Source organism: Wyeomyia smithii, chromosome 1 (genome assembly GCF_029784165.1).
Source record: "Wyeomyia smithii strain HCP4-BCI-WySm-NY-G18 chromosome 1, ASM2978416v1, whole genome shotgun sequence".
Lineage (NCBI taxonomy): Eukaryota > Metazoa > Arthropoda > Insecta > Diptera > Culicidae > Wyeomyia > Wyeomyia smithii.
In genome coordinates, this window is record NC_073694.1 from 169,738,171 (window position 1) to 169,799,118 (window position 60,948).

A 60,948-nucleotide genomic window follows, 5' to 3' on the forward strand; every position below is an offset into this window, starting at 1 on the left:
TTGGCTGCACACAAATGAATATCGAGTTCTACTGCACTGCTAGACGATGAGTGAGCGCTCTATTCATACATTGCTCGGTGCAGTACTGTTGCCTGTGCCAGCATGTTCTCCTTCAAGACATCAGTTTTAATAACATTCTAACAGCAGAACGTAAAACTGTCTGATAGTAAAGGTGGTTACCGAAAAAGCTTCACCTTCAAGACATCAAAATAGTCTAGGCTCATGGAAGCGAACATTAGTTAACCTATTGGGACGGGGAGATTCTGTCATTTTTTTTTTTGCCACTGCTATATAGGTTATCACTGCAGGCGGTTGGTGTCTACTCATGAGGTCTGTGCCAGGCGTGCTCGTATGTGATTGGTACATTGTTCGTGAAAATCCGAACATGAAAGTTTTATGAAATTTTCACTGTTTAACAATGAAATGATAATGATAACTGAGGAATCACAAAATTGTCCATCATTTTATCAATCCAACGACATATTGATTATTGTAATCCATCATGTGGTTACATCAGTATTACCGTTTGAAATCCTTCATTCCAACGTTACACCTTGGTTTTAGTTTCCGCAGAATGTATCTCGATATAGTGCGGTTAGACGTAGTCCTACGTAGTGTTTAAACGGATTTTTGATCGGTCTAGTTGTAGATAATATGTTTATCCTTCCAAAAAAAAACGTACCTACTAATTTTGTTTAATTTTTCCAAAAAATCTAAAAGAAGACCAGTCGATCAGCATTAATCTTCAAAGTAGCGTGGACTGCCTCAGGAGCAAGATTCATAGCGAAACCTGTCTCTGCTCAATCTTTCAGGTTCCGAATTCCTAAATCTGGATTTACTTGATCGAATTGCGAAGTAGCATTGAATGACTCGTGAAAATTAAATTGGCCAAATGTGATATGGATTGTTTTGTTATATTCAGCTGTGCGTCACGTAACTTCTGACTATCAACATGGATTCGTAAAAAAACGATCGACAGTCTCAAACCTCATGTGCTCTGTAGCTGATGTTTTGAAACATATTGAGAAACGTCAGCAGGTGGTTGCAATACATATCGATTTTTCCAAAGCATTTAAACATGTGCGGAACATGTTAACTGTAAAGAAAATGAAACGACTTGGCCTGCCCGACTGAATAACCAATTGGCTATTATCGTATCTGATGGGTCGAACAGCCATTCTTACTGTTTTCCCATACCTTCTGGAGTACCCCAAGGTAACATATTGGGACCGCTTATTTTCGTACTCCTTGTGAACGACATCTGCGACTCTATCGCCTCCGAAAAGTTATTACATGCCGATAATTTCGAAATCTTTCGTACTATTGCATCTGTTTCTGACCGCAATGCCCTGCAGCGTGATTTAGACAGCGTATTACATTGACGCCTTGTGAACGGCATGGAAGTGAACGCGGACAAATGTAACATCATCTCGTTTAGGCGGCTCCGTAGCCCACAACATTTCACGTGCAGAATAAGCGAAAAAGATCTGAATCGATGTGACTCTATAAAGGATCTTGGAGTTTCGATTGACAGTGAGCTGTGATTCGACGAACATATTACCACCATCTAGTCTAAAGCATACGCCACACTTGGCTTCAGTCGACGAAACACCGCGAACTTCGAAGACATCTACACCTTGAAAACACTTTACTGTTTTCTGATTCGCAGCATCATGGAAGATGCAGCCCCTAAGGAAGAAATTTGTTACGTGGATTTTAACAAGCGGAGCAGAAGAGTATTACAGAGACCAGTACAGCTCTACCGATCTGACTTGAAGCCTCTCTTTGATTTAAAACCTCCGACTCTCAAAAGTTGTTCTAAATCTTTTTATTTGAATTTACCACATGATGATAAAGCCAACGACAAAGATATCATCTGTGGAAAGAATGAAGATTTTTAGAACAAATACCAAATATACAGTATAGTTTTCTATTGTTAACACGCGATTCTTTATACCAACACAAGAGCAATAGATAAAAAAAACGAATAAAAATTCTTTAATTTCGAGTTACTATAATTTTTCCTACTAATGCTAAGGCTAGATAGCTCGAAATTTCTAGTATAAAAACATGTGGTTTTGCATGCTCTAACTAAATAACTCGTTTTACCTTTGTTATACTATTACCTTTGTTATACTAAACAAAGGTTATAAAATCGGTCGAAAAACGCAAAATAGATCCATGATCCGGAGGGCCGAATCGTATATACCATCTGACTCAGCTCGACGAACTGAGCAATGTCTGTTCGTGTGTATGTGTGTGTGTGTGTGTGTATGTATGTTGTCTGTATGTATGTGCCGCAAAATACTAACGCACCTTTCTTACAGAACGCAATATCCGATTTTAATGATCTTATACGCAAACGAAAGCTACTGTGCTCCCCCAGAATGCTACCGAGTGGATTTTTGATTAGTGGCTTAGATTTTAAAATATTGATCAAAGAGTATTTTTTATATGAGAAATTAAATTTAAAGGCAAAAATAATGGCACGGAGAGCCATGTGTTGTATACCAATTTACTCAGATCGACGAATTGAACAATTTATGTATGTTTGTGTATGTGTGCCTGTACGTATATATGTGTAAATATGTTGTTTATATGTGTAGTATATTAAAATCGACCCAAAAAAGAAAAAGAATAAAAAAACACTCTTTTCACAGAACGCTTATTCCGATTTTGAAGTTCGCATGCTCAAATGAAAGCCCCAGAGCTCTTTGAAAATCATACTGAGTGCGATCTTTTATTGGTTGCTTGAACTGTAGTGTTTTGACCAAAGTATATTTTAGACATGGGATATTTTACTTTCTTGCATTTCCATATGGGGCTTTTATGGGCAGTTCAATTCGCAAAAAAAACTTGATGCTGATTCATAAATCTAGGTCCTGCGATTTCTGAAAACAAAGCGAATAAGTAGAACCGCATTAAACTAATATACATGCTTGCTGTTCTAGTGTAAAATCAGCATCTATTACTGTTTCCCCACGTTCGATTATCTAATTTTGGATTGGTTTGTGATCGAAAAAATAAGCTTCATGTACTCCAGTGATAACATTCATATTATTTGCAAAACCACGTCAAGCTTTAATTCAATGATCGTCTTTGGTTAACGTTCTGAAAACTATCTTTTAAATTCATTTCATTCATTATTGAAATTGGACTTACGTTGGTATACGATTTGTAATTGACTGGTCTAATATATGAAGTAATAGTTAGTATAACAAAGGTTTTTGCACCACTAGGTGGATTCATTCGGGTTTTTTTTTTTATTTTTCGAATTTTCTCTGACCACCCACTGAAATTGAATAAATATCTGGTCAGAAATAAGAATGATTCAGGACGTTCATAAAATTTTAAAATATAACTTATGCGGTATTTTAGTAGCTAAATCGTCATAACCAAAATTAGTCAAATTTTCAAACTCGTTTTTCTCAAAACGTCAATTTTTGAGTTATCTATAGTTCTAGCATTAAGGGGACGAAATATTCAAAAGAGTGCCGAATACTAGAAAAAAATTACAAATATGCATATGAAAAAGAAAGAGGATTCATAACCTAATCCAGGGGCCAACAGTAAAAATGAGGTAAAAAACAAAATATCAGAGTTTTCAGAGAATATGAAGAAGGTTGACATTAATTCAATAAATCAACATGCATAGTATAAAGGGATCTCTCAAATGATACACTTGAAACTTAATTAGAGTTTAATAAGACCATGACAGTCAAAAACTACGAACGCAATATCGCTAGAAACCCTTATTTAGCAATCATCATATATTATATGACACAACCTTCCACGAATATCGGTATCATAAAAAATAGTGATTACCGTAGGGATTATTCGATTTACTGCTTAATGCACATCCTTTCGTCACTTCAATATAAGATAATCGCCTTGTCATGGAACCTACTGCAGTGGATTGCGAAATTTCATTTAATGGCTATTTGTCGCGCCCCGTGCGTCATGCGGTAAGAGCATGTCGAAGAGTTGCGCAAAATTTTGCACCAAAGTACCGACCTCACACTGTCACTAGTGTTGTGCCGGTGGTGTCGTGGAAAAAAATGAGGCTTTATTCTACTACAAACTGCGTAGTAAACACGCTTATGCAATCGTTGGTGGATCTTCGGGTCATCTGCCGATACTGACATACTGTTAGACCTGGCCAGGTACCGCCCCTTGAGAAGGCAAAGAAAAAAAAACAATTAACCTCGTTGAAAAATGCAGTAAGGATGCCACTAGAAACAGAGATGCAGAAGCGCCTACACTACTGTGTTTATTGTAATTCTACTCTTTGCACAGGATTGCTTCACCCAGTAGTAGGCCGAATATTTTCTATCGACGATTATTGTTATCGCATACATGCAGTTCACAAACTGCTCCACAACATCAATGCCGTACGAAAAGCTTCGCATTTGAACAGAAAAGCTTACTCTCATGAAGGAATTCACTCTTCAATCTGATTTAATTGCACACACGATTGACATTTTTAAACCTAAGCCGTTCGAGTATAATGAAGCGCGGATGCAAATTGAGGTAAATCAACAAAATCGAACTTAGAAAGTCACAGAAACTAATTAAAAACACACAAAAATCATTTATGAATAGTATCAATTGCAATCATTTCGAAAGCTTTCTTCATCATTCAATTTAATTAAATTTTTTTTATCCGATTTCAATTAATTTCATAAGGTATCGAGTCTTTCGAAATTATACCACACAAACGCGCGCAGATCTATGGTTCGAGGGTCCCAAGTTTTAGGCAAGGTGATATCGTTTTTGTTTCGAAAGGCGTTCCGGATTTTACTGTCCAATTTTGGGTTGGCCCCCCTTGCGAACACTTCGTTCGAGATTTAGCGCGCTTTGTTTTTTTTTTTTTGACATTTACTTTGATGCTTGAATATATAGGTAGAACAGGGTCGATCAATTTTATTGGGTTTAGAACAACCGAAATTCCTGAGAGACGTAGTTCTACGTAAAAAAATACGGTGTACATAATTGTTTTCGAAAAAACAAAATAATTATCTACCGCTCTGCCAAAGACGTAAAACACTTCAAACAAATTGTTCTAGCTCTAAAAAAAATGTGATTTTTTTCAAAGATCAGATTTATAGTTAGAACGCAATTGATAAATATGTTTCAAATGTCTTCACGCTTTCAACTTTCCAACTTTACATACTGTCGCCGGTCGGAACAATATTTCTCGTTCACTGGCATAACCGCTAATCGGCGTTGGAAAGGAAAAAAGTCTGATTTGTGTTTCGGTTGATGTTTTCAAGAAGAGGGTTTTAATCGTTTCTTGAACCGGGCGAAATAAAGAAAGTAAAATGAATTCTTTTCAGCGCGTTTTGACCAAGATGAACAGCTTTTCGAGCAAAGAAATGAACCCAATAATGTAAGTTACGTAGTAATCCAAATTTCATTAATCAATTGCTTTCACAGCGCTTGCCGTTACGTAACTTTTTTGGGGAAGCATCTGGTGGAATTTCAGTTTGTTATTCAGGGTGGAGACGGGGTTTAAAAGACAGATTTTTTGCGTTACGTAATCAATGGCTGTCGCCTAATGAAATACCGCATATAGTCTACATTTGTTTAACGATATAAATCAATAAATTAAAGCAAACTTATCGAACGACAAATAAATACGAATTAGGTGGAAGGAAAATCAATTAAGACAGTAAAATTCCCCGTGGTTTTTTCATCTTGAAACGATGAAATTCCGCCTGCAGGCTGCACCATTTGTTGCATTTAGAAACCCCCGTTGTCGAGCACATTTGTCCTCCAAAACAGACACAAAAACGTGATCGGATAGATTTTGGGCATCAATCATCGCAGCCAAACCGCTGCCGCTTGTCTCGGACACACCCGATTTGTCACGCAATTTCGATGGCCTAACCTTTTGTGGATCAAAAAATCGATTTATTTATTTCTCCTTTTGCCAACCGCTCACTCACTCTGCTTTCATTTCATCATCCGTTGCATATTCGGGGCGAATTTTACCCAGTCGAAACGACAGCGAAACGTACTTCGAACTGTTTGTGGAATAAACACAGAACAGCGAGTAATGAAGCTGCCACTTGTTCTTGATTTTATTTTTTAAATATTTAACATTGTCAAGGTACTGTTTACTATTTAAGATGGGTATTCAATTCACTCATCTCCGATGTTGCACCGTCCTTCACTCGAACCAACATCAATCAGAATCGAGTTCCACCTTCGAAAGTTTCAAAAGACATCGATGCGCCACGTTGAGCGAACTTGCATCGACGAAACCACTGGAGAGTAGATTTTCAAATTGGGTGAAACGACACGACAAACTGCTGTGAAACTGTTGCTTTACTTAAACATGACAAACATCCCAATGCCAATCCTCTTTTCTGTTGGGTTTCAATGAAAAACGAAGGCTGCAAACCAGTCGTAGAAGACGCGTGGTTCAAGGTAAATATTTGCGTCTGCCAAACTCTTAAAAAAAACCTAATTATTCTATGAAAAGTCCAATACGGATAATTTTCTGTTTCGCCTATTCTGAGGGACTGAAAATATTTATTTAATACGTCCCGCTTGAACTGTAGAAACGAGGCTAGTGCAGCTTAGTGCTTTCTGTTTTCAATTGAACTCAATTGAAGCGTTTTCATATCAACGCATTTTTTTTTCTTTAAGGATGAAATATAAAATGCATATAAACAGAAGGTCTCGTGTCATAAAATTACAACATTCCTTTTATCTTCGAATGGAATTACGAAAAATTAAATCAGACATAATGATACGTATTCACACGGTAGTAGCAGGTCCATTGGTTTTGTATCAAAAAATTCACGAAATACAAGGTCTATTTTTACGACTACGGAGGGATTGTACAGGTTGAGGGAACTCCGGTTGCTCCAATGCTGACAACTGTCGAAATAATAAAACTTCAACTTGACTCTTTTGGCTGCATCCGAGTTCACATTCAAAGAATCCAAATCGATCACCGCTGGTACTTTCGAGTATCAATCAAATTTAAGTGAGACTTTGTTAGATCTCACTATCGAAGCGAACAAGTCAAAGATATTTTCGTATCCGGGATTCTCCCCAAAAATGCTAGCGTTTCGCTAGAAAACAAAGAACAACCCGAAACTACTAAGACGTTACAGAATTTGCTCGAAGCTCCCTAAGCTTAATTAATGCCAGTTCGCCGACCCGATCGTTGCGACCGGCAAATACCGGTTCCCGAAAGCATTTCACAAACGTATTTCGATATCACTAATCTGGGACTACGTGACTTTTTGCATGATATCATCGGAACTGTGTTGGTAGCACACGAGATCACTGCTAAATTTTGGTATTTTTATTATTCTATCATTGATAACGATGAGAACCAGCAACAGCTGATACACAAAGTCAAAAATTTCTCCAAACATATCCACCAGCACCGGTTTGACCAGCCGCAAATTATCAATGACTGTGAGGAATCCAGACTCCCAATTTTGACCCTGCTTCTTCAAGCGATAGGGAACGAGCAGACCACAACTTACTGTATGGATTTACAGGTGGCCTCCGGCAAAATGCCTGAGAGTAGGCCGTAGGCAAACAGGTCCCTCGAAATCAGCACGTACCTATCCTATTTTATTGAATCGACCTAGACCAGTATTGTTCTCTGTGATTTGCATAAATCTAGCTATATATGAAGACACATAATTTTGCTTGGTTTCGGAATTTATCGGCATCTTCATGTGTGTGTTTGATAATCTGATTAAAAAAATGTCATAAACAATTCTCTTAATTGATAAATGCCACTTGAGATATTAGGGCAATTTTGTTGATCTGCCTACTCACTGTGTAATATTTGACCACAAATTTAAATTTTTTTTCCAAGTAATACTTTGATGTTGCTCATCTCAAATTGTCAAACGGAAGATACGCTGCTAACCTTCGTTTTGATTTAAACATCTTTTGTTCCCTTTTCGAGCGCTTTGTGAGACACATGAAAATTATAGTATTGTCTAGCTTACTATACAAACAGTATCATGAAAAATGTAAAAATAACTCAGTTGTGTATTTTTCTCAATGTTACTTCGGCCCTTTTGAAAAGTTACGCGAGAAAGGTATTTTTTTCAAATAATTTATTGGAATAGTTATCTTGACATCAATATACAAGATATATCTGCTGAAAGCACCATATCGGAATGTTTTGTTTTGATTTTCGTTGTCAAAACATCGGAAAGAAAACCATCGTAGGAACTCCGTCTGTTTTGCATTGAAAATAATGGAAAATAATAATGGGGTAATGGTAAGTCAAAATTTCTAAACTATCATAAATTGTACCAACAAAAGTTTCTATTTTGGGACAAAACAGTAATAACTAAGGTTTCTCATGAAAGTTGTGTTTGTTTTTGGTAAACAACATTAATTCCTTTTAAAATTAATATGTCATGCTATATTGACGAACATAGCTGCGAGCAGTCGAATTCAAATGTTGCATACGACCATGAACACCATGAATTGGTACACCAACTTACACTCTCTCTTGAGAGCTCTATGTAGGACTGGATTACCTTCCGCAGAACATGACAGACCGAGCCCACTCCGGAATAGCAAAGGATCTTCAACAAAGGAAATACAAAGATCCTGCTCAGCCAGTACCAACTACAGATGTTTGACAGAATCAAGTTTTTAATTGGTCAGATAAGCAACATCGTTGCAAGTATTCTAGTTGTAAAAAGTTTTGCTTATAATTTCTATCGAAAATGTTGAGTTGCTTTGTTCAACATAAGAAATAAATATAAATATTCATTCATCAATATTTGATAGTCGAACCGTTAAATGATCTAAGGCCGAACGAATTAGAGATGTTCAGCTTCTTCTGTCTTTGGGCGCCGATCTCAAGTTCCCCCGTACACCAGCAGATCGTACATCTTCTTACACCGCGTACTTCGACCTCTTCCTGATTCTCTGCTGAAGATAGTTTTGGCATCTTTTTTGTCAGGCATTCTGGCTACATGTCCAGCCCACTGAAGCCTACCACCCTGTGTTACTTTCACTATATCAGCATGTTTGTATACCTGGTACAACTCATGATTCATATACCTGCGCCACACTCCATCTTCTAATTCACCGTCAAATAGGGGTTCCAGGGGTAAAACGCATCAATTAACCGAAGCAGAGTATATTCTTGTTAAAGCTGAGAGATGAAACCAATGTTATAAACTGATCAACATATAGAAACCCTTATTTATTCGTTCAAACTCGCATCTGATGCTAAAACATTATAGAAAATGCATAACACACATTTTTTTGAGTGAGTGTAATAATTCATAAAAGCAACAAAGAGGCAAGAAGCACCATGCGAATGAGGTAAAATGAACCCCGTCCACGGGGCGGAATGCACGACAATATTGGGGTATTGGTTTTCTTTAAAATTTTATACACTTGAACGGCATGGTTTTTGGAAACACCGTTTTCGATTGCCTCTAGCACCGGTCGTAGCTGTTCAACAGTCCATGACCGACGATTGGACTTCCGGATAATGCTAGAAACGAGATGAAATGTAAGCAGAAAAAAATATACAAAGAGTCCTTTTGTCCTGAGCTACGGGAAGCATTATGCCCCGAACGTAACAAAATGATGTTTTTTGTTACATAACGGTAATTCTCATCGAAATTTACTGATATTTCAGAAATATGTTGCTCGACATTTATTCGATGCAATAACACTTTTCGCTGGTGAAAAACAACAATTGAAGAGCTAAAAACACTTAATCCAGCTGAGAGAAAAATTAGACCGTATGCAACGAAAACTTTTTTTTTTTGTATTTATTTACATTTTCTGAAATTGTGCTGCCAAAGGATGACTATATAAAATATAGATTCAAATAACAAAATTTTTATTTTGTTTTTAAAATGTTTCTCCATCGTAAATCGGTGGGGTGCATCTTGCCTCAACGGTGCTTATTACCCCAGGTACCCCTATCGGTCGCAGAACTCTGCGCTCAAAAACACCGAGCACTCGTTGACCATATCTTTGTTACATGTCACTAGCTTACCAAGGTTAACGAATTCATCAACCACTTCAAACCGTTCCTCATCAATCTCCACTTCAGCATCAACAGCACTGGAACTCCGACGCTCTTTGCCAGTTTCTATGTACTTCATTTTGGCAGAGTTAATGCTGAGTTCCAACCTCGTGCTTCCCTCTTGAAAGGCCTGAAAGCTTCCTCTAGGGCCCTACGGTTGATACCAATGATATTAATGTCGTCCGCAAAACCCAGGAGCATGTGAATTTGCGTAATGAACTTACCGTTTCTTTGCACGTTTGCTCTTCGTACCGCACCTTCATGGGCGATGTTAAAGAGCAGGTTAGAGAGTGCATCTTCCTGCCTTAGTCGAACTAACGTTACGAACGCGACTGATGTCTCGCCAGCTGTCCGCACGCATGATTCCGATCCCTCAAGCGACTCAGCTAAATTGGTTTCGTCAGAAAACCATATTCCATAATCTGCCACAGCTCGTTCCTTTTCACTGAGTCGTATGTCATCTTAAAATCTGCAAACAGATGGTGACTCTGCATGTTATACTCCCAGAACTTATCGAGGGTCAGTCGCAGGGTGAAAATTTGATCCGTCGTGGAACGCCCCTATCTAAAACCAGCCCGGTATTCGCCGACGAAGGATTCCGTTGACGGTCTCAACCAGAAGAACAGGATATGTGGAGCATTTTATATGCGGAGTTGAACAACGTCACGCCACGATAGATGCAACAATCCAGTCGATGGCCCTTCTTGTAGATTGGGCATATGGGGCCTTCCAGCCAGTCGTTCGGCATTCGTTCATCCACCAAGATCCTCAGTATGGGATCTGGGATAGCATATTACAACCGCTTTTTTTCCGCTTTTTCACCTCACTAATCGCTTTTCTAGAGAGGAGGCTCCTGTATAGATGACTCCACAGATTACACAGTGCAACAAAAATTGACTTTTTTTTATGCCTTGGCTTCTATATATATTTTTTTTGTGTATTTTTATACAAAACTGAATTTTCCCGAGTTTGAACATATTTAAACTCTGGTCTCTCTTCAATTGTCGAATAAATCTTTCGCCTTTTTTCGAACATATTTCAACTTGAGGGGCAAAAATGGCGCCATATTGAATTTTTGAGAAACCGGTAATTTTTGTGGTTTTTTCGACGCCATTTTGTTTTTAAGCCAAATATCAAAATTCTAAGAGTTTGTCCACATATTAGCATCCTTTTACCCATCTTTTGAAAAAAAAAACAGATCTTAAATCGGACAATCACTGAGCTCAAAACGGTGATTCTACGAAACCGGGTTTGGCATAGTTTTAGTATATTTTTCACAAAGCAAAATAATATCGATTATTTTTGAGCATCAATGGTAATTCGCGCTTTGAGTAAAAAAGTCTCAGAAATCGAATGGTAGGTGTCTGATCTACGTAAAATGTCAGCAGATAAACCTATTTCAGTATTGTAGGAGAATTGGGGCAAAATCGACATTTTGCTGTCATTTTACGTTGATCAGACACCTACCATTCGATTTCTGAGACTTTTTTACTCAAAATAAGATATAATATGACTACCACTTTAAGATATTAGCGAATTACCAATAATACTCAGAAATAATCGATATTATTTTGCTTTGTGAAATATACTAAAACTATGCCAAAACCGGTTTCGTAGAACCACCGTTTTGAGCTCAGTTTTTGTCCGATTTAAGATCTGTTTTTTTTTTTTTTCAAAAGATGGGTAAAAGGATGCTTATATGTGGACAAACTCTTAGAATTTTGATATTTGGCCTCAAAATAAAATGGCGTCGAAAACATCACAAAAATTACCGGTTCATCAAAAATTCAAAATGGCGCCATTGTTGCCCCTTAAGTTGAAATATGTTCAAACTCAGGGAAATTTATTTTCGCATCAAACCTCATCAAAAAATCATACATAGGAGCCAAGGCAAAAAAATTGTTGCACTGTGTAATTCGTCGCTCGTAATCCTCATACTGTTCCTGTTTTGTACATCTTGCTCCTCACCTTTCAGTGCTCTCTCACCTGGCTGCAACTGTCGGATTATCCGTACGCAGGCTCGTCATTATACATCACCGGCACAAGGAGCATCCTGCTTCTGACTCCGTTAACTGTTCTATAGAAGCCTCGTACGTCGTTTCTAGCAAAGTTTTCTCCACATGCCCGCTCTCCTTCCAACGGTGGCCTATATTTTCAGTAACTGTTGCCTCCCTGTATCTTTCTCTGTTTTGTGAATAGCCGCAGTGAGCATGCGGTACTTGTCACAGTTCTTTTCGTCTGGCGCTCTCTGGCACTCGGCATCAAACAGCCGTTACTAATGGTCAGAGACAATGTTCATCAGTACGTGATCGATCTGGAAGCAGGCTTCTCTATTTGGCCTCAAAATGTGTTTCCGAATGTTCAAACGTGGAAAACAGGAGCTACGTATGGCCACTCCTCTGGCCGCGGCAAAGTTTATCAGCCTCAAGCCGTTTATACGACGAGTTGACAAGTGAAGGCTATGCTTTCCAATGACCGGACGAAAGAATTCCTCCCTCTCAAACTGTGCGGTATGCTATCTTACTAGGGTCGCAATACCAACATCCTGTTAATGGGGCTGCAAAATTAGGTGTAACTGGCTTGATACAGTATTTCATTCTCAGCCGCTCGCTCCGAAACAGACGCTATTTGGGCCGCTCCTACTGGAGACCAGACAAACCGTTTTTTTAGGCTGAGACGCTTATGACGGCGGCGACTCACTTTTAGGAGTCGTTAGGAGAGATGATGAAGAGCCCACTACGCATCTTCCGGCCCTAATTAACCCTTGCTGCTTGTTTGGGGGTGATAATTTATTGTATTCGCACCAACCCTTCATATCTGAAGGCCGTTTCGTTATTCACAACCTGCGACCCGTCCGAATTTGGCCATCTTTTCCAAGAGCAGCCGCCAACGGTCAACGGCGGCGCCGTGAGTGATTCTAATTTTATTTTTATTACTATTAAAAATTTAAGATTATGCAGTTCTTTCATACAAACAACTGTTCCGAAGCAGGGTTTTTAATACGATAGATTATCGTCGACAATCGTCATCGCCGATACCGAGAACGTCTGGTATCGTTATTTACGATGACGATATCGTCTTCAAACAATAACGTTATCGGCGATGACGATAGTAACTAAATTTTATCAGCTCGCTAACGTCCTATGTCAGTTTTGTCTGATGTGGTTTCGGGTGGTGTGTCGACTAGATCAAAAAAGTAGGCACGGGATGAGGAGGCGTTTTTTTCAATTCGGAGGGTTAGAAAGCATCACTAGGCAACAGGAAGCAACTTTTTCTTGTTTGTTTACGTCTCGTTGCTCATAAGGAAATAAATGCCTTAGTTTTAATTGTTTTAACTTATGAGGCGCTTTTTGAAGCAACAATATGGATAGCAAGGTATGTGGCATTGTCATATTTACAAATCAAATGCATCATTAGATTTATCTTATGATGCAAAAGTTGGTACGGCAGTGACTGTTCATAAACAAACGTTATTGATTCGATACCGTCCAGCAGCTATTGCCTTCGGCAATGACGATAATGTCTGAAGACGTTAGCGTCATCGTCGATAACGATAACAGACGGTATCGTCATCGGCTTTACGATAGGTTATCGATTAACAACCTTGTTTCGAAGACACCATAAAGCTAGGATGAAGGCAATAAGCGCTAAAAAAATTAAGTTCCACTTTTTCCCATTTGGACCATAGTGCACTGGTAACGGAGAGACAGGCAAGTCTTTAAACTTTATTAAGTTTAGCTTGAGCTGTCACCTCAATTACCTTTGACCACCACACGAGAGTAGCACAGTCGTGGAGTGTTACTAATTTTGCTGACAACGCCTCGTTAGTTTAATGTCCCAAAACCACTGAAACATCCACTCAAGCTAAACTAGGAAAAATCCAAAGATTGGCCTGTGCATCGATTTATGGAGCAATGAAAAGCACTCCATCAGAAGCCTTAGATGCAACACTTTATCTTCTTCCACTTCATCAGGTGGTTCAATTAGAAGCGAGAAGAAGTGATCTAAAGCTGAATCAACAGTCTAATCTGAAAGAAGGAGAGCTGACAGGATACCTGAGAATACTGAAAGATTTCCGAATAAATAATCTAATTAAAAGAAAGGAGGATTGGATAGAAATGAAACCACACTTCGAAATTCTCTACAGAATAATGGAGATAGAACGAGAAAGATGTCAACAAGGTTGATCTACACAGACGGTTCAAAATAAATGGTTCCGCAGATGCGGGATTCACAGGGCCAGAAATTAATTAAATTTTCCCATAAGACCTAAAAAGGTGCGGAATATGGGTCTGAAAAGTAACCGACACGCAAATATTTGCATTTTCTGTGATAGTCAGGCAGCACTAAAAGCCCTGAATTCTCCTTTTCGCCACTCTCAACCAGTGAAGGAAATGAAATGATTTTGAGCTGATTGTTTTTTCATCTTGAGTTGTGCACATCATGAAGTGCACAGTTCATGACTAAAATTGTATCCTCTCAATACGTAATAAAATGTTGGTGCCTTGGTCACTCGGAGATGACAAATAGGGGTAAGCGGGGTAAGACCGCCCCCTTAAGCAATTCTGTTTATAGAAAAAAAAGTTGCGGCTGCGATTTCATTTTTTCTTCGCTAAGAGGTTCTTCTATTCAATACCCGCATTTAAAAAATAAGAACTGAAATATTTTTGTTTATTTTCCAGCTTTTTTTTTAATTTTAAAAATTCATTGAAAATGTGCAGATCTTTTTCATGCGGGGTAAGCCCGCCCACCAGCGGGGTAAGAGCGCCCACCATTTTTTGAGGATAAACAATATTTTTAGGGCCGAAACGGTTGATTTTATCGGTATAGTGTCTCTGACAATGTTGTAGATGGTATTTTTTTTCTTTTTAAATAAAATATACACTGTGAAAAATCTGAAAAAAAAATTTTTTTTTAAGTTTTAACTTATTTTGTTTTCTGATTATTCAAGTTCAAATCAATGTTTAGGTAACTTTTTTGGTTTTCAAAAGAAATATATTTTTCAGAATTGGGGTTTTTCAAGATATTGAATTCATAATATACCTATCTTTAAGCTAAAAATTAAAACTCATTAAACCTATCTGTATGATTCTTTTGAAGACTTATTATGTATAGAAAAATACTAATAATTATTATTTCTTTTATTTATATTTTCAATTTTCTATGTTTTTTTTTTTTTTTTGAAGAACAAAATTACCAACGACTCTATACACCAAATAAACTGTCGAAAAAAAATTTTTCACAAAAATTGAGCTATTCATATTTCTATTACTCCATGATCCAACAACCATAAAATTTTAGCTTACCTTTTGTAGATTTTACAGGCAAAAACATGTTTTTTTCAAAAAAATTTAAAAAAAAATATATATTTTTAATTCTATTTCTATATTTTTTCTTTAAATTTTTTTGGAGTGTGTACTTTTTTCGAAAGTAAAAAACTACTATTTTCAATTCTGCCGGAGACGTCATACCTATCAAACACACCTTCCTGGCTCTAAAATAATTTTGGTTCATTAACAGGCCCGGATTTGAGGGGGGGCAAAGGGGGCAAATGCCCCGAGCCTCCCGATTCAAGGGCCCCCCCTAATCAGACAAGTTTGCCCCGGGCCTCCCAGCGTCTAAATCCGGTCCTGTTCATTAACACCATTTTCACACAGGTTTACTTTTTTCAAAAATAAGTCTTGTTAAAATATATTACTAGAAAAGCTTAAAAAAAAAAATGGTCGATTAACATCGATGTCTTATGTGGCTTGAAGTTGCTTTACTGATCCTGTAAATATTCCCTTTGTAGTGTCGAGGCATTTGGGTCTTGAAGTAAAACAACAAGCAGTTGGATTCGTGGCGGTTTTACCCCTTGTATAGTGGGCGACTTTACCCCCAGTGGAACATTTTCATATTTGACCGAAAAAGTAGTCAAAATTACAAGATTACTCACGGCCTTCGATAAACGTATATTCACGAACAAAACAATAGATTTTTAGACTGAAAAACCTTAAGTCCCGTTGCCGCAAAACAATAGCGCATTGCCTGTTTGCTGAAAGGTTGTTTTTGATTATTTATGCGACTGTTCGTGCACTATCAAAACAGAAAAACGTGCAAAATGTTATGTAATTATACTGTAATAGACATGTTGAAGAAATTTTTCAATTATTTTATAACTTGGTAGTAAAACTACGGTGGGCGGTCTTACCCCGCAGGGCGGTCTTATCCTGTTTACCCCTACAACAGTTGACTACATACAACTCTGAGAATAGAGTGATGCGCGTTGCTCCGTTGTAATTCTCTCTTCGTACGTGGCGCATCGTAGGAAAAAACGATAGCAACAAGCAAAAGAATAATTGAGAGTCCCATAAATGTTGGTTGGATTGCATCTCGCATCGCAGTGACGCAGCAGCGATGATGCGGTGCGGTGGTGATGGGAGGGAGAGTAAGTAGTTCGGATGGTATTTTTTTCAGCAGGTTTTCTATAGCAGCCAAACAGATACCAAAATGTGCTATGTTTGTTACCGAGAAATCATACGTTTGTTGTATTGCGTTGCGATTTCGTCAATGACATTACTCACTAGTTTTTGTTATGATTAGTGAATGGAATATTTTCCTCATACTAATTTGGGTAGTAACGTTATGGAAGAGTGAGAGGGGATGAAGTTTTGAAAATCTTTGAATAATGCTTGACTTGCTTTTGAACTGGTTTTGGATGCATTATTGCAAATTTTGATACTGCATTTTCACGTTTCAGTGCTGCGATTTTCAGGTTTTAGTGCTGTATGCCAATTGTGTTGAACCGAATATATTTGTACAGAAGTACAGAAATAACACCGAGAGGTAAAATAAGGCTTCTTTAGCAAAATCTTTAGCAAAAATTTGTAGAGGTTTGTAGAATTATCATTCTTATTAAACATATGCTGGCAACGACATTTTTATTATCACTGGACTTGTTTATTCATACTAAATTCAACAAGGAACTTGGAATATAAGCATAACAACTCAGATCTTTTTTTCCCTTCCTTTTCAATATTCTATATTTCTGAGTACAAATGACATAAAGTATTTACAGATCAAATTTGTAACGGCTAATTTAACAAACATATTTACCCTAGTAAAAATGTTATGCAACTTAAATCCAAACAAAATATGGCAAGTGTTTTTTACGTCTAATGCCTGATTAATACCTGATAAAATCTGCAATATTTTGCAAATCATTAAAACTTTTTCTATCTTTCACAACAGTTCGAAAAACATAGAGGAGAAACAATTGGTATGATAAAAAGCTCATCGAAGCTTTTTTCCTGATTGGTCTGATTTCAAATAGTCGAATGTTCGCGGAATACCAGTTCAAGAAACACTAGTTAGGGCCAACAATAGTGGTCTTAAAAGGCTTCGCGCTCATTCCACAACCCTCCGACCGAAAAGCATTGCCACAACGATTATAAGGTTAGTTTCAGAGCTATATGCTCTGTACTGAAAACAGTTACAGTTTGAACCTTTGTTTTTATTTGTTTTGTAAATATTCGAACTGTTATTAAAATTTGTATACACTTGTAACAGTAAGGAAAAAATTCTTAATACATATTTAGAAGAAATTTCTTTTGTAAGTTCTCCGTACGTCACAATTGAATCAGTTGTAACACACCCTGTTGACACAGTGCGGTTCGATGGTTCGATTTTGGTAACATATTTATTTGCTTTCATTGACCACAGGGGGTTTGTTTCTGAAAAGTTGGTTGGGTTTGTAACGACAGATGTTGTTTGGCCATAATGGGTCAAGTAGGAGAAACATGCTGTTAGTGATAAATCAAACGGGCCCGTAACATCAAAATTGCACAAAAGCTTTAAAACTCCGAAATTCAAAGAGTAGTAAATCTAGAAGTTGTTTATATTAAAATGTTAATCTGACATAACACCAACTAATTATATGTAAGGAATTACCCATCGTGAAAAAGTTGAAGAGGTTGTTTATTAGACACGACCGCAGAGTTAACCTAGAATACGACAGCCTGTCTTAAGTCAATGTATTTCTTGCAATAGGTTTGGGAATACACTCAATGGGGTTAATCAATTTAATGGTCTCTCTGTTCCAGATGACGTTTACCTCTACAGACGGCACCGGTGACGACAAAGAACAACAGCAGAAGCTATGTGCAGCTAAGCAGTTTCACTTGACGCCATATCCAAAACAAGAATGAAATTGTATTGTTTTGTGGCTGTCTTTTGTATCAAGTTGCACTGAGAAAGCTTAATTTAGACAGTGGCTACGATGAGGGCCAATAGTGCATACCCGGTAACCTAGGTTTAATACGAACAATTTTCTGCAGTTTGCAGTAGCGTAGATAATTTTAAAACTGATCGCTGCAAATAGTAGGACTTCAGCGAAAAATTATGTGATTCAGGTTTACTAGCGCAAACATTCTTCAAATAAATGTTAAAATACACTCAGTAAACTTTGAGGCTTAGCTGAAGTCAAAAGAGGTTAATAATGTTTGTCAATGCCATTTATTGACAACTGAATATTGTTTTTTGACATGGCAAATTTTTGATTTAGTTCTGAATGATTTACTGTGTAAAATCAACATGAGATGATTTATTTGAAACTATATATGATAATTTTTATCGCTATACTGCTAGTCACGCACGCTATATAGCTAGCCACGCACCCTGTAGATATGCACACACGCTATATAGCTAGCCACGCACGCTATAAACATGCACAGACATGCTATAGACATGCACAGACACGCTATAGACAAGCACAGAAACTATATAACCATGCACACGCAAGCCACGCACGCTATAGACATGCACGCGCTATATAGCTAGCCACGCACGCTAGCGACACACGCTATAAATATTCACACACGTTATATATGTGCACACACCATATATATACACCCTGGACGATGGTGGCTTCTCAAACCACCTGGCGGTGCGAGTCTCATTTAATTTCTGGCTGTATTCACCCAACGATATCTGAATTGAATTACCAGATCAAAAGGGAGCCGAACTGAAAAAGTTAGGTTCTGCAGCTAACCACTACCGCCGCCGCTGTTGCCCGCTGCTGCTCCACGCCGCGTTTGCCCACTGCCATCGCTGCTACTGTCCGCCGCTGCTGCCTGCTGCTAGTAAACTGAGATTGCTTGAGGAGAAGCAGTCTCTTATATAGCCCAACGAGTGCATTCCTGGCTAACTAGGTACTCCATTCTGTCGTCCTTTTTAGGGAAAGGCAGCAAGCAACCAATCAAAGGTCGACATTTACGTTTCGACAAGGTTCAACGATTTTCAATAGTACAATAGTTCGAACAGTCAGATTACAATTTTCTGCATTTGGACGGTTGCTTAAATGATTTTCCAATCGATTGCTGCAAAAATGACGGAAATCGGTTGAAAACTGACTGAGTTTAGAACGTTTGAAATTGGACAATTTTCGTGACGCTCTCCATGTTTTCGGTTTTCGAAATTGGATCCCTGTATTGAAGTTGAACCCCTATATATGTTGCCGTAAGACGTATTCTACGTCAAAAAAATCAATTTTGTCAATGATCAAGGAGCAACTTTATTTGAAATAAAAAAGTCTCTCTCTCTCTCTCCAGCTCGGGGAAAACTAATAGTGTCAGAAGGATCGTAGCTCTAGCCCCGCAATTGTCCTGTACACTCAACAGTTGGCTGCGAAGTCTGTGTATAACAAACAGAAGTTCAAATTTCAAGACGGAATGTAGCACCAAGGCATTGCTTTACATTATCAATACACAAAATTTAAAATTGTTAAAAAAGTTGTTTAAGTTGATATTTCCGAAATCTCATTTTTTGTTATGAAAACACTATAAACGGTTAGCTAAATATTTGTTGTCTGATCATGGCAAACTAAGAGAGAAAATTTTACGATGGCAGTTCGTAACGTTAATGACTTTTGGCCGATAGCTACAATTTTCCACCGCCGTGCATCGGAAATTGCCATTCTCCGCCACAAACATTTGCCGAACTTTTTCGGATACATTATTTTTTCTTAGCCCACATAACCCTATACCGACAAAAGCTTCTAACCAACTAGCAATTTGCACTTGCGCTTGCACCTACCAGCTAGCACCAAAAAAAAACCCCGTTGAGTTGAGTGAGAGTAGGAAAACACGAACTCTCTTTCTTGAAACAAAATCCCCATCATTGAGTAAATATTTACGATCCAATTTCTCTTATTCATTACTTGTTCATAACGCGACTAACTTCATATTCTCAGCTGTGCACATAGAGAATAACATATATTGCGTGCTCCCACGCATGGTAGCAGTGAAGGAAATGAAATGATTTTGAGCTGATTGTTTTTTCATCTTGATTTGTGCACATCATGAAGTGCACAGTTCATGACTAAAATTGTATCCTCTCAATACGTAATAAAATGTTGGTGCCTTGGTCACTCGGAGATGACAAATACAACAGTTGACTACATACAACTCTGAGAATAGAGTGATGCGCGTTGCTCCGTTGTAATTCTCTCTTCGTACGTGGCGCATCGTAGGAAAAAAACGATAGCAACAAGCAAATGATTAATTGAGAGTCCCATAAATGTTGGTTGGATTGCATCTCGCATCGCAGTGACGCAGCAGCGATGATGCGGTGCGGTGATGATGGGAGGGAGAGTAAGTAGTTCGGAAGGTTTTTTTTTTCAGCAGGTTTTCTATAGCAGCCAAACAGATACCAAAATGTGCTATGTTTGTTACCGAGAAATCATACGTTTGTTGTATTGCGTTGCGATTTCGTCAATGACATTACTCACTAGTTTTTGTTATGATTAGTGAATGGAATATTTTCCTCATACTAATTTGGATAGTAACGTTATGGAAGAGTGAGAGGGGATGGAGTTTTGAAAATCTTTGAATAATGCTTGACTTGCTTTTGAACTGGTTTTGGATGCATTATTGCAGATTTTGATACTGCATTTTCACGTTTCAGTGCTGCGATTTCAGGTTTTAGTGCTGTATGCCAATTGTGTTGAACCGAATATATTTGTACAGAAGTACAGAAATAACACCGAGAGGTAAAATAAGGCTTCTTTAGCAAAATCTTTAGCAAAAATTTGTAGAGGTTTGTAGAATTATCTTTTTTTTTTTCTTCATCTATAATTTATTTGACACGGCACAAATACAATTTAATGTTTAACGGCGCCAATTATATCTGGTAGCTTACTTTCTAAAGTATCTTAATAAATAAAAGCAAATTTTTTATCCTCGCTGCCGACTACGAGCTGAAACTAAATCTAGCTTAAAGCTAGAATGTTTTGCATTAAAAGCACTGATTTGTTGTTTGATGGTTTTCCATCGCCATAGGTAAGCAGCATATTGAATATGTTCCGCTGCTGGGCCAAGATATTACGGACTGGCATATTGGGTTGTCTCCCTCGGGCCTTGAGAGTATCGTGCGGGTCTGATTGCTGTTTCCGGATCAGGGGTCTTAACGTGTTCTTGTCGTTAGGCTGGATGCAGGCGGAAGGGGGTAGGACTGAACTGGGGCGTGGATGGATTTCAGGAAAACGTATATAAGGGACATGTAGGATAGGTCACGGCTCGCCAAGACATCACGAACAGGAACAGCCGACTGCCTACCTTCGGCCTGCAGGGAAGCTATTAATTTAGACCTGGCGTCACGGTGTACAGGGCATGACCAAACAACGTGCTCTATGTCGTGATAACCTTCACCACAGGCACAGATACCACTTTCCCCGAGCCCAACACGACGGAGATGCGCGTCAAATCTATAGTGATTGGACATAAGCCGGGACATCACGCAAATGAAATCCCGACCTACATCCAACCCCTTGAACCACGGGTTCGTCGACACCTTGGGGATTATGGAATGTAACCACCTTCCCAGTTCCCCTCTGGTCCAAGCATTTTGCCAACTGATGATCGTATTCTGACGTACAAATGAGAAAAATTCATTAAAGGCAATTAGTCTTTCATAAATTCCACTGTTTGTTGCGCCCACCTTAGCCAAAGAGTCCGCTTTCTCATTGCCCGGTATCGAGCAGTGAGAAGGGACCCACGCTAAGGTAATCTGATACGATTTTTCGGATAAAGCACTCAGATGCTCCCGTATTTTCCCCAGGAAATACGGAGAGTGCTTAACATCTTTCATCGATCGGAGAGCCTCAATGGAACTGAGACTGTCCGTAAAGATGAAATAATGGTCCGTGGGCATTTTTTCGATAATCCCTAGGGTGTACTGAATTGCAGCCAATTCTGCGACGTAAACAGAAGCAGGATTATCAAGCTTATGGGAGACGGTTAAATTGTTATTGAAAATACCGAAGCCAGTGGACCCATCAAGAAGTGATCCGTCAGTGTAGAACATATTGTCGCAGTTGATGTTTCGATATTTATTGGAAAAATCTTGGGGATCTGCTGCACGCGTAAATGATCCGGGATTCCACGAGTTTCTTCTATCATGGATGTATCGAAAAACACAGTAGAATCAGAAGTATTTGATAAGTCGACACGATTTGGAATATTCGAAGAAGGATTAATATTATGGGACATGTGATTGAAATACAATGTCATAAAACGGGTTTGAGAATTAAGTTCGATTAACCTTTCAAAATTTTCAATCACAGGACGGTTCAAGACCTCACATTTGATAAGAATGCGAGAAGACAGGCTCCAGAAGCGGTTTTTCAATGGTAGTACTCCAGCTAAGACCTCCAAACTCATCGTATGGGTCGACTGCATGCAACCCAAGGCGATACGCAAACAACGATATTGTATTCGCTCCAGTTTGATCAAATGTGTGTTTGCTGCGGAGCGGAAGCAGAAACAACCGTACTCAATGACAGACAATATCGTTGTTTGGTAAAGCCTTATAAGGTCTCCTGGGTGGGCTCCCCACCATTGTCCGGTTATTGTACCAAGAAAATTCACGCTTTGTTGACATTTTTTCATCAGATACCTAACGTGACAACCCCAGGTGCCTTTAGAGTCGAACCAGACACCAAGATATTTGTGTACCAAAACCTGAGAAATCGTTTTACCCATTAATTGTGTTTGAAGCTGAGCAGGTTCATGCTTCCTAGAAAAAACTACTAGCTCAGTCTTCTCCGGAGAGAATTCGATACCTAGCTGTAAAGCCCAAGCAGACAAATTGTCCAAGGTATCTTGCAATGGTCCTTGCAAATCGGCAGCTTTGGCTCCTGTAACAGAGATTACAGGATTGTCGTCTGCAAGTTGTCTTATCGTGCATGAATTTGCCAGACATTCGTCGATGTCATTTACATAAAAGTTGTAAAGAAGGGGGCTTAAACATGAGCCCTGGGGAAGACTCATGTAGCTAATGCGAAAAGTTGCCAAATCGCCGTGCGTAAAATGCATGTGCTTGTCGGACAGAAAATTGTGCAAAAAATTGTTCAAAATTGGAGAAAATCCTTGTCGGTGAAGTTTACCCGAAAGAATGTCAATTGAAACGGAATCAAAAGCCCCCTTAATGTCCAAGAACGCAGACGCCATTTGTTCTTTGCGAGCATACGCCAGCTGAATATCTGTTGAAAGCAACGCAAGACAATCATTCGTCCCTTTGGCACGGCGGAAGCCAAATTGAGTATCTGATAGTAGACCATTTGATTCGACCCAATGGTCTAAACGACGGAGTATCATTTTTTCCATCAATTTCCGGATACAGGATAGCATTGCAATCGGCCTATAAGAGTTGTGATCAGAAGCTGGTTTCCCTGGTTTTTGGATGGCGATCACCTTCATTTGCCTCCAATCCTGCGGTACAATGTTTTGCTCCAGGAACTTATTGAACAAGTTCAACAAGCGCCTCTTGGCATTGCCGGGTAGATTCTTCAACAAGTTGAATTTGATTCTATCTAACCCAGGTGCGTTATTGTTACAGGACAGGAGGGCAACTGAAAATTCTGCCATCGTAAAAGGTGATTCTATCGCGTCGTGACCCGGAGACGTATCGCGAACAAAGTTTTGCGCAGGAACAGAGTCCGGACATACTTTCCTGGCAAAATCAAATATCCACCGACTTGAAGACTCCTCGCTTTCGTTGACCGTTACGCGATTCCGCATTCTTCGGGCTGTGTTCCAAAGAGTGCTCATCGATGTCTCCCTCGACGTCTCGTTCACGAACCGACGCCAATATCCGCGTTTCTTTGCTTTAGCCAGGCTTTTAAGCTTGGTATTAAGCTCCGAATACCGTATATAGTCGTCGGGTATACCTCCCTTCTGGAAGGCCAAAAACGCGTCGGATCTTTGCGTGTAGACATCGGAGCACTCTTTGTCCCACCACGGAATTGGAGGCCGCTCTTTGATCGTTACGCCGGGATATTTCTTTGTTTGGGCTTGCAACGCGGCGTCGAGGATTAAGCCCGCGAGGAGGTTGTATTCTTCAAGTGGTGGGTGATGTTGAATCGACTCGACCGCTTTTGAAATCATTTCCTCGTATAACTTCCAATCGACATTCCGTGTGAGGTCATACGGAATGTCAATTGGTCGCATGCGAGTTGAACCGTTAGTAATTGAAATAAGAATAGGCAGATGGTAGCTACCGTGAGGATCGAGGATTACCTTCCATGTGCAATCCAACCGTAGCGACGTCAAACATAAGGATAGATCCAAAGCGCTTGGGCGCGCCAGAGGTTTCGGGATACGTGTCATTTCACCGTTGTTCAAAATAGTCATGTCGAAGTCATCGCAAAGGTTATAGATTAAAGAGGAGCGGTTATCATTGTAGGGGGAGCCCCAAGCCACACCATGAGAGTTGAAGTCTCCCAAAATCAAACGTGGCGAGGGAAGAAGTTCTATTAAATCAAAGAGCAACCGCTGCCCAACCTGTGCTCTGGGAGGAATATATATTGAGGCAATACAAAGCTTTTTACCTTGTTTTGTCATTTGACATGCGACAACTTCGATGCCTGGAATCGAGGGGAGGTTAATACAATAGAAAGAATAGCACTTTTTAATCCCTAAAAGTACTCCTCCATATGGGGTGTCTCGATCAAGGCGAATAATATTAAAATCATGGAAGTTGAGATCAATATATGAAGTAAGCCAAGTTTCACAAAGGGAAAATGCATCGCATTTGTTTCTATTTATTAAAACTTTAAATGAATCCACTTTTGGTAAAATACTTCTACAATTCCACTGTAAGACAGAGATAGAATCCTTCGTATACGCAGATGAATTAGGCATCGAAGGATACAATCGCTGCAAGGAGGGGCCATTGGGCAGTCAACTGCTTCAAAAATGATCTAACTGTTGGGAGGAATGCTGTAAGAAAAATTTTAATTGGATCGGGTACATTGAAAGTTTCAAAAATCCAGTTCACAAAGTCAGAAAATTTCACTTATCCAGAGTTTGTTTCATCAACTGGGAGTGCAAAAGGAACAACTGGGGTTTTAGATGTTCCTGGCAGTGTTGGGAACTCCTTCTGGGACTTTAAATTTGCAAGCCCAGGAGGAGTTTGCTTCGGTTTTTCCGCAGCACTGTTTGGTTTGTTTGTAACTTTCATTCCACTTTGGGAAATCTTAGGTCCTTTTCGGGGAAGTTTAGGAGAGGAAATATTTTTCCTCTTTCTAGACGCCCCAGGATTGGTATAAGTTGTTCCCGCTGGTGAATCGTCAGAATCGGTTTCATCAGAGGACAACAGATCAAAGAGGTTCGAAGTTATGGTAGAAGTGGTCACGGTCTTCTTCAGCATCTCAGCGTAAGATCGCTTTGAACGCTCCTTAAGTGACCGCTTGATTTTATCTCTCATGCTGATTTTCCCCGCAGTGAATACATTTTTCTGCATTTACACTGCAAGAATCGTCCGCATGAGTTTCTCCACACTTGCTACATCGTGCCTTATTGCAGCAGTAGGCGGCTGTGTGGCCTAGCTGCTTGCAATTGGTGCAATTCAAAACACGGGGTACATACAATCGCACAGGCAGACGAACCCGATCGATCGAGACGTGGCTAGGGAGAGCAGATCCGGCAAACGTAACACGAAACGAGTCTGACGGAGTGTACACTTTTGTGCCGTTGACAAGAGACACAGACCGCAATTGCTTGCAATCTATGATCTTTACTTTTACGTCGTGACACAAAGCATTTTTGAAGCAGCCAAAACCGCTTGCCAAGATACACTCGACCGACAGACTCGAATCGGTTATGACACCGTCGATCTCCACGTCTCGTGCGGGTATATAAACGCGATACTCGCGTGTGAAAAGCTCGGAGCGAGCAATAGCGTTGGCCTGTTCCAGGTCGCTGACCACGACACGGAGCTTGTTGGGTCTGACCTTGGAGATTTCGGTCACGGCCTTGTACCCCTCCGTCAGGTCTTTCGAAATCTGCAGGATGTTTAACGGTTTCGATTTCGGTCCTGCTTTTGGCCGAAAGAAAACAGTAAAGCTGCCCTGAGATCCGTCCGGGTAAAGCCTGGGGCGAGGGGGGGCTGGAGAATTAACAGAGGAAGGGTTGGCAGGAGGGACAGGGTCGGAGGGGTTCGGGGATGGTGGCACGGAGGCGAGGGATCTACATCCATCGCGCTAAATCTAGCGCACTAGCGCCGACAGAACACGTACCTCTTTACTTCTCCTTTCAGCAGGGTTGGTTGTCCGAACGGTCGAAGCTGCAGCCGTTACAGCCAGCAGCACCAATACAGCAGCTCCAAACAGCCACCAGCAGCGAGCCGGGTGTGTGATCACGCAGCACAGCGACACAACTCGCTGTCAACTGTTGGCTTCTTCTTTTTCCTCTTTTGTGTTGAGATTCTCGTCCACTGCTGTAGCACAAATCACTTAGCAGCCAAATCGGCTTACGCACCAGCAAACAGCCACGATGCGAAACAGTTGCACAAAGGCGGGCGACCTTGAACCTTCACTCGACCAGGCAAACAATGCCAACACTTGCTCGCGCGTCTTTTGTTTTATATTCTATCGGAGCGATCACCAAACACATCCGATACTGATGCGTGTTCGGCACAGAATGGAGTAATATCTTGACCTGTGAAAAAATATGATCTCATATACCAACATTTCTTTTAAATTAATGGGCGTCGAGCTCAGTCGTTTGCTAATTTAGTATAAAATTAAGAAAAAGCAAGTGGTATAGCGTGCTCTAGTGGAAAGATTGTGTAAAATGTCAAAATTTCATAACCATAATCAAAAACCTAATGAATCAAACATCTTCTAGAAACAATTGGCTTCAAAGTATAAGACCTTAAAACCGTGAGAAATATACTTAACTTGATAGTTTCATGATTATGAAAACACTTTTGGGAAACGCACAAACAAAATAACAAAGCACAATTTTTCAGATGTCCCCATCATCGACTGGGGATAAGTAACTACTATTGTCGAGAATTGACTTATGAGCCATATTCACTGACAATAGTGACCCTCATTGCGATGCAAACTGTGCGTTTATACTTTGTCTAAGTCACTTTTCCCAACAGCTATTGTGTGGCGTTTCGGTTCACTTAATATTGGTATCACGACAACGAAACGACGAGTAAGGGATTAAGCATATTTTGACGTAACATCCGCGATACCAACTCGATCGCCCGCCACGAGAAAAAACAAGCCACCTTAATCGGCCTCGCCTCCATTATCTGTGGGTGGAATCAACACCGCAAAAGGCAAGACCTCGAAAATCCAAAACAATGCTTTCGTCATCATCATCATCCTCATTAGCTACACCTCTGGAATTATTATTATTACCACTACGCTTCGTCAAATTCGGTCGAATAGTTCGTACACCTGTCGAAACAAACTTCTTCCACAGCATCTACTAACTGGCCGTGTTTTGTTTTGTTTAATTAACTTCATTATGATTGAATAACATCTCACCAGCAGAAGCTTCGTGAAGCCAAACTCCTTACTTCAGGGTAATAAAAATAAATTCATTTGCTGGAGAAATGAAGCCTTGCTGTAACAGAAGATTCGACCCCTTGGGTCAACTGCATGTCAAACCGGTACCGTGAATGCAAAGGCCCTTTTTGTCAAAACCACTTTTAAGGGCTATTCCCACTGCTTCCGTTCCGGGACCGGGCCGTTGTTCCGCTGTTCCGCGTGTCGTCCGGGCTCGTTTGAGATTGATTGCATGCGTTCTTATGAACGCATTCACACCGACGCGCCGTGCCCAGACCGGGACAGCGTTAAGTTGCCGTCGTGCTGCCGCAGTGCGAGAGGAAAACTATCGTTGCCGACGATACTTTGTGTTGGCCGGAGAATGCACGGAAGGCACTCGGGTGGATGCGTGTATGTGTAGTGACATATTTCGCGCGGAGTGAGCTGTGGTATGAAAAAAAGAGAAAGACGTTCTTTCACATACACACATCAACATTTCTCAGCCAGATCGCAGCGCAGGCACGGTTCAAGCACGGCGCAGTGTGAATGCATGAAAAGTCCCGGACGAGCCCGGGCCCGGCCCGGTCCCGGAACGGAAGCAGTGGGAATAGCCCTTTATCGTAAGAAATTGCTTGCGAATTATTACTCCCTACCTTCCGTGAAACAAAGCTGTATAAGTACTACCCATTCGAATCCTAGATGCAATACCACTGTCGTCATCATTATTGTCATCGTCGTTGTCGTCGATACCGATGGATGCTTGAAGTAGGGACAATTTATAGCATTGCGGTTTAGTATGTAGCAACGAGCCGACCTAGCAAGAACACCGAAAATTTCCATACCGCGCGCCGTTCTAGCGCTCTTACGGTTGTGTCTTACCAACAGCGTTGCCAGGTCATTTTTTTAAAAATCTGGAAAAGGCAAAATAAAAATCTGGAAAAAATCTGGCAGTCATTTCGTGGGGTGAAAGGTTAATTTTTCGGATAAAAGTCTTGGGGTACGCAAAATTTGAGGTGACAAAATTGCAAAATTTCGCGCCAAAATTCAAGTGATGACCTTTTTCGGAACAGAGAAAATAAAATCTGGATAAAATCTGGATCTACCATGAAAAATCTGGATAATTGGACATCAAAGCTGTTTACCTGGATACATGTTCAAAAATCTGGATAATCCAGCTAAATCTGGATACCTGGCAACGCTGCTTACCAATATCGAGATCAACCTTTAAACAACTCACGAGGACGTGACAAATCGGCGGCGCGAACCATCTGCGGGAAAATGTCCACTGTGTGAAGGTGTGTGCGCGCAGTTGTAGTAGAAGAAGCACAAAATCGTTAGGGAAGGAAATCTTTTGAGCTTCGGTCGACGGAGTTAGGCCATCATTTCGGTGGTGCCGTTCGAACAGTACGGGTCACTTTTCTTTTGCCCCAGTCGGTCTGGTTTTGGTGGTTTCGACTTGATCGTGAACGTGTTTCTTTTAGTTGTAACAGTTACCTGCTGGAGAAGAGATAAAAAGGGGAAAGTTTGCTTTGGAAAAGAGTGTGGGTAAAATTCGGTGGCTTCCAGGGCAATGTACTTAAATCAGTAATAACGTTGATTTGTAGAAGATTGCTTTCGGTGATCTGTGGGCAAAATCAATCGGATAAACATGACGGTGAGAGTGATCAATACAGTGCAGTTTATAGCGGGCAATTCAGCTCAGGACTTGTTGGCGAATAATATAAAGTCTTCAAAGGGTAAAGCGATCATCAACGATGTCAACAATAACGAAACAGTTCTCGGCGATGACCGGAGCATCACCGAGCAGGACATCAACGCCTACCTGGAGCACTACAACAAGTGGAAGCAAACCGGATGGGGCCACTGGTTGACCTATATCCTTCGGCAGTATTTCGGCTATGAATTCGACGCGGAAATCAAGTGGAACAATGTGCTGATGATCGGAGTGTTTCACGTGATCGCGATATATGCCTTCGCGAAGTACGTGTTGCAGGCGACCCTCGTTACATACATCTGGGGTGAGTAGAGTCTGTTTTATAACCACACTTAAAGCGGAACTAACTTTTATGAAATTTTTGGCAAGATCGAGTAGGCAACAAAGGGTCGAAAAAATACTGCCTAGTCATTGCCGAAAGTAATCAAAATTCCAATCACCGGTTATGTGACACAAAGTTGTGCTGTGAGAAACCGGAAAAAAGAAAGGCCCTTTCCTTCACACGTTTAAGTCACCCGTTTAAGCCAGCCGTCTGTTAAGTCAGACAGAGACAAAGCTGGTGTGCCTGACTCACACGCGGTTTTTGGCTTGGGCCGGTTATGAAAGAGCTATATCTTTGCTTGGCAGTCGGCCAAGTCAAAAACGCGATGTTTCGGCGGTTGTGAAAATTATTTTTCATTAATGCAAATCATAAACAGTATGGAGTAGTTCGTATTGACTACAGTGAGGGTTGAAAGATTGAAACTGAACGGTCTAGTTACAAGGAGCTCACTAGAGTTCTGATTCCTGAGTTACGAAAAGAATTTTATTTATGTCATTCAAATAACTTTGTTTTTCAAAATAACGCAATTTCGGAACTATTGAATGCTTCTTCAGAGCAATTATGGAGAATCTCAGCTTTACTTTCTCATGGAAAAAAAAATTGTGATCGGCGTTGTATTAGAATTAAACAACTTTTTGAAACTTTCTTGCAAAATATTTTTAGCCAAGAAAATCACTCATTCGTTGTTTTGCTTTCGTCTTGATTAGAATTGTTTATCTCCGTTTGATTCGCAAAATAACAAAACACGAGTTATCGTACGGGTGTTTTTTTTTCGATTAGTTCTTGTGTGCGATAACAATAGCCTGCAATATATCGGCAGATACATCTTCTGCACACTGGTAGGGGCAGGCTACCCCGCCAGTGATCTGATACGCAGCTGATATATCAGCAAGAATAATTCTCCCGCACCGCTGTTACCCCGCTAGCAGCACGGACCATCATACGATCGAGCGAGTGGAAGTCAACTACAAGTGGCATCTACAAGGTCGAGTGTAAGATACGGCCACTGAGTCACAACACGAAGCTGGATCGTCATTGTTTGTTCTGCGGAGACACTCGATTAATCCAACTATCAGCCGTGAGGTCGTGACTTAGACGTTCGGTGGAGTATTCACTTTAGAATTTTTATCATTATTATTATTATTATTATTATTATTATTATTATAATTATTATTATTATTATTGTTATTATTATTATTATAATTATTATTATTATATTATTATTATTACTATTATTACTATTGTTATTAGTATTAGTATTACTGTCTTTTTTTATTTTGATCCATTGTAGTTTGAAAAATTGTTTTTAAGATTTAATATCAACTACTTGATCCCCCCTCCCCCCCCCCCACATTCGAATATTTATCGTTTGTGTGCGGTAGAGCGTAACGCTCCCGCAAAATGGACGACATGCTGGTGCAACTATTCCTGGATGTGGAAACAAATGAGGAAGAGATTGAGATCTCCCCCATCAATTCCCCTCTACCTTCCCCGCTACCTAGCCCCGTACCAAGGGTAGCGGCAACACGGGTGAAAGCTTACCCAGATGCTTCGAAAGGTCCGTTCGTAGTTTACTTTAGGCCCATAAAGAAGCCTCTTAACATTATACAAATAGGCAAGGACCTGGCAAAACAGTTTTCGGCCGTAACCGAGATTACGAAGGTGAGGCCGAACAAACTGCGAGTTGTCGTGAGTAACTTGAAGCAAACAACGAAATTGCTAGCTACGAGCTCTTTACAAGGGAGTACCGCGTGTACATCCCTGCCAAGGACGTGGAGATCGACGGTGTGGTTACCGAAGGAAGCCTCACGGTCGATGACATTTTGCGTCACGGGGTTGGCTGCTTCAAGAACCCCCTGATTCAAGATGTAAAGATACTGGATGTCAAGCAATTACATTCAGTATCCATCGAAGAAGGGAAGAAGAAATTCCTCCCTTCGGATTCCTTCCGTGTAACATTTGCCGGATCCGCACTGCTGAACTACATCTCTTTGGACAGGGTTCGTCTGCCTGTACGCCTGTTTGTACCGCGGGTCATGCATTGCCAAAACTGCAAGCAGTTAGGTCATACAGCCACCTACTGCTGCAACAAGGCACGCTGCAGCAAGTGCGGAGGCAATCATGCTGAGACCGCTTGCAGTGAGGATACTGAAAAGTGTCTTTACTGCGAGGGAACTCGGCATGACCTTTCGGCGTGTCCCGCGTACAAACAGCGCGAGGAAAAAATTAAGCGTTCCCTTAAGGAGCGATCAAAGGGCTCTTCTGCAGAAATGCTTAAGAGGGCTGAGCCACCCTCGACAGGAAACATCTTTTCCTTTTTGCCAACCGATGAGGGTACATCTGACGATCCCGTCGAAGGGTGTTCTCATGCCTTGCCAGAGGGATCTAGGAAGAGGAGAATGCTCAACTCTCCTAATCTTTCTCGCAAAGGTCGTAAGATAACCCCTAGCGGAATGACCAATAAGACAACACAGAAAGGAAGCGGTGAAGAAAAACCGAAGCAAGTACCCCCCGGTTTTAATTTCAAATCAAACCAGGAGTACCCACCGCTTTGGTTGGAGAGTGAATCTCCAGTTGAAACACACTAGAAATTGATATTAATTTAGATTTAGTGTGAAAAATTGTGACAATATGTCGAAATAAAATATATAAAAATGCTATATTTCTAATAGTTGGAGCATAATCTTAGCCATTGTCATAGCTCATGACTTTTGTTACTGTATGAAACATAAGCGACTCTATTTAGAAGCGCTATTAGAGTACAAGAAAAAAACGAAAAGTGCAAAAAGGTTACCGGCAAATTGATGAAAAACAGCATATTTTACCTAAACCGCAGCATGTTTATGTATTCCCCACAAATAAAACATGTTTCAACATCATTTCTATAACTTTTCAGGAAAGTATGTTTTATAAGTTTAGTTTAAAATGCAAAATCATTTCAAATTTCATACAAAATTGGAAAAAGTTCATAACGATCACTAATACTAATGCATCGACGTGAATAGCATACCTTGTAGAACTGTCATCATACTTGGGTCGTCGATACCGATGGATACTTGAAGTAGGGACAATGTATAGCATTGCGGTTTAGTATGTAGCAACGAGCCGACCTAGCAAGAACACCGAAAATTTCCATACCGCGCGCCGTTCGAGCGCTCTTACGTTACCAATATCGAGATCAACCTTTAAACAACTCACGAGGACGTGACAAATCGGCGGCGCGAACCATCTGCGGGAAAATGTCCACTGTGTGAAGGTGTGTGCGCGCAGTAGTAGAAGAAGCACAAAATCGTTAGGGAAGGAAATCTTTTGAGCTTCGGCCGACGGAGACGGAGAGGCCATCATTTCGGTGGTGCCGTTCGAACAGTACGGGTCACTTTTCTTTCGCCCCAGTCGGTCCGGTTTTGGTGGTTTCGACTTGATCGTGAACGTGTTTCTTTTAGTTGTAACAGTTACCTGCTGGAGAAGAGATAAAAAGGGGAAAGTTTGCTTTGGAAAAGAGTGTGGGTAAAATTCGGTGGCTTCCAGGGCAATGTACTTAAATCAGTAATAACGTTGATTTGTAAAAGATTGCTTTCGGTGATCTGTGGGCAAAATCAACCGGATAAACATGACGGTGAGAGTGATCAATACAGTGCAGTTTATAGCGGGCAATTCAGCTCAGGACTTGTTGGCGAATAATATAAAGTCTTCAAAGGGTAAAGCGATCATCAACGATGTCAACAATAACGAAACAGTTCTCGGCGATGACCGGAGCATCACCGAGCAGGACATCAACGCCTACCTGGAGCACTACAACAAGTGGAAGCAAACCGGATGGGGCCACTGGTTGACCTATATCCTTCGGCAGTATTTCGGCTATGAATTCGACGCGGAAATCAAGTGGAACAATGTGCTGATGATCGGAGTGTTTCACGTGATCGCGATATATGCCTTCGCGAAGTACGTGTTGCAGGCGACCCTCGTTACATACATCTGGGGTGAGTAGAGTCTGTTTTATAACCACACTTAAAGCGGAACTAACTTTTATGAAATTTTTGGCAAGATCGAGTAGGCAACAAAGGGTCGAAAAAATACTGCCTAGTCATTGCCGAAAGTAATCAAAATTCCAATCACCGGTTATGTGACACAAAGTTGTGCTGTGAGAAACCGGAAAAAAGAAAGGCCCTTTCCTTCACACGTTTAAGTCACCCGTTTAAGCCAGCCGTCTGTTAAGTCAGACAGAGACAAAGCTGGTGTGCCTGACTCACACGCGGTTTTTGGCTTGGGCCGGTTATGTAAGAGCTATATCTTTGCTTGGCAGTCGGCCAAGTCAAAAACGCGATGTTTCGGCGGTTGTGAAAATTATTTTTCATTAATGCAAATCAAAAACAGTATGGAGTAGTTCGTATTGACTACAGTGCGGGTTGAAAGATTGAAACTGAACGGTCTAGTTACAAGGAGCTCACTAGAGTTCTGATTCCTGAGTTACGAAAAGAATTTTATTTATGTCATTCAAATAACTTTGTTTTTCAAAATAACGCAATTTCGGAACTATTGAATGCTTCTTCAGAGCAATTATGGAGAATCTCAGCTTTACTTTCTCATGGAAAAAAAAATTGTGATCGGCGTTGTATTAGAATTAAACAACTTTTTGAAACTTTCTTGCAAAATATTTTTAGCCAAGAAAATCACTCATTCGTTGTTTTGTTTTCGTCTTGATTAGAATTGTTTATCTCCGTTTGATTCGCAAAATAACAATACACGAGTTATCGTACGGGTGTTTTTTTTTTCGATTAGTTCTTGTGTGCGATAGCAATAGCCTGCAATATATCGGCAGATACATCTTCTGCACACTGGTAGGGGCAGGCTACCCCGCCAGTGATCTGATACGCAGCTGATATATCAGCAAGAATAATTCTCCAGCACCGCTGTTACACCGCTAGCAGCACGGACCATTATACGATCGAGCGAGTGGAAGTCAACTACAAGTGGCATCAACAAGGTCGAGTGTAAGATACGGCCACTGAGTCACAACACGAAACTGGATCGTCATTGTTTGTTCTGCGGAGACACTCGATTAATCCAACTATCAGCCGTGAGGTCGTGACTTAGACGTTCGGTGGAGTACTCACTTTAGAATTTTTATCATTATTATTAATATTATTATTATTATTGTTATTATTATAATTATTATTATTATTATTGTTATTATTATTATTATTATTATAATAATTATTATTATTATTACTATTATTACTATTGTTATTAGTATTAGTATTACTGTCTTTTTTTTATTTTGATCCATTGTAGTTTGAAAAATTGTTTTTAAAATTTAATATCAACTACTTGATCCCAAACATTCGAATATTTATCGTTTGTGTGCGGTAGAGCGTAACGCTCCCGCAAAATGGACGACATGCAGGTGCAACTATTCCTGGATGTGGAAACAAATGAGGAAGAGATTGAGATCTCCCCCATCAATTCCCCTCTACCTTCCCCGCTACCTAGCCCCGTACCAAGGGTACCGGCAACACGGGTGAAAGCTTATCCAGATGCTTCGAAAGGTCCGTTCGTAGTTTACTTTAGGCCCAAAAAGAAGCCTCTTAACATTATACAAATAGGCAAGGACCTGGCAAAACAGTTTTCGGCCGTAACCGAGATTACGAAGGTGAGGCCGAACAAACTGCGAGTTGTCGTGAGTAGCTTGAAGCAAGCAAACGAAATTGCTAGCTACGAGCTCTTTACAAGGGAGTACCGCGTGTACATCCCTGCCAAAAACGTGGAGATCTACGGTGTGGTTACCGAAGGAAGCCTCACGGTCGATGACATTTTGCGTCACGGGGTTGGCTGCTTCGAGAACCCCCTGATTCAAGATGTAAAGATACTGGATGTCAAGCAATTACATTCAGTATCCATCGAAGAAGGGAAGAAGAAATTCCTCCCTTCGGATTCCTTCCGTGTAACATTTGCCGGATCCGCACTGCCGAACTACATCTCTTTGGACAGGGTTCGTCTGCCTGTACGCCTGTTTGTACCGCGGGTCATGCATTGCCAAAACTGCAAGCAGTTAGGTCATACAGCCACCTACTGCTGCAACAAGGCACGCTGCAGCAAGTGCGGAGGCAATCATGCTGAGACAGCTTGCAGTGAGGATACTGAAAAGTGTCTTTACTGCGAGGGAACTCGGCATGACCTTTCGGCGTGTCCCGCGTACAAACAGCGCGAGGAAAAAATTAAGCGTTCCCTTAAGGAACGATCAAAGCGCTCTTCTGCAGAAATGCTTAAGAGGGCTGAGCCACCCTCGACAGGAAACATCTTTTCCTTTTTGCCAACCGATGAGGGTACATCTGACGATCCCGTCGAAGGGTGTTCTCATGCCTTGCCAGAGGGATCTAGGAAGAGGAGAATGCTCAACTCTCCTAATCTTTCTCGCAAAGGTCGTAAGATAACCCCTAGCGGAATGACCAATAAGACAACACAGAAAGGAAGCGGTGAAGAAAAACCGAAGCAAGTACCCCCCGGTTTTAATTTCAAATCAAACCAGGAGTACCCACCGCTTCCTGGGGCACCAAAAACCCCTCGTGCACCCATTTCTCGATCAGAAGACATAAAAGAAACAGGGTTCATAAAATTCTCTGATATTGTGGACTGGATATTTAAAACATTCAACATACCAGATCCCCTTCAAAACATTCTTCTTGCCCTTCTCCCTACAGTGAAAACCTATTTGAAGCAACTCACAGCAACTTGGCCCCTCATTTCAGTTATCGTATCTTTCGATGACTAATACGTCGAGAGGTTAGGAATTTTGTCACTGTGTTACAGTGGAACTGCAGAAGTATCATCCCCAAATTCGATTTATTTACACATTTGATAAACACATACAATTGTGATGCGTTCGCGCTCTGTGAAACTTTTCTCAATTCAAATGACCAACTTAATTTCCACACTTTTCAACATCATTCGTCGAGATCGAGACTCACACGCTGGAGGGGTACTTTTAGGGATCAAAAAGTGCTATTCTTTTTTCAGAATCGACCTCCCCTCGATCTCGAATATTGAAGTTGTTGCCATTCAAACGAATATGAAAGGAAAAAACCTTTGCCTTGTTTCGTTATATATTCCCCCATCCGCGCGGATTGAACAGAAGCAACTCCTTGATATAGCAGAATTGCTTCCCGCACCTTTTTTGATTTTGGGAGATTTTAACTCTCACTGTTCGCTATGGGGGTCGCTGTACGACGACAACCGATATTCTTTAATCTGTAACTTGATCGACGACTTCAATATGACAGTTTTGAATACTGGGGAAGCGACACGCGTACCTAATCCTCCAGCACGTGAAAGCGTGCTTGACCTATCCCTCTGCTCGACATCACTAGCGTTAGATTGCCAGTGAAAAGTAATCAACGATCCCCACGGTAGTGATCATCTTCCAATCGTTATATCAATTGCTAATGGTTCAACTCCCCCGAACCCAATCAATATTTCCTACGACCTTACACGTAATATTGATTGGAAGTGTTATGAGTCTATTATAGCGCAATCTATCGAGACTCACGAGGAACTTCCTCCGGAGGAAGAATACGCGTTCTTAGCTGGCTTGATAATCGACCCCGCGACTCAATCTCAGACGAAACCGATACCCGGGGTAACGATTAGACAGCGCCCTCCCAACAAATGGTGGTACAAAGAGTGCTCTGAGCTGTACGTGCGAAGGTCCGCGGCGTATAAGGACTACCGAGAGTACGGCACTGTCAACCTGCTTCGAAAGTACGAGGCACTGGGCAGGCAGATGAAGAGCTTAGTAAAGGCGAAAAAACGCTGGTACTGGCGGCGGTTCGTAAACGCGTTGTCCAGGGAAACAGCGATGAGCACTCTTTGGGATACCGCCAGGCGCATGCGGAACCGTGACGATTCGAATGAAAGCGAGGAGTATTCAGATCGCTGGATACTCGATTTCGCCAAAAAGGTCTGTCCGGACTCTGTACCGGAACAGAAAACCTTTCGCGACGCGTTATTAGTAACTACGGAAGAGCCTCCATTTTCGATGTTGGAATTTTCAATGGCTCTCCTGTCGTGCAACAATAAGGCTCCAGGGTTAGATAGAATAAAATTCAACCTGTTGAAGAATCTACCAGACACTGCAAAAAGACGCTTGATGAATTTGTTCAACAAGTTTCTTGAGCTAAATATTGTTCCGCATGACTGGAGGGAGGTAAAAGTCATTGCTCTTCAGAAACCCGGGAAACCTGCCTCTGATCACAATTCATATAGGCCGATTGCGATGCTCACTTGCCTCCGGAAATTAATGGAGAAAATAATCCTCTTACGGTTAGACAAATGGGTCGAAACAAACGGGTTACTTCCAGATACTCAATTTGGCTTTCGCCGGGGCAAAGGGACGAACGATTGCCTAGCGTTGCTTTCTACTGAAATTCAACTAGCCTTTGCTCGAAAAGAGCAAATGGCTCCTGCGTTCATGGATGTTAAGGGGGCTTTTGACTCTGTCTCTGTAGAAATTTTAAGCGCGAAACTTCATTCGCAGGGACTTTCACCAAATTTGAATAACTTTTTGCTCAATTTGTTGTCAGAAAAGCATATGTATTTCTCACATGGCGATTCGACAACTTCCCGAATTAGTTACATGGGTCTTCCCCAGGGTTCATGTTTAAGTCCTCTCTTATATAATTTTTACGTCAATGACATCGATAAATGTCTTGCAAATTCATGCACGCTAAGGCAACTTGCAGACGATAGCGTTGTATCCATTACTGGTAGCGAGGCTAGCGATCTGCAAGGACCATTGCAAGATACCTTAGACAATTTGTCTGAATGGGCTCTTAAGCTGGGTATCGAATTCTCTCCGGAGAAAACTGAGCTGGTCGTTTTTTCTAGGAAGCATAATCCGGCTCAGCTGCAGCTCCTACTAACAGGTAAAACGATCTCTCAGGTTTTAGTCGCTAAATATCTCGGGGTTTGGTTCGACTCTAAATGCACCTGGGCTTGTCATATTAGGTATCTGACACAAAAATGCCAACAGAGGATTAATTTTCTTCGTACGATTACCGGAACCTGGTGGGGAGCCAACCCAGGAGACCTTCTAAGGCTTTACCAAACAACGATATTGTCTGTAATTGAGTACGGGTGTTTCTGCTTCCGCTCCGCAGCAAACACACATTTGATCAAACTGGAACGAATACAGTATCGTTGTTTGCGTATTGCCTTAGGTTGCATGCAGTCGACCCATACGATGAGTCTTGAAGTGCTAGCGGGTATTCTTCCGTTGAAACATCGTTTTTGGAATCTCTCTTACCGGTTGCTAATTCGATGCACAGTTATGAACCCATTAGTAATTAAAAATTTCGAGAGGTTGGTCGACCTTCAATCTCAATCCAGATTTATGACTTCATATTTTGACTATATGGCTCAAGATATTAATCCTTCTTCATACGATTCCTCCAATGTCGCACTTTAAGATACTTCTAATAATGCTATATTCTTCGACACCACCATGAAACAAGACATTTCTGGTATCCCGGATCAATTACGACCCCAAGAGATCCCTAAAACATTTTCCAATAAGTTTAAACATGTTAGTTATGATAAAAGGTTTTACACTGACGGATCTAATCTAGATGAGTCCTCTGGCTTCGGTGTTTTCCACGAAAATTTTATCGCCTCCTACAAACTCGATGCTCCTGCTTCCGTGTACGTCGCAGAACTTGCTGCCATTCAGTACTCTCTTGGGATCATCGAAACCCTGCCCATAGACCACTACTTCATCTTCACAGAAAGTCTCAGTGCCATTGAGGCTCTGCGATCGATGAAGACTGTGAAGCACACCCCGTATTTCCTGGGGAAAATACGGCGGTTTTTAAGTGCTTTAACAGATAAAAATTACCGGGTTACCTTAGCGTGGGTCCCTTCGCGTTGTTCCATTCCGGGTAACGAAAAGGCTGACTCTTTAGCTAAGGTGGGTGCTATTGACGGCGATATTTATGAAAGACCATTTGCTTATGATGAATTTTATAGCATTTTGCGTCAGAGAACACTCAACAGTTGGCAATCATCATGGAACTCAGATGAACTGGGACGGTGGCTACATTCCATTTTTCCTAAGGTATCGACGAAAGCATGGTTCAAGGGGTTGGATGTAGGTCGGGACTTCATTCGCGTGATGTCCAGACTTATGTCCAATCACTATACGTTAAACACGCATCTTTTTCGTATAGGGCTTGTAGACAGTAATCACTGCGTTTGTGGCGATGGCTACCATGACATCGAGCATGTTGTTTGGTCGTGTACCGAATACTGCGGTGTTAGGTCTGAGCTTATAGATTCCCTTCGGGCCCGAGGAAAACAACCGAACGTACCCGTTAGAGACATTCTGGGAAGCGGTGATCTCCAGTACATGACACAGCTATACGGGTTTATAAAAAATGCTGGCATTAAAATTTGAATTCTTTTATCTATTTGCTAGAATACAATTTCTGTCACAAACTGAAAGAGAATGATACACCCGGCTGGAGACACTAAAACGAAGACTCGGTATCTCTATGTTTACGCAGACACCTCAGACCAAAACTGCTCAAACAGAACATCACTGGTTAGCCACGTACAAATGAATACATTCTGTAATATAAAATAGTTAAAAACAAAGTTGTAACACCCCTCCTCTCACCTTAAATCCCCACTAGCTCGTAGTCGGCCGCGAGAATAAAAAAAGGCCTCCCTCTTTTCCCTGCTAATTTAGAATTTAAAAAAAAAATGTACTTGGCTCAGTTAAACATAAATTGTAACGTGCCGTGTCAAATAAACTATTTGAAAACTAAAAAAAAAAATCACTTTTTTCGAAAGGCATTTTAATCTTGTGCTTTACATTTTAATTTATATTACGTTCCTAGTTACATTCCTAGTTTACAAGAAATATGTTTGTTCAGATTTTTTACCATTTTTCAACGTAACACAAACATAAAATTGTTAACCGACCATTTCAGTCATGTGATATTTCATCTATAATTTAAACTTTTCTGGTGACTTGAAATTTGCGAAACAACAATTTTCTAGTGAAATATACAAAAATAAGCCACAGTTCTTTTGTTTTAAGACAAGTGTTTCTTTTGCTTTGATAAGATAAAGGTGCAATGAGCTAAAAGCAATCAAATTTCGAATCCTCTGTTTTTTGCCATTTTCTGCTTCTAGTTGATTTCCAAATAATAAAGTTACATCATAGCATAAGTGTATGAAATTTGAGGCTGCATTCAACCACACTGTACGCAATAGAAACGCATTTTAAAAAAGGAAGAATTAAAAATCATTATTCAGTAAGTATCTTTCTGTATGTCGGTTGACGAAATCTATCTACATTAATAAAGATGAATGTCTATCTGTCTGCTTGTCTTTCTGTCCGTCTGTCTGCCTATCTGTCTGGCTGTCTGTCTGTCTTATTGCTATGAACTCAAAAATCACTGAACCGATTATTGTGAGAAATTGCCTTTTCAGCGCTGGAAATGCCATAAACATGTTATTATGCTTTGCCTCAGTAGCGTGGGCAAGGGGGAGGGCTAAATTTGTTCTCTGTTAACTCAAAAACTTGTACAGCAGTATACAAATTTGTATGCTAGAACACAGGCTTGGCCTAGAGCTCAATCTAGAAAAAATGAAAGATTAGCATTCCTGAACTTTTTGTGGTAACTTTTTCAGGGACCCAAATAAGTTTTCCCGTAAGCAATCGACGTACAATTATTCTATAATTCTTCACTTTTTCCAGTATCAGTTTTTTTTTCGCTTTTGTCGACTAGTGTAATTTTTTTTAATATGCGGTGTGCTTCTGTGACATTGACTTTGCTGTGTATCAGAGTGACACAGTGTTTTATTTTGCCAATTTCGTGCTCTAAGTGAATAGCGTCCTCAAATTTGATTTTAGTATTTTAGTGGTATACTTTATTTGAAAAAGTTACTACGCATTTAATTACGCTTCTTTTGAAATTGACAATTCAGTGATTATTCTACCTATAAGATATAAGGGTGTTAGGTAGCTTACTTAAAATCCTTCAAAGGGTGATAGAGGACCCTATTTGATGAAAAAAATCCTTCTACGCATATGGTCAAAATTCAACTACTGGGGTCACTTTTTCAGTTTTCGATTTTGTTTGCCTTTAACGAGGTCCATCACAAGAAGTGTGATAGCTAGCTCATTTCTGTTGATTTCGTTGTAAAGCAGAGAAAATTTCGTAATCAATAGTGTCTTAAAAACGTCCATCTAGAGCAAATAAGAAACACTCAGAAAGGAACAAATGTGAAATCGAATGTTTTTTGAGAACTTAACTGCAATTTTTTCTCTGAAATGTGTGATTAACATGGATTTTGTTGTTAACTAAATTAAACATTGAAATCAACTCTACAAGTTGTTCTTTGACACCAAGCATCTAGCTCTATTAGTTTAACTGCTATTTCACATTAAAAGCAATAAGTCGCGCATTCATTCAGTGTTGCAAGGATCACCATTTTCTGCTTCACTGTGTTTACGTTTTTAAAACAGTGAAATAGACAGTTAGTGTCTTCAAGAAAGTTGTAGCAGCCACTTTTTCTAGCAATTCTGCTGAAAATGTGAAATTTGTATCCCTTATACTTAAAAAGATATAAATAGTTTTGTATAGAAAGTGTACTTAAATCATAATTTTCTGCATAACTTTTTTCCAAAATTTTCCGCATATATTATACCTTCAACAAAGTTATTAGCCATACAAAAATACATATTATGACTGAACATTTTACCTCGCTATAGTTCAAAATAAAAAAGGTAATTAAACCATTATCGGTTTTCAAACGTTCAATTAAATTTTAAAAAACACATTCATACGCAAAAATACGCAAAAACCTAATTAATATTTTGAAAGTACATCTGTTCGACTTCCAAGGGAGTATAAAATTATAAGGAAACTATTGTATACAAATTTGTACTTTTTCAAACTTGGTAATTTTTGAAGACAGCGTTTTACAATCTTCAAGAAAAATATGGGCTCATAAAAATCGCATAATTTTGTAGAAGGATTGAAAAATGTAAAAAATCATGGGAAAAAGTTATAATGAAAAATGCGAGTTTTGCTCATGACGTCATCTTAAGTGTACCAACAAGAAATTTATTATTCTTAACCTCCGTTGTCTTTTTCATTGTTTATAAACCGGCCTCAGTATATTTTTCCCACAGATGTTTATGATTCGATTATTATTTGCTACTGAAAACAATGTCATTTTCATACATTCTGTGCACAAGTTTCTTTCTTCAAATTAGAAAAAAATCGCGACATTTTCGTTTCCACAGACATTCGATGTAACCCGAGAACTTAACCGAAATAGTAGCTGCGTGCATTAATGCATTGTCAGCGCAATTTAGGTTATTTGACACCACCAGGGTTGATATTTGTTGACACTCTTGAGTGAAAGTGAAAAAAAGCATCCATAAACGTTATTTTTTTACAATCCTTTCAGAGTTCTCCCTTCCCGCTTTTTGCATGGAAGTGAACTGTCAAAACACCTCATTATATTTCATGCGATGGAAGCAAGACAACAAAATCAGTTTATCAGTTAACGAATATTGTCAAGGCATCGGTCAGTGTCAGTGAAAAAGTGTTTCGGTGAGGTTCATTTTGGTTGAGTGGACTGTTTGTTTTTCTTTTTCGCTTTAAGTGAAATCATTTGGTTGGATTTGTCGTCAAATTTTATTCCGTAACCGTGAACGATGCGCGCAATCCATTTCATCTGAGTATAACAGCACGTTACTGGGATCCAGTGTATTTAAAAGACTGCTGCGATCATTGGAAGTGAAAATTGAAAATGATTGGCTGTAATTTTCGAAGAATTTTGCTGGGGAAAATTACTTTTATCAGCACTGGACACCACGTTTATTCGTGTGAAAGTAATATGCGACGGCCGCATGGCTGTTATCGATTAAGTATGGTCGCAAATATGTTTAATGAAGTGGAAAATAAGAAGACATACGTCTAAACAATTGGGAGCGATACGAAAAATCGGACAAAAGAATTGATTCTCTCCGATTCTCACAGGTAGGGTAGAATTAAGTTTTATTCGATTAATAAATTCATTCGATTTTCATAAGAGAATTAGTGCAGTGGTTTTTCATACAGAGATTTTTTGTGCTTATCCCTGTTAAAGTAAAAACTTTGCAATATGGTGTTAAAAATGGGGGAGCAGCCGTCCCGATGCATCGGAGTGACGAATAGCCACTGTGAGCAACTTCACGAAGAGTGCGAGCGTTGGGGTGTTTAAAAAAAAACAGAACTACGAACAGAAGAAAACGAAATCATGTTCTTGTACTATGTTAATTTATGTTATAATTATAAGCCAGCAGCTGGCCTACCTCGCAGATGGCTTACCTCGTGAGTGGGAGGAGATGAACCGGCCTCAGTACACTTTTCCCACAGACAGAAAATGACAGAAAATGATATTCGATCATTATTTGCCACTGAAAACAATGTCATTCTCCTGCATTCGATGCAAGGGTTTCTTTCTTCAATTTAAAAAAAATGTGCTTGAGTAACTTTGCATTTATTTCAAATATCTTTAGTAGCGTTTATGAATCTTCTGGAGTTCTTATGTGCGGCTTTTGTAAGGTGGATTCCATAAGTTACGTAACACCAGATGGGGAGGGGGTATCCCCGAGCGTTACGGTTTGTTACATAGGGGAGGAGGGTGGGGTAACATCAGCGTTACGTAACAAAGAATCTCTGGAGAGACTCTCCAAATATGAGTATTTTCACTGCGTTACGTAAATTTTATGAGGATGAGGAAATTTTATGGCGTACGTTTAGTTACATATCGGGGGTGGGGGTCCAAAAATTGATTTGTGTGCGTTACGTAATTTATGTATGTCGTCTAATGAATATATCATTAATAATGGAGTTATTTCATATTATTAAAAAGAAATAAATGCAGTTAATTTCACTCAAATCCACCGTTTATGTCCGTCTGAAAAAAAAACTTGGGCATTAGATGGTCAAAGTCTTCTTCAGAGCTCTAATCGAGATTTTAAGCACTGATAAAAACTGTGAGTAGTAGCCAAAATATGAGTATCTGCTTTTTTTGTAAAATTGATTATTTTTCTTCTGAAAATAATAGAAGCGAACTTTGTGTTGTGCTAAGACGCTCAAAAAAACATGTTTTCTATTTTATTAGAGTTACTTCAACTTTGTTCGTCTCATTTCTCCTGCGACTTTACCGAAACAGTTGTTCAAAATTCCTAATTGCAATATATATTTATACTCTCATTACAACAGCTGCACAAAAGAACTCCAGAAAATTCAAAAACTGCCGCAAAATTTTGGAACAAGAATGAAGAAGACAACGAAGGGTGAAAATAATAAACCTGTTATTGTCACACTATCAGGGCTCGGATTTAGACGGTGGGGGGCCCGGGGCAATTTTTTTTTGTGAGGCCCTCTTTTCTTAAAACATTTAGAGGTAACGTTCTGGAAGGTGACGAGCAAAAAAAACTAGGGGGGCTCCTTGAATGCCCGGGGCATTTGCCCCCCCTCAAATCCGGACCTACACACTATAGATGACAGCATGTGTAAACATTGACCAAGAATTCACATTTTTAATTATAACTTTTTCAAATGAACTTTCACATTTTTCAATCCCCCTGCAAAATTGTGCAATTTTTATGGGCCCATAGTTTTGCCGAGAAGTGTGAAACGCTCTCTTCAAAAATAACAAAGTTATTCAAAAGAGTACAAATTTTTATACAAAAGAATTTTCTTCATTGAAACAATCGGAAAGACTCTATTAGACAAATGATTTTATATTCCTTTGGAAGTCGGCCAAATGTTTTTTTCAGAATATTAATTAGGGTATCGAACGTCTTCGTCAGTTGTTTGCAGAAAAACTGCCGAAGAAAACCACTGACGAAGACGTTCGATACCCTAGTTATTTGCGTATTTTTGCGTACGAATGAGTTATTTAAAGTTTGATTAACCCTTGAAATACCAATAATGGCTTAAAAACTTTTTTATTATGAACTATAGCGAGGTGAAATGTTAAGCAATAACATGAATTTTTGTATGGTTAAGAACTTTGAGGAAGTTGGCGTGATTAAGGGGTGAAGATTACATATGACCCCAGAAAAACAAAACAAAACCAATGAATCGATCCTTTCCCTCCTGCCAAAGTCACCAGTTACAATTTCCTGTGTCCCCAATTTTGTTATCAGAAGTACTGCTGTGTCAAAGTTTTATTTATTCGATTTAGGAAAAAAAAACTCCTAGGATTTTGTATAACTTTTTGTCTTTTTGTGACAATGATTGGAAGGTGCAAAGGTTCGAAAACTTAACCTGGTAAATACAAAATTGAAGTCCCGTAACGCAATTGATTTTATTGATATTGTTCCCTTCGTTTTTGAGGTGGAATCGACTGTAGAATGTCCAAATAAAACTATGGGTAATTTCAGAATTATTATGATGCTCAGAGTCCATAACTCGACCCCAGTCTCTATTGTTTAAAATTTTAGATGGCAACTTCCGATTTCTAGAAAACAGTCTAAAAGCGTTAAACACTATCGAATATAGATATTTTATAATTCAGGGTGATACCCAGAAGAAAATATCAAAAAATTGGTCGCAGTGACGAAAATACCCAACAAGGAAAAAAATGCACAGGAAGGTTGTATGCAAAGCCACGACCGCAACGTTGAAGTAGAATACTTTTGCAAGAAAGATAACCCCGTTATTTGCGTGTCAGTCATTTTTTTCTAATAACAAACGTTGACCGTTCATTAGCAGTATTGTAATTTCTCTTTGTTTGATATTTTGAATGAAGTTTATTGAATATTTTTAAAATTTTGCGCAAATGAGAAGTTGAAGTGCTGCCAAATTGTAATATGCACATTTAATACGACATCATTAAACGGGAACGGAACAAAGGCTACGGTTATGCAGAACGCGAATGGCGGCGCTATGCGATTCGCCTTACCGTGATGAAATGTACAGCTCTTTTTACGACGAAGTAGAACTATACATTTCAACACATTTCGTCTTGCCGAATTACATCGCGCCGACATTTGCGTTCTGCATAACCGTAGCCAACCACTGAGCGACGCAAACATAGTCAGAGTATTCATGTGGATGAAGATAATTAACTTTGGATTATAGCGCAAAACGAGAAAATATTAACTCTTCAAATATTCATTTGTGTTCTTCAAATTTCAGTTGTTCAATTTAATATCTGATGAAATGTCAGTTTAATATCTGATGAAGGCTCTTATATAGGCCAAATAATGCATCCCCAATTTACTAGGTCCATAACTCTGTCGACCGTGCTTGGGAAAGCAATCGTATAACGACCAATCAGAGGTCGAATTTTTCGTTTTGACAAGGCTTAAGAATTTTCAATGGTACAATAGTACGAATAATAAAATTGCAATTTCCTGCATTTGGTAGGAATCTTAGAAGATTTTCTAATCAATTGCTGCAATAACGAAGGGAATCCATCGAAAACTAACCGATTTGATAGCATTTGAAATTGGACATGTTTCTCACTTTTTTCGGTTTTAGATTTTCATTTTACATCCCTATGTAGCCGAACTTCCTGAGAGAAGTATTCTACTTCAAAAGACAATTTCCACGTGTTGTAACGTGCTGGAGCACGAAATCTATGTCTGTGATAGGGAACCTTCACGTTAACGAGGCATGACTGGAGAGACGCGTCTGATAATGCGGTAAAATTTTTAATGTCTTTTTGTGCAAATTATTGTACTCAGACAAAAACCTGTTTTGAATTGGATGAATTTTTAGTGAATAAACGTTAACCGTTTGTTATTCAAAGTTGGTCATGCTGATTGCAGCCTTTGCGCTGCCCCTACAGTGGGGGGTTTACTAAATAAAGTGAAAATTAGACAACTACAACAGAATTTGATTGCATCCCGCACAGAATGTCTGCTTGTGTTGATGCCAGAAAATTATTAACCTTCAATTATTTTTTTATTTGCCTTGAAAAAAGCATGTCGCGGTTCAAAATCGGTTGCTAATTACAACCTTTGAGCTGCCCTAACATTGGGGGAATTAAGATATACGGACAACATGCACTGTGGAAGCTATTTCACATTCAGTAAATTAGACGGGTGCGACAAATTTAAATTGCTAGGATGCAACACAGAATGCTTGCTTGCGTTGACAAAAATTATTAACTTTCAATGACTTGTTTATTTGCCTTGAAAAAGGCATTTTGATTTCCTGATGGCAATCTTCATGCTACCCCAACACGGGGGGAATAATGGCTGTCTGGCGACACACGCTGAGAATAACCGCGCTGCTATTTTCAATAGTACTATTTTCAATAGTACAACAGTAAATTACAATTATCTTATTTTGGGAAGAATCTTAGAAGATTTTCAAATCTATTGCTGCAAGAACGAAGGAAATCCATCGAATACTAACCGATTTATTAGCATTTGAAATTGGACATATTTTTCACTTTTTTCGGTTTTAGATTTGATTTTCATTTGTCATCCCTATGTAGCCGAACTTCCTGAGAGAAGTATTCTACTTCAAAATACCCAAAAGCTGTAAATCGAATCCAAATGTGATTTTGAAATTAAAGTTGAGATTCAAGGGACGAGGACGCGAAAGTTGTATGGTGTTCATCAATATTGCCCGAAATTTGAGCAATTTAATGTGGTTCGAAACCTGGATAACGAATGCGTGTTAGTTTTGAGTTTTTTCAAGCATATAACTATACTTTCATCGATGTTATGTTTGGTCATTACAATAACAAAATACTGAATGTTATATCATGTTACGTGTTTTTATTTGTAGTGGTGGAAGATTTCGACAAACAGCCAAATCTGCTTCAAGCTAATTTAATTTATCCCATGGATAATGTCAATTCGAATTCGAAACCAGTTGAAGTTACTTAAGACACAACAGTACTGGGGCCGATGCTGTTCGGGTGACTGCGTCGAAACAGTTCGGGATGTGTTTTAACGCGCGTCAGTTTTCATTGTTGTTTTTTCTCCTCTCGTGAGAAAGGACGCATTTGCAGTGTGGCGTCGGCCAAACATCGGCCTGTATTTTGAAGAGCGCGTTTGCAGTTCTGTATGTACATATACTTGTGTGGGAATTTTGTTTTGCACAGATTGGTCTGTGTTTGTGGCATCACTGCTTGTGACCGCGGCTTCGTGGAAGCCGGTTTTGAATTTTTTTAATCTACCGATTGGGCCGATACGGCGCTAACTGCGTCGAAACAGTTGCGCGTCAGTCTTCATTGTTGATATTATTTCCTCAGGTGAACGGAGACGCTGTTACGAAAATTTTGAGTAATTTTATGCCCTTGTTTTATAATTTTTCTAGCTTTTGAGTAAATACTGAAACACATAGACAATTTTTAATTTAATTAAGTAGAAATCTTGTCGGTCAGCATGGCAAATAAATTTTGATTGCGATTGTTTTGGCATTTTGTTAAATCTAATTAGTACTCGGTCGTGTTAGATATCCATATTTGCGCTTTTAAAAATTTTCTAGCTATGAATGCATGAAACTTTGCCAGTTTTTCATACTCAGTAAGTATCTTCGCTTTATTATTCAAGAAGTAAGTGGTAATCAACGCGAAATACCGTGTCTCCGCGCGTATGCGTCGGTAAGAGGGAAGAGAGCGGTCGCGCATAACTTTCCGGGGTAAACGTGTTTTCGGCCCAGGTGAGCTTTGCTCAAATATAGATTTTTGGTGTGTTGTGACTTCCGAGGTGTACCAAACCATTTATTCGCAGACTGTCCACCCGTAGGTTCTATTACAGCACGCAGTGATTCAGAGTAGGTTCCTTTCGTTCGATAAATATCGTAAATAATTAATCGCGACAAAACATTGTAATTAATCGCCACCAAATATCGCAATTATTTGCAATTAATATCAGAATTATACGCGACTCGTCTGTCAACGCACACATCTTTATTTTTTTCTTTTTCTTTTTTTTCGTTCGATTCGAACGGCGATGGCCAAGCAAATAGGCCGTTTTTGAAGCTCTCTTGCTGACCGCTTGCAGTATGTGTTGAGGGTCTATATATTTACTTTTTTCTTGTTTTTGGTAATGCATGTCTGGTTGCTTCGTAACATTGTGTAGTCAGCTGAGATAAATCAATGAGAGATACGTTTCGGTAGTTGCATAATGACTTCATAAACATATTTTCGAATATTGGAATCTGTCTTGATTAGGTTATGGGTCCGGTATCCTCGCGTGCGCTTTACTTTTGCGGTGTTACATCATCAACCGGAATGAGTTCAGATCGTGTTATGATTTCCGTAGAAGATATAATAAACTCGTACGCGCGCTATTTGTTATTATGAACCCGGTATTAGAACTCAGCGCATCGTTTACCAAAACGAAACCTCCTGCAAACCTTACCCTTTTCTCCAACATCCCAGTGATTTCTCGTGGAAGTGCAGAGGTGTTCTCGGCTTCCAATAAAGCGAGTATCACGTCAACATATTCCCATACACACTCCTTCTTTGACCTGCATTCGGATGCGGCCGGCGCTGGTATTGCCTAATATAAAGATTAAGGTCGCCAGTTTTTACACATTGAGGATGAATGTTAATCCCAAGCATCATCCATTGGTTCTCTGTGTAATTACAGCTGATCTGGCAATAACGGAGTAGCAACCGCGGGCGGTCAATCATGCTCATGCTCATGCTCAACAGTAAATTTATTCATATCGTTTAAGCTTAAATCCTATAAAACGCAATATAAAGTTATATATGTAGCGATTTAGTATGTCATATAAAATCATATAAAATCGTAAAATACGCCATTCGGCTAAGTCACATAAAATGCAATATAAAGTTTCAAATAAAGCCATTTAAGGCGGCAGGTTATATTATAAAAATCGTAAAGAATGGTTTTTTCCTATGTATGTGTAAGTCCTCCCATTTTTGTACACATAGCTAAAAAGGGCTTAACAGAGCTGCATGCGAACGGATTAAACCAAATTGTTTGATAGGAAATATGTGGAAAATCAGATTATAGTACCAAAAAAAAATAAACAATTTAAAAACAAATAAACTCGTTCCTAAAAACATTTGGGCACCATTTTAAATTCGCTGATTGGGGTTATATTTCATATATGTTTTCGATACGTTTTTAAGAGTAGCTTTCCTTAATCTTACAATACACAAAGTTAATTCATATTTATTAAATTTGTTCTAGAATAATGTATTGGGATTGTCTATCGATTCTATCGTACAGTATATCTAATTCTGGGGAGCGGGTTCAAAATGTGTCATTTCCTTTTTGTTCTATGCAGTTCATTCCAGAATTTTAATTGCAAACCAAATGTCCAATTCTTTTGATCTTACGGGAAAATTATAATTCGGCTATCATTAATTCGAAATTGTTATCATTATATGACTTTTCTATTTGTGCTAACAAACGTTTGCTCCTGTAAACTCACAAACACTTTGGAGGCTTCAAGAAACAAGTGGAAAATTTAAAAATACGATGCCTTTGTTACTAAGCGTTACGACATTCCAATCAACAAATTGACAAAAACAAACTTCAAATTGCGAATTTCAACCGGAGGTTGATTCCTTTTTATTACCGTCAGTTGTCACGAAATGCCTCTCATAATTTCTTTGAACATGGAAAATTGAGTCATTGGTTCCACTGAAATCACGCAGCACATTTTGCTTTCTTTAATTTTAGCTATCAGAGCAAAAAAATATTACATTTAAATGGTCTTGCTAAAATAAACTGTTGATTGAGTTTACGGTTTCCTATTGCCTAGCAACGATGTCCTGATGAGGATTAGCGATACACAGGCCGATACGTCAGCGGACCGTTTGCTGAGAATCAGAATTTCTTGTTTATTACGAAAACTAAGCGGACAGCAAACTAGCGAACTCGTCATTTGGCAATAGGTCCAGTGAAAGCGATTGTTGACCAAGAAAATCATGAAAGTCTGAAATATGATGATATTATCCACAAAACATTTTACCACCATTAGTTAATCAAAGATTAGAGCTTTTACTCCCTAAAGTTTTAGGACATGTTTTATTGTTGTCAGGCTTAAGGCCTAAAACGACCAATGAGAGTTCGAGAAACGCACTTTTATATTAGACGAAAACAAACCCGACTATAATAAAACATGCAACACAACTTAACAATTAACGCAACGGATCCAATCTGCGTAATCAATCGATCAATCCCAGTCCCTGAAAAATAGTGCAGTGAAGTTTTTGAAGGGTTTTTGGCTTCCATTTATTGTCCTCATCGAACAGTCAGTAAGCCAGCAAATCAGCTCGAGACAAGTGCAATTTCGGTGTATTTACCGAGGTAAATATGTACCGGTAAAAGTATTACAGCAGTACACATCCCAGTTTGGAATCAGCCAGTTTCTAGTGTAGGCTGCGTCGTCCGTCGGCTAACGAGCGGTAATGGCCTTGGTCGGGCTTGCCCGCCACGGTCAACCGCATTTCGGGTTCAATTTGTGCCTGCGTGCAGCTGTCTATTTATTTTTCCGTTCACCTTCCTTCTTTGGTGGTGCCGCAATGCATAATTGTTGTTGTTATTTTGGGTTATCGCACTCTTCCACTGGAAACTGGACACTAGCAAAAAAGGATAATGAGAGTGACGCGTTTGGATGAAATATGGAATACTTCTGAGCAGCGAAAAATGTCCCAGTTTTAATTGTCATTTTTTTTGTTTGGCTTAAACTTTTCATAGACGTTTCTATAGGCAAAACATACCATTTTGTGCTATTGCTTTAATTTCTTGGTACACGGCTCATTTTTGAGAAGCTATTTAAAAATGCTATTTTAAAAAAGTATTGATCATTACAAATGTTTTCAGAGCCAAAACGGTTTGTTTGTTTAGTGTTACGTCTTCGGGAAAGTTGTAGATAATAATTTCGTCTTTTCGAAAAAAACATACACTCTAAAATAATTAAACATATTTTAACAGCCAAATAAAAATTGCCCTTCGGAAAAAAATTTTGATTTTTTTTTCTTCAAATATCATTACTCTATTTTTATATTTCCCTGATCGGACGGCTCTCAATGTTTGTTACCTGTTACCTAATCTTGTTTTTTTAGAAAATTAATTTTTCTTTAAACTCGTTTTCAAAAAAAAAATATTTTAGAGTGTATATTTTTTCGGTAAAGAGTTATTATCTCTACTTTTGCCGAAGACGTCATACCGATCAAACAAACCGTTTTGGCTTTAAAAATAGTTGTAACCATTCATACCTTCCTAAAATAGCATGTTTAAATAGCTTCCCAGGAATGAGTCGTATTCTAAAAAATTAAACCAATACAGGTCGAACTCGATTATCCAGGGACTCGATTATCCGGAGACTCGATAATCCGGATTTTTAGACTCGATTATCCGGAATAATTTTTTTCTGTTTGTTTTAAATATTTATTTTGAAATCTTATCTTTGTTACCATTACTGTCCTTTTTGGCATGTTTGAGACATGTCCGAAAAAGGGAAACCAATCAGTGTCAATATTTTTGCTCCTCGAGAATTTAGCTCTTTTTCACATAGAAATTATCTTTTATATTTGTATTTGTCTGTATTTCATCTGACATGAGTAGTGTCAGACATTTCTGGTTACGCCACTGCATCATTCAAGTAACATAGGCGATCTTGTAAGAAAAAATTATAATTGCGGATAATCGAGTCCAACCTGTATCACAAAATGGCATCTTTTGCCCATAGAACGATCTATGCAAAGTTTCGGCCAAATCTTAAATGGTCGATTATATTGATTGCCCTTTTTTTTGTAGAATTGCTCATCTACTGTCAAGTAACACGGAAATAATTCCGTCCTCGTTTTCATGAAATAGAAACACAAAATCATGATACCTGGCATTCAATAGAAACATGAACTAAATTCATATACTCAGGAAACCATGCAAACCGCCCACAAATCTGGTCTAACTGATTCCTAAAAGCCTCAAATTTCCTACTTCTTGGCATGCGCATGGCAATCAAAATCCTGGACGTGCGTTTGGAGAATATCGTGGATGATTATGTTTCGCAATAGTGAGCAACAGTCGGTTGTTTTGTTTCTACCCGGTCAACATTGTCGACATAACAGCATTCATTGTTTTGTCTTACCGTTTTGTTTGTTTCTGTTTTAATTTGTATCATCAAACAACACAATTGATTATAATTATAGTACTCCCTCACGTGCCAATGAACCTCGATCTACCTACTTGTTAACAGCAGTAAAACAGTAAACAGTTAACAGTATAAAGAAACAGGATATGATATCATGAATATTGTCCACGATATATTTCCCTATCATAAAAGTACATTATGTTCAATAATCTAAATTGTTATTGGTTAAAGAATAACTTTTGATGAACTTTTGATTTTGAGCAACTAAACAAAAACCAAACGCTTACTTTGTATGAACACCAATGTAGAACCAAAAAAACTCGCTGCGCCCAATTGAGCCGTTTTGAAGCCTTCAAACAGATTGATAAATTTCCCCGAGTTTGGACCCATTTCACCTTAAGGGGCAACAATGGCGCCATTTTGAATTTTCAGAAAGGGGCCATCCACATACCACGTGGACAGATTTTTGATGATTTTACCCCCCCCCCCTGGGAAAACGGCCCATATAAATTCTTTTTTTGTAAGGACCGTGGACATTACACAACTCCGTCCACGTGGTATGTGGATGGCCCCAAATCGGAAATCATCGATGTTTTTTCGACGCCATTTTGTTTTAAAGCTAAATATCAAAATTCTAAGAGTTTGTCCACATATTAGCATCTTCTTACCCATCTTAAAAAAAGCAGACCGTTACCACTATCGAGGCTTAACTCAAAATCACGCAATAGCTGCCACCGCTGCTCACCAAAACAAACCCGCCTAGACCGAATTCAGCACCATTTTATCACAGCTAGAGGAAACAACCGGCCTATCTAACCTTAAATATGTATCCACAAACATGACATAAAAATTATCGAAACTATCTAACGCGACCATATCGTTCACAAACAACACAACGAACGATTTTAAACGAAAACAAACAGATTTATGTGAACGATATTCAGCGCAAGTGGTTAGAGTTTTCATGTTGTTCATGTATTTTTACATGGACACGCTCTTGCAGCGTTACCCAAAATTGGGTAAAATTATTGTTAAAATTGCAACAGCACAGGCTACACATTTCATAGAATCATCTAGTCTGGTCACTTTATAAAATCTTCTAGCGCCATGATTAGAGAAGTAAACCTTCAGTCCCGCACAACTTAACACAAGAAAGTTATTGTTGGCACCACGAGGCATCTGGGATGGAAACGTTCACTTTAGAGGGCATCTAAACGTTAAATTACACTTACCGAAATAAAGGATTTACTTTAAAAAATTATGTCCAAACGATATTTTTTGATTTTTAAATCCTCATCGAAATTTTTTAGTTGGGACTGTTAGTATTGAAAAAATAAAAAATACATTTTGCACCTTATCGCAAAATCGCAACATGAATTTGTGCGGTTTACCTTTTTCTCTCTCAAATTCAGCGAAGTTTCATATATTCACACGTTCTAAAACTTTACCAAATAAACCATTTCTCTAACTCTTATCACAAAAAAGTTAGTGTTTTTATTTTTAATACAGTAAACTATTCATAACTTTTTATAATTCGAGATTATGTGAATCGTTCATACAAACAATTGTTCCGGCGACACCATTAAGCTAGGATGGAGAAGATAGGTGCTATGGATTTAAGTTCCAGACTTCGCCTTATTGGGCCAAAAGGTCAATTGACGAACCTAATACATTTGTGCTTGAACGGATGGTGCAAGCCGAAAACCATGTTCAAAAGAATTTTTAACAAAAATATAGAAGAAATGTTGATAAGAATTTTTTTTATCATGGTCTACTTTCATAAAAATAAAAAATCTAACTTTTGATACCGTCTGCCGGGGTGAGATTAAGCCACGGGGGTGAGATTGAGCCAAAACGGAAAATGTTTGTATGTTGAATTACTTGAGGTTTCTAGAACCTACTACCTCAAATTCAACACTTTATGAAACGTGACATATTTATTAACAACTTCAAATAAAATATAGATAATATCAGTGAACTGTTTCACTTAAATAATGTTTCAAAGTACAGGGTGAAAAACATGCGCTAATAACGTTATCCAAAAATGTCCAAGGCAAACCAACCCGTTCAAGAAATCTCATCAACTTACTGCTCAGTTGGTAGGTTAAGATGTCGTCTTGAATGTGTTAAGGAAATATTATGCATTAAATTTGTGTTGGCTCAGAAAACAATGTTTTTCCAAACTGTACACTTTTCGAGCCCTTTTGGGGTGAGATTGTGCCAAGCTATGATGAACGGTACAATGTACGGAATTCATATTGACGACAAAGTTATATCAGTATACACCAAAATACTTGCATAGTTTACATAGGGTATGTTGTCTAGCCAAGGTATTATTTGAAATAATGACTAAAAGCTTGAAAACAGTAAGCTAACAACTGTTAGATGGAAATTTACACTGACTGATATTACTCATGGAATGTAACAAAATTTTGTACACCGATTCTATATTAACTGATGACTTTTTCAGCGCGGAAGGAGGGCTGTGGGTACGTTTCCAGCGGTTTTGAGATCTCCAATGGAATATACAGTGATCAATGACATATAATAATTGAAACGAAAAGTCTTCTCAGGCCTTATGTTCTAACGTTTTCTCTTTCTAAGCTACCTGGAGACGCCACTATGTGTATAGAGACTGTCTGTAAGCCACGTTCTCGTAACTGGTTACTTCAGATATCGATTTGAACCAGTCATACATTTGTCTACAATTCATATGAAACGTAGTTTCTGATCACCCCCCCCCCCCCCCTACAGCCCCTTAATAGTCCACGTTGTTTATGGTCGACCCTATATTACTGTTTATCATGTTATTCATGTGAATTATTTGTAGATACACTACTGTTCATTTTTCAGGTGTTGAAGTCAACTTTTTGTTTTTGGCACAATCTCACCCCATAGAAGGGGTGAGATTAGGCCAAAGTTCATTTAATTTTAGCAAAATTATAGTTTATTGTAACTTTACCTTATTTGCGGCAGTCGTTAACTAAACATTTAAGTGTGCATTGACGTGATTTGGATCAAACTCATTGCCTAAATGTGTACATTACAAGCTAAGGAACAAAAATGTATCCTTTTTTGGCACAATCTCACCCCGGTAGACGGTACAGCGAAAATACACGAATAGTTTCTTCAGCAAAGTTGTATAACTTTTCAACATATGAAACTTTGCGGAAGAAAAAAATCTTTAGGACGTCTATAAATTGAGATACAAAGCATATCCTCTGTCAACCTTTGAGGGGTTGAGTTTTTCTAGTATAATTTGTTAATTTTTTTGTTTGTTTTCGAGAACGTAATGTTCTAAACAAATATGACCAACATAAACATACAGGTTTCTTTCGAAGACATGCAGCTAGGGGTTCAGTTAATTCAACATCTGAACAAATTTACTGAGTGTGTAGACATGTCACAACATAATAAAAAGACAAATATTTTAAAAACCTTCATGATGTCCAAATTAGGTTCGAAACGTTGTCGTAAAAGTTAAAAAAATCTACTAAATTGCGACTGAATGGCCAAAACACTCAGAATATTGAAATCAAACTGCTATGAAATCCAATTACTTTAAAATTCTCTTTCTCTCTTTCCGTCTTCCCCGTCGATAGGATTCTTCGTGGGCGGCTGCGCGGGTTTCGGTGTCACGGCTGGCGTTCACCGGCTGTGGTGTCACCGGGCTTACAAGGCGAAGCTTCCGCTGCGCATTATACTGGCGATTTGCTACTCGATTGCCGGCCAAAACACCATCTACGACTGGGTCCGGGACCATCGCATCCATCACAAGTACTCGGAAACGGACGGCGACCCGCACAACTCCAACCGGGGTTTCCTGTACGCGCACGTGGGTTGGCTTATGCTGCGGAAGCATCCGGAGTGCATCAAGAAGGGCCGATTGATCGATATGAGCGATATCACCAGCGATCCAGTGGTACGGTTCCATCACAAGTAAGTAATGGTAGAATTATCGCTTCCAGCCGCAGTAGACCACGGTAGAATAATTTTTCACAAGCAGGTAGAAAATTATATGACCAACCCTGGCAGTGGTAGTGAAGCGTAAGCAGCGATGACAATTATCACTTGTCAGCCAAAACTAACTTCCAGAGGTTCACCCACCTGCACATGTTGAGTTCTGCGAAAAACCGATTTACGGTTGATGGCATAAAGCACACACCCCCGGACGTAAGTTACCTAACCGGTTACAAAATTTCGCCAAAATTCTCAGCCGTTCCTATACCGGACGGCAATAAAAGTTTTCTCTTTTGGTCGATCGCTACGTTGCATAAAAGCCCATAACTGGGGAATCGAGTAAAAGAAATAACAAACGAAATAAAATCTACGAATTAGGAAACTTGAAACGGCGCTCATTGTTGCCAACGCGCCTATCTGTGTTCGAAAAGAAAACAGGTTTTTGGGTTCGATAGACACCTAAACGCGAACGGCGTTGAGTGGGAAAATATGATTTACCCCAAAGAGTTTGAAATGACAAGCTTGAATCAAATTCGGAAACTCGACGATTCCAAATTTAGCGATTTCACTAATAACTTGCTAACAAAAATCATTTAATTTATTTGGTACGTATGGAAAGCTTTTCAACATATTTCTTCAGAAATGTTGGTAGTGAACGTCCCATTGAAATACAAATAAATAACGATTTTTTTAAATGACTTTTGTTCCTAATCCATGTGACAGTTAAGACTTTCTGAAATTTTTTTACTATACTAAGGTAAATTCTGTAGAAACTAAATTACGAATGAAATAATCAACGTGTCATTGATAACAGCGTTTTTATGCCGAATACGCAAAAATTTAACCGACCATTTTTAATTGATTGTAACTTTGCACACTTGTTTTACTTAGCAAACTGAATATTTTTCAGTGTGTGGACAAATTTTTCAGACTCAAGAGAAGTTTTCTAAAAGGGCGTAAGCATTCTGGCATTAATTTTATTCAAAGCATTGCAGCTAAATAACCTTTAGTTGTACAAAAAAGCTGTCTGAAAATTATTGGTAGGGAACTAAAAGTACAAACCAGAAAAATCTAGAAGAAACATTATCTTTACTCAGTTTAACGAAGGGAGATATTGAAAAGATAATGGGCACTAGTAAAAATGCAAAGACAGAATAAATTACAGAAAAATGTGTGCTAGTTTCACCGAAGAATATTCGATAGAATAAAAATATTTCCTCAAGTTAAAATTTCACAGTTGATGGAAAAATTTGCAGAACGTGAAATGTGAACGTTCGTGTCAACATGTATTATGTTGTCGAAAACGATGAAGATTATTAAACTTTGGCAATCGCAGGGATGGCATGGGTGACCATTTTTACTATGAAACCATAAAAAACTAGCAGCTGGCACCTGATTGATCAACTGATTCTTAGATAACCTCTCGTCCACAAACGACAAACTATTCGAAAGCTTCAAGAAACCTCGGGGTTCCATTTGATTCATCTAGCTTTCTATTTTATTTGTCCATCCCACCTCTAGCTGGTGAAAAATTACGTAAATCCAAACAAAGAAACTAAAATCGCTTGCAGGTGCATGATTTATCAACAGCTTAATATTCCTGTGTTCATTTTTTTTTTTTGTTTTCCACATCATCCTAAATCCAGCCTCGAAATAATTCCCAATCAAGTGAATCATCAGCACTCTTCTCTGAGTTGATAATTGTATTGCATAATATGTTATGCTATACAACATACAACGGGTATATCATTCCTCTCCCCAGGATGAACTGGGCGGAAAATTTATTTCAACCATCTTCACGAAAACAGTTACGATCACAACAACCAGAAAAACGGGGTTAATTAAATTTCATACAAAACACGTTTTCCCAGCTTGCTTTGAACCAACCTCTAACCAAAAATGCCAAATCATTTTCGTTTCACTCTCTGTCTCCCCATAGCAACTTCATCCTAATGAAGCTTCTGTTCTGCTTCTTTCTGCCGACCTTCATTCCGTGGTACTTCCTGGGAGAGAATTTCCGTCTGGCCTTCTTCAGCCAGTGCTTTGTCCGGTACGTGTTGAGTCTAAACTTCACCTGGTCCGTCAACAGCGCCGCTCACATTTTCGGAGTTCGACCCTACGACAAGTGAGTACCACAAGCGAACACGGTTCCGCTTGACTGACCGATTTAATGCGAATTCTACTTGTTTTTTCATTATAGACGTATCCAACCGGTGGAGAACAAGGTAGTCTCGGTGGTGGCCATGGGCGAAGGATGGCACAACTATCACCACGTGTTTCCCTGGGATTACAAGGCGGCCGAACTGGGTAACTATCGGTTCAATGTGACTACCTTCTGGCTGGATTTGTTCGCCAAGATCGGCTGGGCATACGACCTGAAGGAACCCTCTAAGGATCTGGTGCGACGAACGATCGAGAAATATGGTACTACAGTTCGTATTAGTTTTGCATTATAATTCTATTTTCCCGCTTTTTCACGTAGGGGACGGCACACATCTTACCGTAACGTTTAAGGACCACGTCGAGATTCCGGACCCAGCGGAGAGCTCATAAATCGCTCGCGAGGATCGATCGATCGCGTTTGTTTGAGATTGTGATCAACCATTACCTGGTTATTTACAGCTTAAGGGGTAGGCTAAGTGCAACCAGATTTTGTAATACTATGTATGTATTTGTGTACGCAGCATTCAGGTGTTCACTACTGCTGCAAATGGGTCTCATCAGATGGGAACGTAACAAAAACAAATAAACAATATTTTTTATTTAACTTAAAGAGGGTTTTTCGCTTCTGCTCGAGTGCGCCAATGGCGATGACGACCTTTAGTAGGGGAACCTTGACCTTGACTGGTTTTCTACTTCAACGCGCCGTGAAATTACTTCCAATGCACCAAGAATGACTCAGCTATGAGGAAACACATCAAAGTAGAAAACAAGCGCCACATGGTTTAATTTCGATTTAAAAAATATATAGGGTAATAA

At 39.3% G+C, this 60,948-nt stretch overlaps 2 protein-coding genes across 4 annotated transcripts; both read left to right on the forward strand.

Moving 5' to 3' along the window:
* The first annotated feature begins 28,670 nt into the window (after positions 1-28,670).
* Positions 28,671-29,904, forward strand: LOC129732841 (uncharacterized). Of its 2 annotated transcripts, none has more exons than XM_055694159.1 (2): positions 28,671-29,158; positions 29,345-29,904. In XM_055694159.1, exon 2 carries the CDS (start codon positions 29,512-29,514, stop codon positions 29,887-29,889), a length of 378 nt encoding a protein of 125 aa, XP_055550134.1. In that variant the 5' UTR covers positions 28,671-29,158; positions 29,345-29,511; the 3' UTR covers positions 29,890-29,904. The 2 variants fall into 2 exon arrangements, with proteins under 2 accessions (XP_055550134.1, XP_055550144.1); XM_055694169.1 differs by having other exon boundaries at positions 28,716-28,730.
* Positions 29,905-32,997: 3,093 nt separating this feature from the next.
* On the forward strand, positions 32,998-60,742 carry LOC129732837 (acyl-CoA Delta(11) desaturase-like). 2 transcript variants are annotated; one of them, XM_055694143.1, is made up of 6 exons: positions 33,008-33,155; positions 33,343-33,879; positions 57,612-57,948; positions 59,909-60,094; positions 60,170-60,393; positions 60,452-60,742. In XM_055694143.1, exons 2-6 carry the CDS (start codon positions 33,510-33,512, stop codon positions 60,520-60,522), a joined length of 1,188 nt encoding a protein of 395 aa, XP_055550118.1. In that variant the 5' UTR covers positions 33,008-33,155; positions 33,343-33,509; the 3' UTR covers positions 60,523-60,742. The 2 variants fall into 2 exon arrangements, with proteins under 2 accessions (XP_055550108.1, XP_055550118.1); XM_055694133.1 differs by having other exon boundaries at positions 32,998-33,879.
* Positions 60,743-60,948: the final 206 nt, after the last annotated feature.

Coding starts and splice junctions, on each gene's coding strand:
- LOC129732841 (XM_055694159.1), top strand. CDS start 29,512: ATGACGGTGAGAGTGATCAATACAGTGCAGTTTATAGCGGGCAATTCA.
- LOC129732837 (XM_055694133.1), top strand. CDS start 33,510: ATGACGGTGAGAGTGATCAATACAGTGCAGTTTATAGCGGGCAATTCA. Junction 33,880..57,611: donor CCTCGTTACATACATCTGGG/GTGAGTAGAGTC, acceptor CCCCGTCGATAG/GATTCTTCGTGGGCGGCTGC. Junction 57,949..59,908: donor GTGGTACGGTTCCATCACAA/GTAAGTAATGGT, acceptor GTCTCCCCATAG/CAACTTCATCCTAATGAAGC.